General features: G+C 49.5%; 1 protein-coding gene across 2 annotated transcripts; it reads left to right on the top strand.

Annotated features, from left to right (window-relative positions):
* The first annotated feature begins 2,408 nt into the window (after positions 1-2,408).
* RNASET2 (ribonuclease T2) lies at positions 2,409-25,390 on the top strand. 2 transcript variants are annotated; one of them, XM_082633986.1, is made up of 10 exons: positions 2,409-2,532; positions 2,695-2,862; positions 5,819-5,879; positions 8,713-8,765; positions 10,075-10,132; positions 14,402-14,475; positions 18,485-18,598; positions 21,959-22,001; positions 23,342-23,413; positions 24,211-25,390. In XM_082633986.1, exons 2-10 carry the CDS (start codon positions 2,786-2,788, stop codon positions 24,400-24,402), a joined length of 744 nt encoding a protein of 247 aa, XP_082490112.1. In that variant the 5' UTR covers positions 2,409-2,532; positions 2,695-2,785; the 3' UTR covers positions 24,403-25,390. The 2 variants fall into 2 exon arrangements, with proteins under 2 accessions (XP_082490112.1, XP_082490113.1); XM_082633987.1 differs by having other exon boundaries at positions 2,422-2,480.
* Positions 25,391-70,759: the final 45,369 nt, after the last annotated feature.

Here is a 70,759-nt window from a genome sequence, read left to right on the forward strand (position 1 = left end):
AACATTTGCTCTGTGACTACAATGCCCATCTCTGTGGGAGGTGTACACTTCCTTCCTCGCTGTCACCAGGCTTAGCCATGTGACATGCTCTGGCCAAAAGAATTTGAATAGAAGACCAGATGTCAGGTGCTGAGGGATCAGAGCCCGGGTGTGGTTCTGCCACCACTGGGTCATTGGAAAGGCAGGTACCAGCTCCGGCTGTTCCTTCAGCCTGGGTCCCAGAGTGAAAATAACCTGACCCACCATCAGCATGGAACACGGGCAAAGATTGACCTTTGTTGGTGTAGTTAGTGAAGCCCTGAGATTTGGGAGGTGCTTGCTGTTGCAGTATAACCTGCAGTGTTTCCTGAGTTGGGAACAGGAAAGCAAAGGGAGTTAAATCAATAAGAAGTTGAGTAATAAAGGTTCCTGAGAGTCTGAGGCATCAGCACCGGTTTAAGGCCGATCTGGTCATGGAAATGGCTGTTGCCATCTTGTCCCCTGCCTCCTGTGGACATGCTTCTTCACAAGCTAACTCCATCACCTAAACAGCATGATTTGTAGTCTTCTACGCTGCACTGTGGGAGCCCGTAACCTTACCACTCAGGTTCCTCCCAACCTCCTGAGGCTACAGCCATCAGCCATCTCCACCTGTCCCTGTGACAGCTCGCCAGCTTCCAGAGCCCCAGTTTGGCCTGGACCCCAGCTGCCCCTCCCACCTTCTTCTTCTTCTTCTTTTTTTTTTTTTTTTTTTACATATTATTTTGTATTGAAGTCTAGTTGATTGACAAGGTTGCATCAATTTCCACTGCACAGCAGTGACTCAGCCATACATATACATACATTCTTTCTTCATATTGTTTTCCATTATGCTTTATCATGGGATATTGAATACAGTTCCCTGTGCTATACCTTCTTTCTTGTACATTTATTGAACTCTCCCTCTGCTCTGTTTAGGATCTAGCTAGGTGGACAGCATTGAACAAGATGACATCCCAGGTCCACATCCAGGTTCGGGGGTTGAAAACTTGTACAATTTGGAGGTCCCTCACTGAGAACCGGAACAAAAACCCATGAACACAAAATGGAGGACAGGGCCTTGGAGGCCCATGCCAGTGAGGGGCCTGAGCTGAACCCTCATCAGCTTCACGGTCAATGCACCCCGGGGGGTGTGGTGAGGAAGGGGTGGAGAGGATGAACACAGAGATAACAGGAAACCCAAAGGCGATGAAGAGAGCCTTGCTGAAAATAAACAAGGTGATGCAGTGGGAAGTAGCCAGTGGTGACAATGCTGAATTTTACTTGAGCCTGTGATCCTGAACCACAGCAAAGGTTAAAAAGTCCCCCTGCCCTTTGTGTTCCAGAAAACAGCTCACTGCAAGGACTCAGATACGACTGCAAGATGCCCCAGTTTACCTGGGACAAGGCCAGACACGGACCCTCCGAATTCCCATTCCTCACCTCACTTCAGTCCCCAGTGGTCATTCGGAACATTACACTCAGTAACCAACCTTTTGTTCAGCTTCTCTCCTTCCTCCAGGCCTAGACCTTTGGCCCAGCCTCACCCAGAGCCAGCAGGAGCCCCTCCTGACATCCTCTCCTAGGAAGCCACACTCCCAGCCCATCTCCCACCCCCGGTTCTTTCTAGCTGTGTTTACCCCTCTCTGTAAAGGAACCCCTTTTTGCCTAACCCTTGAGAAGCTTGCAGATCTTTAAGTCAGAGCTTTCTCCTGTTGCTAGAGTCCCCTCGCCCTGCAGTATCCTCGAGGATAAAACCTTTTCTAAGTCAGGTTCTGTTTTTATTTGACTGTGGTCAGGAAAGCCCTCCCCGCGGAGGAGAGATTTACACAGATGGACCATGGTTCAAGGGAGAACTAGGATTATGGGAAGTGATTTTGTTTTAAGAAATGGATATTTTTAGCCTAAAAGAAAAGGGAGGCAAGAGGACAAAACTGTGGGGGGTGCCTAGGTTGTTTAGAGGAAGTGGTTAAAGGAGTCTGAAAGAGGCAAGCAGTTGGAGAAACGGGGAAGGCAAGAAAGGCACAACGCTGCATAAGACCACGGAGGAGCTCATGCATTCCTTCCGCAGGCGCTATTTTATTGAGCACCTACTACTTGCCATCCATGGTGCCAGGCAGTGAGGACTCGGTGGTGAGTAAACTAGATATGAGTGTTGACTTGCAGTCTACAGGGAAAGACAGAAGTGAATGGAATAATCACACACATATTTCATTTCAAACAGTGGTGTGTACTATGTGGGTGAGTAACAAGCAGGAGGGCACTTTACCGTGCCATGTCCACCAAAAGGGGCGTGGCGTCGGGGCCTCACGTGGCGTGTTCGCCAGCCGGGCGCGCGTCCGTCGCCCAGGGGCGTGGCGTCGGGGCGCCCTGGGCGAGTCCAAGGCTGTGGGCTGGTCCCGGGCTGGGGGCGTGACGTCAGGCGCCCGGTGCGGAAACAAGCAGGGCTCGCCTTGGGCCGCGGGGTCCAGGGGAGGGTCGCGGTGAGAATCGCGGTGCGCGCGGGCCGGGACTGCTGTGTGCCTGGAGGGCCCGGTGAGGTGGAGGGGCCCCTGGGGCTCCCGGTGGTCGGCGGGCGGGGTTCAGGCGCCTCTCGGGGGCCCGCCGCGTCCTCGGCTGTGGGCGGGGGCTGGCCGCGCTGTTCGGTGGCCGCCGGCCAGGTACACGGTTGGCTTAAGGAAATCTTCCCCTTTTCAGGGAAGCGCAGGGCCTGGAGCTGGACACGGCCTCGCGCCCTCGGAAGGCCGCGCCTTGGTGCCCCTGCGGGGTCCTCCGCCGGGTTTGGCCGATGAAGCCCGCGGCCCGCCTGGGCGCCCTGTGCCTGGCGCTGTGCTGCCTAGGCGGCGCGCGCGGGCTCTGGAGGAGGTGAGCTGCGGAGGGGCGCGGGGGGGGGGTGTGCGGGAGGGGCTCGGGGGCTGGGGCGGGAGGGCCTGCAGGGGGACACGGGTGCCCGGAGCCTCCGAGCGTCTCCCGGGGGCGGTGCGCGCACGCTTTCCGTCCAGGGTCCGGTAAGATCCTGGTGAGGTGGTCGCGGTTCCTCTGTCCAGGTTTCTTTCTCTCGCCCTTCCTCCGCTCCCTCTCGTTCCCTCTTTCTATCCTTTCTGTTGCGGCCGACAGTTTAAGGGGTAAACAGGCTGTCTGGGAGAGGAGTCTCATCTGTAGTGGAGACCGAGATTTGAGAACCAGATTTTAATTTTCTTCTGTTTTATTTGGGTAATGGTCCAGTTAACAGAAGGATTTCATACTTACTTCGCAGGCCTGGGAAAAGGTCAGTTTTCTTTTCAAAAAAAATTGGGGTATAGCTGCTTTACAACGTTGTGTTGGTTTCTGCTGTACGACGAAGAAGTGAATCAGGTGTATGTATACACACATCCCCTCCCTCTTGGACCTCCCTCCCACCCCACCCCCCATCCCACCCATCTAGGTCAGCGCAGAACATTGAGCAGAGTTCCCAGCGCTATACAGCAGGTTCTCGTTAGTTATCTATTTTATACGTAGTAGTGTATATATGTTAACGCCAGTCTCCCAATTCATCCCACCCCCCTCTTTCCCTCCTTGGTGTCCATACGTTTGTTCTCTGCATCTGTGTCTCTATTTCTCCTTTGCAAATAGGTTCATCTGTACCATTTTTCTAGATTCCACATATATGCATTAATATACGATATTTGTTTTTCTCTTTCTGCCTTACTTCACTCTGTATGACAGTGTCTAGATCCAGACACATCTCTACAAATGACCCAACTGCGTTCCTTTTTATGGCTGAGTAATATTCCATTGTCTATATGTACCACATTTTCTTTATCCATTTGTTTGTCGATGGACATTTAGGTTGCTTCCATGACCTGGCTATTGTAAATAGTGCTGCAGTGAACATTGGGGTGCATGTGTCTTTTTGAATTAATGGTTTTCTCAGGGTATATGCCCAGTAGTGGGATTGCTGGATCATATGGTAGTTCTATTTTTAGTTTTTTAAGGAAAGTTCGTACTGTTCTCCATAGTGGCTGTGTGGAGAAAAGGGAATCCTCTTGCACTGTCGGTGGGAATGTAAATTGTTTTTCTTTTTTAATGAACCACCCTTGCTGTTTTATCACTTTAAAAAGTAACATTAAATTTCAGTTTTCCCAGAAAGTGTATTTTCTGAAAAAGAGCTACATTAATTAACTAACTGTTGCTGTCAAGTTAAGAGTGTATCATCGGAGAGGTAGTGCGGTGCATGGGTTGAGTATGACCTGCTAGCTCATATCCAGATGTAGGACCTTGGAGCTCTCCATCAAGGTCGTTCATCCTAAAGTCGAGAGAGTAACAGCGCCTGCCTCCTAGCCTTGATGCGAGGAGACATCAGTTAAATAAAGTACAGAATGTGCTTAGAACCATGCCTGCCCGATAGTAATCAATACATGTCAGCGAAGACGTTAGGCTGTAGTATGTGGTCACCTCCAGCTGATTCTCACGATTCATGCCACTGATGTAATTGGCGAGCAAGGCATGGTTTCGAGAACATGAGGGTGATCCAGACCCTGAGGGCCTCACAGGTCAGCGGGTGTTTTCCCAGGCCCTCTTTCTCTGCTTAGTGGGCGTTTCTCTGTACAGCACAGTCAGCATGTCCGCCGCTTTGGGAGGATGTTTCTCTCTGCGTGGTGGGTGGTTATTGTGTGACAGATGTTGTGAGTCTTGGTAGTTTTATTGTAAACTGCATACTGGTGGTCTAGTTTTCCTGGCCTCTGCCTGACCTTCCAGCCTCAGTTTCCACCTATGTGAAATAAGGTTTTCGTACCCAGAAAAAAAAAAAAACCTCTTGTAATGCTTCTCCCAGCTCTAACGCTCATGCTGCAGTTCTTCTCCTTTCTCTTGTACTGAGCACTTGCTCATTAGTTCAGACTGAAAAAAGTTTTGAAATATTGTGAAATCTCTACTTATTCAGCAGTACTCAACTATTTACAAAACTAATGTGTGAGAACTTAATACTGTTTTGCTATTGAGTCTTTGCTTCTAAAAATGCATTTATCCTGAATTACGTGTCTGCTCGAGTTGTATCCCCTGTTGCTGCTGCTGTTTTCCGTCTGTACAGCGAGTATTTTCACAAGCCGGCCTTTCTGCCTCTGTCTCTGTGTGTGCTAAGCCTTGCACACCTGGTGGGAGGGAGGGTCCCCGTGTGAATGCTACCCCACGACCCCTCATGGAGAGTCTCAGGGAGGGACGGGTGGGTTTCACGGGGACGTGGGAAGGAGCCCCTAGGATCAGACGTCACCCATCCTGCAGAGAACGCGTAACGATTCCCGGTGGGTGGGGTGGTGACAGAAGCCTCGCGTGCCACCCTAGGTGGTGTTCTGTGGCCCCGTGAGCTACGAAAACCATTCCGTTTTCAGGCTTCTGGGTCTCACAAATGCTGCCGAGGGGTAAGGGGTCTGTGTCTGCACCGCGTGAACCCCTGAGGGGAAGGGCGCCTTCTGGTTCATTCCCTCACTGCCACTCTGTTCCCCTTCAGCGGGGACCCTCCGGCTGCCTGATCCAAAATCTCCACCCCGTCCCCACCTGGCAGGCCTGCCGTCCTCCTTAATCATAGTCCTTGGCCCTCGGCGCCGTGCGTCCTGTGCGTCCTCAGTCAGCACGGCCGTCGTCCCCCTTGCTGGCAGGTGCACTGCGGGACGGTAGGGACCCGGTCCCCCAGCCGTGTCAGGACCGCGTCCACAGCTGCAGCGCCGGGCCTGTGGCAGGTGCCCCGTGTTCCCCGAATGAACGCTGGCGTGAGTGGATGGATGAATTGATCTTTCTGTAACTTTTTTAAAAGCTCCTGAAAAATACGTCCCTTGTCTTTTAACAGTGACAGCCACGAGTGGCATAAACTAATTATGGTTCACCACTGGCCTGCGACGGTGTGCAAGGTGAGTCCTGCCTCCAGCGGCCCCTCTGTCCAGTGGCCCCCGGTGAAGCGGAGGTTGCCCAGCACGTCTCCTCGCCGAGCGCCGCTTGCTGAGCCTGTGCTGCCGCACGAGGCGGCGCCTTCCCGGCCGGAGACCGTCCCTCGGGGAGGGCCTTGCACGAGGTTCTGGGGGCGGTGACACAGGCCCACAGACGGCGGTGGCTGGCTCAGGCATCACGAATGTATTCCCCCAATTCTGGGGGCCAGAAGTCTGAAACCAAGGTGCGGCAGGCCCCTTCCGGAAGTTTCGAGGGAGAATGTGCTCCACGGCCCTTCCTGGCTTGTGGCGGTGCCGGCGCTCCTTGGCTTGTAGGCACAGCCTCTGCCCCGCCTCCGTGCCGTGGTCTCCATCTGTGTGTCTGTTTCTTATAGGAGCCCCAGGGATTGCACTGGGGGCCTACCCTCATCCAGTCTGACCTCCTCTTAACTTGATGACACCTGCAGAGACCCTGCTCCAGATAAAGTCACATTCAGCAGGGCCTGGGGTTAGGACTTCAGCGTGCCCTCCGGGGACAGGCCTTGACCTGTGCCCTCCGTCCACTATTGCAAGTCTCCGCCGGAGCCTCGCCGGCCTCCGTTGCTCCGCTCGGCACAGGTGGCGCCTTCCCTCCTTCAGGGTGGCCTCCGTCTGGCCCTGCCTCGCCTGGTGCCCTTGTCCTTGTAGAGCGTGTTGCAGAGGCTCTGTGCCGAGAGCAGCCAGCTGGCGCCCCTCCTGCTGCCTGCGGTCCGTGTCCCCCCCGTCCATCTTGGGGGCAGTTGTCGCGCCGATCCTGGTATTGGTGCCACGACTCTAAAGTCGTTTCATCATATTGCTGAGCTGGCCCTAATTTTGTTGACAGTGTTTCTGAAATTTTGACTTGAAAATTCTCAATTTTGAGGCCTTTTCTTTAAGTACTTGGAGGTGGAGACACTTATAAATGGCAAAGCCTCACCACCATAGCATTAGCTACCACCCCCCTATCACACGGCCACCACATCTTTCTTGTGGGGAGAACATTTGAGGTCTGCTCTCTTTGTAGCATTCAAGTGTGTGAAACAGCGTTATTCGCTGTGATCACCATGCTGTTCGTTAGATCCCCAGGCTTGTTCATCTTGTAACCGGAGGTTTGTACCCTCTGAGGAGCATCTCTCTCCCTGTTTCCCCAGCCCCGCCCCTGGCGGCCACCACGCTGCCCCTGGAAACTCATTTCTAACAGGGGATCTCTTACTGTATTAGACTGCTCTGGTTTTAGTTTCCCAAACTTGACAACTTCCTGTGTCTTTCTCCCTCTGGTGCTGGTTCTTTGCGCCAGGGTGGGGAGGACAGTTGGCGGTGGGTAGAATGGAGTTACCTGTAAGCTGTTTTCAGTTTTGTTGGGAATCTAGCTCTCACTCCTACGTAGTGAGGACGCATGGGAGCCGTGGGTTCCTTCAGGAAGGACCTGTGTGTGGAGCTCCTACCCTGGGTAACACTGGGAGATTTGCCTTCAGGGCCTGGGACGAAACTTGTGGGTGTTCCTGTGTGCTGACTAAATATGCATGGAAGTGCATTCCTGCCTTGAGGCTTTAGAAATGAGATGAAAAAAAATCAATTATTAGCAAAATATCATTGTTAGGGGATTCACTTCGATGGAGGGCGGCCATGACAAGGGTCTGCTATCCCAGTCAAGTGTCGTCCTGGGGACAGGGCTGTCTCTGGGCTCCTGCCCCCGTGAGCGATGCACGTGTTACAGGTGCAGGGACAGGTCTCTCCTCAGTGCCTAGCACGGCCCCTCACGAATACTTGCTGACGCGGGAAAAAAGCTGCACCTTGACCTCAGTTCCCCCCGTAAAGGCTCATCTGAGACCCTGGGTGTAGAGCTGAGGTAGAAGATCCCGCCTGGGGCCTGTCTCTGCCCGTCCCCAGCCTTGCACTGTGGGAAAGGGCCCACCTGCTTTGGATGTGGTTTCCTTGGGGATGAGATGAAGTCCACAACCTCTCGCTCTGATCCCACCCTTGTCCTCCTGCCCTCTGCCCCCTTGTTCTGTAGCCTCACATCAGACGTTTCAGGCACCTAAACCAGGCCTGCCCTCATTTCCAGACCAACCGTCAAAAGCAGCAGCCTCCCTACATCAAAAGGTGATTCAAACAGGAAGGGCTTTCAGGTGAGCGGGATGCCTCAGCAGCTCCTCACCAGACCCGGCATGTACTATCCATTTGCTTATTCACTGCGGGGCTACTGGGCCTGGGTTCTGACCCACTGCCTGATAGCTGAGGTGATTATTGTTTTGGAAAAACCCCATTTTAGCTAAACAATTTGGAGGTCCCTAAAAAGTGTTACACTGAGATTTTTATCTCTAGAGTTTATCTTTAATGTTAAGGATATGCTCCTATTCTCACCTTGGCATTTTTCTTGGCTCCAAATTTTCAGTACTTATTATTCCACTGTTGTATTTGGGCCTGGTGCCTGCACAAACTTGAGTTTAGCAGGATACCGTCAGCCTCTTGTTCTCATTTTTGATTGTATGACAAGAAAATTATTCATGGGTAAGTGTGAGTGTATCCATCAGATTGACTTAATTTTCAAGCCCATAAAAAGCGCAGAAGTAGCTATTAAATTCTGTTTTCCAAATCGTTGGTTCACTCATTTCAAATGAAATATCCAGCCGCCCCCCCTCCCCGTGGTATTCTCACGAATATTGCTTATGGTAAATTACCACGGAACTTATTTCGTGTTAGTCGTGTATTGGAGCTCATTGATGTTTGTCAAAAGGAAGGTTGTTAAGTGTATTTAACAAACAACAAACCAGTTGTCTTCTCTGTCTTTTCTCCATAGGAAGTTAACCACTGCAAAGACCCCCCAGATTACTGGACAATACACGGATTATGGCAAGTACTTCATGCATTTAAAACTTCAGCAGCCTCAGAAGCTGGCTGACCTGGAGATCTAGCTTGAGTCTGATCCTGATGTGTATACTTGTGATTCCTGTTAGGGCTTTACTCAGTAGACCAGATCCTCATTGAAAAACATCTTCAGTCTTTCTAACATAACCCTACTTCTGTTGTACTTGAGTTCTGTTTTGATAGAACAGTAACAGTCTAGTTTAAATATGCATTTAAGGATTCTCGGTACATTTTAGATCACTAAATCTTAATTTTCTTCTTTTGGGGCCAATAAGTAAATGCATAACAATAAATAAATAAATAAATGTGTGTATATTACATATACATATATATCTATATATATATATGATGTGTATGTATAGTATACATACTTCACAGACACCCAAGTTTATTTTTCTGGTTTTGCCTGCATTTTGTTTAGTTTATTTTTTTGTTGTATGTGCGTATATTTGTGATGTTAAGCTATGTGTGTTCATTTGCCCAAAGGAATCGGCCTGGTCCCCCTTCTCCCCGAGAGGAGGGCCATCCGGGCTCTTGCTGGGCTGCTCGTCCATCAGGGACAGGGGTCAGCAGGAAGCAAATTAAACCGAGGCCTGAGGACCTGGCCTCATCCCACCTTTGGGTTTCTGGGATTTTGCTCACGTCCTCGGCTGTCCTTGAGCTGTGGGACGGCACCCAGCGCTGTGGGAGCTGGGCTGGTCTTGGGTGCTGGGCCGGCCTGCCGACCCTGGAGAAAGCAGGTTTGGTCCCTCATGAGGGAGGCTGAGAGTTGACACGTCCAGAATTAGACACGTGAGGACAGCGTCACATGCGCAGGTCGGGAGGGTACATGTGCTCGGTGCTAAAAGAAACATACCAGCCAATCTTAAGCCATCACCAGGCACTTCTGAGCACGACACATATGTTGTCCCATTAATCCTCGTCGCCTTTAAAGAGACTGGGAACACATGCTCTTCTCACACTGTGGTTGATGAGTGGACATTTGCAGAACCCGGCCAGAAATCCCCGCCGGGCCGGCTCTGGGGCGGCCCCTACCGGCTCGTTTACTTTGCTTCCTCTGCTAGGAAGTCGGCCGGTTTGCATTGTGCCTGGATGTTTTGAAGGACTTTCCACTTTGAAACTCCAATAGTGAGCGCTTGTGCCCGAGCATGACTCACGTGGCAGAAGGAATTCCCAGTTAGAAGTCACCACCCTTTCATTCTCTACAGACCTTAACGCAGGTGTTTTCTCATGCCGTTTGGAACCAGCCCAACCACGACTAATTTCTCTTTATTTGTTCAATTTTAATTTCAAGGCCTGATAAAAGTGAAGGATGTAACCGATCCTGGCATTTTAATCCAGAAGAGATCAAGGTATTAACTTTTTTTTTTGCTTTTTATTTTATATTGGAGTATAGTTGATTAACTATGTTGTGTTAGTTTCAGGTGTACAGCAAAGTGATTCAGTTATACATACACATGGGTCTACTCTTTTTCAAATTCTTTTCACATTTAGGTTGTTACGTAATACTGAGCAGAGTTCCCTGTGCTACAGTTACCCGTTTTAAATAGAGCAGCGTGTATGTGTCAATCCCAATCTCCCAATAGATTCATTCCTCCTCTAAGTGTGCCCTCAGAGTCATGCTTTAAGATGTATTCACCAGCATTTACTGATATCTGAAATAGTCCCACAAGTTAAATACGATTTGCATTTAGTTAAATCCTCCTCTGCCCTGGACCCGAAGCGCCGCAGTGACTGTGTGAGGTGACCCTGGCCCCAGCCCGCGGCCCGTCATCCCTGCCCCAGGACCCCCGGCCGCTCGGCATGTGCTCAGGCGTGTGTCGCGGCCCTGGCTTGCAGGGGCGCCGTGGCGCCCAGGCTATCCTTGCTGGCTGCGGGCAGGGCTGGTTTCTCAGTGGGCCCCGTGAGCAGCAGGGGAGCGGTGGGCCTTTCTAGGACAAAGGCTCATGGTACAGAGGGACTCCTGGCCCTGGGGTATGCGAGAGTCGGTAGAGACACTCCTTCTGCATGTGCACACACATCTACACGTGCACACGCGTGTGTTCACCTCTCCACAGGGTGCTGACAACCCCTCATGTGTGACTAGTCAGCTGTCAAGGTAACTAGTACCTGGATTCACAAGGCAGGGCCTGTGCGGTTACTGAGGCCTCCCTGAAGACATGGGGTAGAATTAGGATTTGCTAGAATTTCGGACCCTTTTTTCCAGGGGTATGTGGCCCCCAGGAGGACAAGGTAGTTAGTTCCAAACCCATCACAGGTTTTAGTCCCAATGGAATTATTTCCTCCTCTTTCCTTCTCATGAGGACCCTCAGTGCTATGAGCCTGGAGGCCTGAGAGGCCAGAGCCCCAAAGCCTGGTGAGGTCTCTTTCCTCAGACATACTTTTCTCTTCCCGGACTGACTTCGACTCCCCCTAATGTTCCTGGTTGGAGTCTGGTGATCCTGCAGCGGCATCCAGGTTAATTTACTCATAGCAGTGTTCTCCGTGCCTGCAGTGTATCGGGCACCAGGCCAGGGGCTGGGGACACGGAGAGCAGAGCCAGACGAGGTTCTGGCCCACGTTGCCTGCCGCCGGGAGCCAGCACACACATCACAGAGTGACACACGCAGTGCCTGGGGGGAGAGTACTTAGAGCTTCGGACGGTGGACCCGGGCCAGGCTCCCCTGAGGAGGTGATAGAGGGCTGGAATCCGACTTAACCAGGAGACGGGAGAGGAAGGCTGGGGCAGGAGCATGTGCAAAGGCCCCGGGGTAGGACGGAGCTTTTGAGAAACTGAGGGGAAGCCAGTGTGGCTGGGGATGGTGAGCAGTGGGCCGGGGCAGTGTTGAGGGCCAGGTCCTACAGAGCCTGTGTACTGGTTAAGGATTGTTCGTCTGTGTGAAGACCCAGAGGGAAGTCGTTGGAAGCATTCAAGCTGGAGAGTGAAGGAAGCCAGTGAGGCTTTTCTATGGTTGCCCCGGCTGCCTGCCTGTCAAGTGAGGAGGCTCTGCAGGGTCCCTGCCAGAGGCCAGGAGCCTTGAGTAGACGGAGGCTGTGGGGATGGGGTGGGGGGAGGAAGCAGCAGGCAGGACCGACTCCGGGTGGGGTCCACCCACCAACTAGGTGGGTGTCAGCCTCCTTCCCCGGCCCAGGGGGCCGGGCCTTGGCAGATGGACCGAGGGTCAGCTGGGGACACATTGAGTTTGAAGTGCCCTGGAAACATCCAGGTAGGGTAAGTGTGTCAGGAGAGAGGTCTGAGCTGGAGATGCACTTCGCCATCAGCGCAGTCAGGCGTACGCGTGAGTGCGGATGGGGTGGTGTGGAGCCGGCGGGGACGAGCCTCCAGTAGCCCCGGCGTTTACAGCAGGAGGGATGAGGGCCTTGCGGAGAAGCAGCCAGAGGGCAGCTTCTTGAAAGAGCGTAACCAGGGTTCCTGAAGGGAAGGCGGGCGGCCCTTTGGATGGAGGGCTTGCGGGCCCAGGCCAGGAGGTGACCGGCAGCTGCCCTTTGTTCAGAGCAGTGCCGCTTTACTTGCTTTGTAGCAGAGTGTCCGATCTAGCATCTGTCCCAACCAAAAGCAGCCTAGTTTGGGCAATAAATTATATTGTCACCCTGCTCCCCGGAGGGCTATGGGGGCTGAAGCCAGCTTGCGGCCGGCGGAGGGTAGGTGGGAGTGGAGACAGTTGGGGAGGGCAGCGTCCGGGGAGGTGTCTGGCTGTGCGGGGTTGGGGTGTGTGTGTGAAATTGGTTCATAGCTGCTGGGCTGAGGGGAAGGACCCATGACAGCGGGCGTGGTGGCAGGACGGGGAAGGTGAGGTCACCCTGGGCCTGTTGACACACCTTTTTTTTTTTTTTTTTTTTAAATTTTTGCTTTATAACAAATTTAATCAGTTATACATATACATATGTTTCCATATCCCCTCCCTTTTGCGTCTCCCTCCCACCCTCCCTATCCCACCCCTCCAGGCGGTCACAAAGCACCAAGCTGATCTCCCTGTGCTATGCGGCTGCTTCCCACTAGCTATCTACCTTACGTTTGGTAGTGTATATATGTCCATGCCACTCTTTCACTTTGTCACAGCTTACCCTTCCCCCTCCCCATATCCTCAAGTCCATTCTCTAGTAGGTCTGTGTCTTTATTCCTGTCTTACCCCTATGTTCTTCATGACATTTTTTTTTCTTAAATTCCATATATATGTGTTAGCATACAGTATTTGTGTTTCTCTTTCTGACTTACTTCACTCTGTATGACAGACTCTAGATCTATCCACCTCATTACAAATAGCTCAATTTCATTTCTTTTTATGGCTGAGTAATATTCCATTGTATATATGTGCCACATCTTCTTTATCCATTCATCCGATGATGGACACTTAGGTTGTTTCCAGCTCCGGGCTATTGTAAATAGGGCTGCTATGAACATTTTGGTACATGACTCTTTTTGAATTATGGTTTTCTCGGGGTATATGCCCAGTAGTGGGATTGCTGGGTTGTATGGTAGTTCTATTTGTAGTTTTTTAAGGAACCTCCATACCGTTCTCCATAGTGGCTGTACCAATTCACATTCCCACCAGCAGTGCAAGAGTGTTCCCTTTTCTCCACACCCTCTCCAGCATTTATTGTTTCTAGATTTCTTGATGATGGCCATTCTGACTGGGACACACCTTTTTTTAATGGAACCTTTTCTGGCCTCGTGGGTGTGTGGGAATTGGAAAGTAAACTTGAACGCTGCTCAGTTTAGGGTGACTATCTGAGCAGTGTAGGGCTAAGGCTGCCCAGCCCAGACAAGCTCTTCTCTAGGGAGAGCGAGAACTTGTATTTTGTGTTTGATTTCATTAAGTAGACACTATGTTTTCAGAGCAGTTTTAGAAACCTAAAACGGAGAATTTAAGTGGAAAGGACCGAGTTCCCATACCCCTCCCCCCACGCCCCTACCCTGTACAGCGTGTTCCCCAGTCAAAACATCTGCGTTAGTGAGGTACACGTGTCACAAGTGATGAGCCGGTGTTGATACTTTATTACCAACTAAAGTTTATAGTTTACGTTAGGTTCACTGTTCGTGTTGTGTGGTTTTTATGGGTTTGGACAAATGTGTAATGACGTGTATCCACCATTATAATAGTATACAGAGTAGTTTCACTGCCCTAAAACCCCCCTGTGCTCAGCCTGTTCATCCCTCCCCAACCTCAACCCCTGGCAACCCCTGACTTTCACTGTCTCCATTGTTTTGCCTCTTCTAGAATGTCACGTAGTTGGAATCATACGGTAGGTAGCCTTTTCAGGTTGGCTTCTCTCCCTCAGTGATGTGTACTAAGGTTCCTCCACGTGTTTCCATGGCTTGATAGCTCATTTTTTTAGTGCTGAATAATATTCCATTATCTGGATGGACACAATTTGTTTATCCATTCACCTGTCAGAGCTTGTATTTTCAAATACACTTTCACGGTTACCCATATTTCACGTTTAGATATGTCTTAAGAAACACTTCATGCAAAATAAACCCAGAATCATTTTACTCACCTGAGTGTTATTAATTCACAGAGCTCAGTTCTATTTATGTATTAGTTCCTCAGATTTGCCTTCTAGGTTTTGAGTTGTTAGGTCCTACCTCGACTTATTATTATTGCTGTCACTCTGCACAGGACCTTTTGCCAGACATGAGGATATACTGGCCTGATCTGCTCCATTCGTCTCCTAACCGCAGCCTCCATTTGTGGTGAGTCTGAGTTCTGGGGGCCGTCACGAGCCTTGAAGCACAGGTGTGAGAGCTTCGGGGCTGTTCCGGATGGAACTACGGGAGCGCAGGTAACGTAGAACCTGTCTCTCGAGGCTTGGAAGCTGGAGTGGCCTTTCATCTGCTGTGCCATTTTTGGAGCTGGTCTTCAACGGATAAAAAATGAGGGCAGGTAGAATTTACTTTGTAAACTTGCTTTTTAATCTGTTAGATCATTCATTACTTCATTTAAAAAACTTCCTCTACTGAGGTTAATTAAGCCAAATACCTGCCTATCTAAGATGACATCGCTCCAAATCAGACAGGAGAGAATGTTTCTCAGAGAAATGGTGCTGTTGTCCTGAAATAGATTAAGAAAAAAGAAGACGTCCTCACAAGACAATGATCTCGCTCCTGTGACGCAGGGCAGAGAAAAGGTGAGGTCTTCACGGAGGCGGAGCCCCGTCGGTCCCCGTGTTCTCAGTTCAGCGGAAGCTGAGCCGAGGAGAAACGTGCTCTGTTTAATTCAATAGACCTTTTTAAATTGTTGCTTTTGGAGAAGATAAAGTTGACATTCCTTTTATTTATATTACATTAACCAAAGATAATTCATTTTCTCCCTCACTGCAGGGTGGCAGTTTATAATTCACATGACAGTGAATCAGATTTTGTCCAAAGTGATTAATTTAACTTTGAAATATTTTTGTGTAGACTCTTCAGGAAGAGTTAAATTTGGAGAAAAGCTTTTTGAAACAAAATGGAGTGACAGTGACGTCTGGCCCCCTGGTTCACTGGTGTTCGGTTTGAGTTCACTCGAGGGTGTGTGGCCGAGAGAGGTGTTTTAGGACGCGCGGGTCTGGGTCTGGAGGCTGCCGTGCCCACTGCATGGGAAGAGAGAAGCCCCCCGTGAAAGTTCGGGAGATGAGTGGTCCAGGTCTCCAGTGCTGGCTCTGTGTGGCCTGTGTTCTAGAAAGTGGTTTCAAAGTAGATTATGGCCTTGATGAGTTGAAATCGTGAAAAACAATTTAAAAATTTCAGATAGCACTTCACAGTATACTTCAGAGCAGAGTTTTTGGTGACTAAGTGAACAAAAGAGAATATTTCCAGTTGTTAGGATGTTCCGTGATAGAGTCAATCAGATTTTTGTCTAGTGGCTTAAAAATACATCACTAAACGTACACAAAGATGGCCTCCCATGAGCTGAGTCCTTCAAGATTTGATCCAATGGTGTGCGCGGAACACACATTCAATTTTGTGTTCTAATAAAGGCAAAATGATTTACCTTTTCAGCAGAAATTACACACTTAAAAACTGTTGTTCTAAATGAAAAAGGTAATATCACACTCTGGCTAATATTTATGCCTTTGGATGTGGACTTGGCTCACGTGGCCCTGCCATTACCGGCTCCCTGGTTATTGCACTTGGGTAGCTGTGGCCCAGGTCGCCTTGGTGTGCAGGTGATAAAGTGTCCATGGAGGCACCCCGGCCTCTCCTGTCCTTAAGGGGCAGGCTCACGTCCGAAAACTTCTCTCTTCAATCTCAAATAAGAATCATATATGCGAAGGAGAGGGTCTTGGTATCACTTGGTGCGCGAGATAATTCCCTAAGATTAAATCTATTAACACAATCAGCCATCCTGAAAAATACTATGTGCACGACCCTCTGCAAAGGAGAATTTTTGTTGGTTTTTTTGATTCTTGTAAGAAAAAGAGCGAGTTTGGTCATTCCTGGTAGGCGGTGCAGCCTCACTGTGGATGGTATCCCTGGGCCTCAGCAGGAATCGTTGCCTCTCATCCCCGAGACAGGCCAGGCCAGGCCGTGGTGGAGGGTGACGTGACATCACTCAAGTGCCTGCTGGGGGTGAGAGGGCCACACCATAGTCGCGTCTGATTGGTGACGGACAATTTCGTGTTAAATGGAAAGTGTCCGCTTCCAAAAGATGTGTGATTTGATGTTTTGAACGACAGTAATATCAGGACTTTAGCATCCTCTTATCTCTAACGTCTATTGAGTTAAACTTGCTCCAGGGGGACTTCCCTGGTGTCGCAGTGGTTAAGAATCCACCTGCCAATGCAGGGGACATGGGTTTGAGCCCTGGTCCGGGAAGATCCCCCATGCCGTGGAGCACCTAAGCCTGTGAGCCACAACTACTGAGCCTCCACTCTAGAGCCCATGAGCCACAACTACTGAGCCCGTGGGCTACAACTACGGAGCCTGTGCACCTAGAGCCTGTGCTCTGCAACCAGAGAAGCCACCGCAGTGAGAAGCCCGCGCACTGCAACAAAGAGTAGCCCCTGCTCACCACAACTGGAGAAAGCCCACGCTCAGCAACGAAGACCCAATGCAGCCAAAAATAAATAAATTAAAATTAGTTAACTAATTAAAAAAAACTTGCTCTAAGGACTTCCCTGGTGGCGCAGTGGTTAATAATACACCTGCCAATGCCGGGGACACGGGTTCTGTCCCTGGTCCGGGAAGATCCCACATGCCGCAGAGCAACTAAGCCCATGCGCCACTGAGCTACTACTCAGCCTGTGCTGCGCACAGCAACGAAGACCCAACGCAGCCAAAAATAAAAAAATAAAATTTAAAAACAACTTGCCCCAAGAATAACAGCAGTGGACATCTTGACGGTTTATTGCAGGCTAGGAATGTTTGGGTGTGTGTGACGTGCTTTGTGAGCTTCAGCCCCTCACTTCTCCAACAGCCCCTGCAGGACGTTCTAGAATTGCTGCCCCTGTCTTACAGAAACTGAGGCACCCATAATTCAGTTATATGTTCAGTTAGCTGGAAAGAGTCTCCTTTTTCTACTTCATAGAGTTTAGAAAGTTATCAAATACATCACCTTGGAAGCTATTCTAGATGAAGAAAGTTAATTACTTATCTACTTTTATTTTTCTTAATGGCTTTCTTAGGTCTGAGAGACTTGTAACTTACAGCCATTGCAGTCACTTAGAACTGGCACTCTGGGTGATGTTATCAAAGAATTAGTGCACATTTAGATTGTATTTCTGTGAGACTGCATGTGGGTGCCTTTTGAATGCTTGCGTGAACATTTTTTGTGAACTCTTCATGAATTAATCACTGATAAAGCTGAGGAGAGCTGATGCCCGTTTTGTTTTTCCAAGCTAACCATGGTTAACTTCTGAATTGACAAGTTGTCAGTCATTCTAAAGTGGGTATAAATTACGTTCAGCAATTGATTGGCTGGCAGCGCAAGGCAGTGGGAAGTGCCCCGAGCCTGGGCTCGGCTGCAGGTCAGGGGCTACCTGGCCGGGGGGCAGGTAAGCCAGGTTCCTAGCCAGCCCCTCTGAGTCTCAGTTTCCCCATTTCTAAACCAGCAATAATGTTTTCACTTTGCAGAGTTGTGAGAATCAAATGAAGAATGGGAAGACATTTTGTAAAACTTTAATTGTTGATAAAATGTGAGGAGTTATGATCAATAGCAATGTTTTTCTTGAACACAAATAGCTGCTTGTTTGCAGACACTTGGCTGGGCTGTTGCTTCAGAACAGGTGTCCGTGTAAGCAAGTGGGGAACTGGCCCCAGGCAGTGTTGGTGATTAGTGAACCTGCCTTTTCTGTGCCAGTGGCTTAGAAGTGGCTGTTTAGCCGCTCCTGTGAAATCCCCTGGCTGTCAAGCCATGGCTTTCTGGGAGGACGCCCAGTGCCATGTGATTCTGTGGGTGCCTGAACGATGGGGTTCTCTTTTTTCTCAGCTTGGGCTTGTTGTTAATTGTAGAAGCGAACTGGAGCTGGTGAGCAGAGGAATGCCTGAACAGCAGAGCTCGTGGAGCTCGTGCTGGGTTCAGGGGCCTCGGTCCTGAGCGGGGGTGGGGGGCTTTGAGTAGCTGCCCGTGTTGCGGTGAGGAACTTTACCCCTCCCGCTTTGTGAAAGCAGCAGCATGCCTGCCCGGGAATGCCCTGCACGAGGAGGAGCCCATGCAGATGGTTTACTGGGAGGTAGTTTCATTACTTTTTAACCAGAGATTTTTTAAAAAACATCCTTACAGGAAGCATGAGTGGGAGAAGCACGGGACCTGTGCCGCCCAGCTGGAAGCCCTCAATTCCCAGAAGAAATACTTCAGCAAAAGTCTGGATCTGTCTAAGGAGCTTGCCCTGAACAGGTGGGTGACTTGGTCCTGTAGCCTCGCCTTCCTCGCCCCACTCTCCCAAGTCACCCCAATCCCGGAGCAGCATCCCTGCCTCTGCTGCTGGGGACCCGGGGAAGCGGCCAGTGGGGTCATCCTTGAGAAACACCCACTCCTCCCCTGAGCCTTTCCAGATGCCTAGGGGCCCCGACCAGTCGGAGCAGCCTGAGAGTCTCGGGGGGCTCATCAGACGTACTTCGGCCTGAGGCGGACAAGACCGACGGGGGCACGCCTCTTAGCTGTGGATCCTGATAGAAGCATGTTGCGTTAGCAAGACCCGCATGCCCAGAATCCTTAGGTCTTTGCTCTGGTGCCCCGTGACAAGCAGGAGGGGGTTCGGGGTGAGGTCCTTGAACCCCTAGCGATGGTCAGACCCCGGGTGAGCTCTGGGGACTCGGAAACCCAGCGAGGGCCCTGCTGAGAGCCAGGCTCGACCCAGGGAGCTGGGGGCAGGCCAGCCCGCCACGTGGGCAGCATTTCTTCCTCTCCTTCATCTCAGTGCTCAGAATAAACCGGGAACTAGTGTAAAAGCTGCGGCGGGAGGTGACACAGCTCACTTAGGCCGAGCAGAGCGCGCCCAAGTCCTATGGAGAACCTTCGCGTCTCCTTGAGACGAGGACACCCCCATTGGTTCCCCGCACCTGCCCCGACCCCCCAGCGTTGGGGGCTCCACGGGACGTGTCCCCGTCCCACACCCCGCCCCCCTCACTGCGATCAGAGCAGAGTGACAGCTGGGATCTGGATGGGAAGGAGCCCAGGCCGAGGCGGGAGGGCAGCACCCTTGGGGAGACGGAGAACCACAAGGCACACCCGAAATCAGGCGCTCAGCGCCCCGGCTCCCGATGGGGGCCAGTCGTGCAGTCGTGTAGCTTCTCCCTCCTTGGGTCTGCTCCCTGCTGTGAGGTGATGGGGGCCGCCCGCGGAGCCCGAGGTCACCTCCAGCTCTGGATCCGCAGGGCTGAGTGTCCGCGCTAAGGATGTGATAGAAACGGCAGCCTCTTACACGTCCTGGGTGTCCTGCAGGGGCTTCGTGCTGGAAGCAGAAGAACAGGTCCTGGGCACACATTTCCCCACTGCAGAGGTCCCGGGGAGAGGCAGCCCAGGGCGTGTCAGGCAGCGCCCAGCGCACGAGAGCCACGGGTGCTTCCCACCCACCAGCCCCCGAGGGAAGGAAGGTGCCCTCTGTTTCCCACTACGGACCTCACGGTCCCAATTCATGAGCAGCGTGAGTCCCACTGCACAACAAAATGAATCAGCCATACGCATGCAGGTATCCCCTCCCTTTTGGACTTCCCTCCCATTTAGGTCACCACAGTGCACCGGGTGAGTTCCCTGTGCTATACAGTGTGTTCCCATCAGCTTCTATTTTATACAGAGTATCAGTAGTGTATATGTGTCCATCCCAGTCTCCCACTTCCTCCCACCCCACCCCTTTCCCCTTGGTGTCCATACATTTGTTCTCTATGTCTCTGTCTCTATTTCTGCTTTGCAGCTAAGATCACCTGTACCATTTTTCTAGATTCCACATATATATGCGTTATTACACGACATTTGTTTTTCTCTTTCTGACTTACTTCACTCTGTATGACACTCTCTAGGTCCATCCATGTCTCTACAAATCACCCAGTTTCATTCCTTTTTGCAGTCCAGGTTTTATTGAATCAAACAGGAAAAGGGGAATAAACCGACATGCTGAAAGTTTTAAAGTCAAATATCTGAATAATTCATCCCTTCATCCAGCAGCTGTTTATTAAGGACCTGCTTAATGCTTTTTGAATGCTGGTGCTTTACCTTTATACACACAGGTGCAAAGCTGCTGAATTCTGGAATCACTGGAGTGTGTTCACAGGGGTCCGTGGAGTGAAAGGCACTCCTGGGAATAGAACGTCTGTTAAAAACTATATAGAACCACAGAGAAATCCTATTCTTTCTCAGTTTCTCCAAGGAAAACCTAAACTCTTGGTACTCACAAAATTAAAATTGAGTCAAAACTTAAACATCCCTTCTATTTTTCTCTAATTATAAACCATGACTACAGATTGTCTTTTTCTTAGAGGTAAGCCTGTCACATTATCATAAAGTAGCAGTTTTAAATTCAATTTATAATATAGAGGTAGCAAACCTGGAAAAATGTGAAATAACTTGAACCAAAGCTCTCAGATTACCCACAGATATGGACCAGGGGATTAATGCCAAACTAATCTTAACTCGGTAGGAAAAATTATACTCTATCCTGGTCTAGATACCAAGTTTCCCCCAATATTTCTCTCTCTCTTTGCCGTATTTCCTTGATGCCCTAACCCAGGAGGGCTCTAGAGCAGTGCTACCCCAAAGAAATAGAACTCAAGCCACATACGTGGTTTTAAATTTTCTAGTAGCCTAATTAAAAAGAGCAAAAAGAAACATTGGTTTTATAGTGTATTTTGTTTAACCCAATATCAAAATATCACTGCAACTTGTAATAAATACTTAAAAATCATTGAGAAGTTTTGCATTTGGGGGGCATAAAGTGTTTGAAATCTGGCATTTATCCTGCGGTGACAGCGCTAGGACGGGCAGTGGGTGTGTGTCTTCAAGGACCTCTTCCCGCTTGTTCTAGGACCACACAGCAAAGATCCTTAGGTCACCGATGTGCAGTCTCCAGAGAAACTGTCTCGTTAATGCTTTTGCCAGAAACCATGACTGAAGGAGGCAGGGCCTGGCTGGAGTCCTGTTTCCCTCGGGCTGACCCCTGTCTGATGATGTCAGCGCCAGGGGTCCCTGCATCTTCTCCGCGTGGTCACAGCTGGGATAATCCAGAGCCGTGATGGGGGATACAGAGCATTTTTGGAATTATTAATCTGAGAATATTTTTACGCTGTACTCTACCATTTAGTAAGTTAACCATATCATGCTATGATTAGCATTCACTAGAGCTGGTTAAAACCACGTGCTTTAGGAAGTGATTCCAGGCTGTAGGGATTGAACGTATTTTAAAGATCTGACCAAATGCAAGGTTGTTAGGATAAGGCTAGAATGCCAAATCAATTGCTAACTGTTGTTTAGGACAGGCGTGGCAGATGCGTGGTTATGTGATAGCAGCTCCAGTTGGTCGCGGCCATCCGGACCGCTGCTGAGAGGTTCCGGTGCTGGAAGGGGGGCCCAGGGTAAGGGGAGGTCCAGGCGGCCTGAGCACCATTTATGTGCTGCCCTTGTCAACAGATTTATTGCCCCAGGTAATAGAAAGTGCACACTTGCCTTTAAGAGTGTCTTCATTTTTACTGTGAAATATGGTCAGAACAAGAAAGGAAAATGGACCTTCATTATACAGTTATTTTTTTTTACTTTAAATTTTAGGACGCTCCAAAAATTGGGGATAACACCATCTACTTATTACCAGGTAAGTCTTGCTTTCAGCTTAATCAAATGTGTATCTGCTAACTGGGGAATCAGCCTGTGAGCTACATTCAGGTTTTAAAGCAACCCAAACCAGACCCTCCGACCTGACTATTATGTTTCTAAATAGGTTTTATTTAAATCTTGTTTTCCTCTGTGTTTTGAGTGTAAACTAAAGGCTCCTTAAACCGATGATTTTGAAGCAGATTGATGGTTTCATGGTGAGAAGTGTGTTCCGGGTTCTGAAGAGGCAGGTAGAATATGTAGTTGGAAACCACCGTTGTATAATAGTTTGAGGAAGAAAGTGAAAGTTTGTTTTTATGATATAACTATGCTTTGTTGCGTGAGAAAACTAGAAATTTAAACATGGCAGAGCCTATTGGCTGGTGGCCTATACAGAAGGTAATTGTTTCCACCCAGGGTAACCCTCTGTGAGCACAGTTGTGTTTGTGCTCAGCCAGGCCACTCCTGGCATCGGTGGCCGCCAGACCACGGGCCTGAAGCCTCTGCTCTGTGGCCCTTTGCAGATATAAAAAAGCCCGATATAGGATATAAAAAAGCCTGAAAGTCACTGATTTTTGCAGTTCTGAGTTCCGGTGTCATGCCTGGATGCTGAACCATTATTCTGGTGTCTTGACAGTTTGTGAGCTAAATCTGCCCTCGAGTCTTGCTCTTTGTATCTGCTGTTCTCGTCCCTCCCTGGAGAGTAGGGACCAGAGGGAACAGTGCCCTTCAGCAGTGTCAGCTGCCCTTTGTCCATCCTGCCAGGAGGCCAGGAGGCAGTGGCTTGCAGGCCCCTTGGGTTTCATCTGGACTCCCGTTTAAGTACATAAAGGGAATTTTTTACATCCTTGCTCAGAACTTGACATTCAGAGAACTGATTTTGATTCTCGCAAAAGCAACAGTCACAGCACGTGTTTTCTGAGCTCCTTCTCTGCACTGGAGGCATCAGGTTCGGTGTCTGAAGTAGCGTGATGCACGGCACAGGCAGGGTCCCGACCTCTGATCTCCTAGCAGGAGAGTCTCTGCTTTTCAAAGCACCCGGCCTCCAGGCCCTGGATCAGGACAGCGAAGAGGATGGAGACCCGTGTAGAGCAGCTTGTGTGGATTCCAGTCTGGAGCGGGGGCTCGAGGGGGCAGCCTCGTCTCCTTCGGGGGTGGGGCAGCTCATTCACCAGCATCTTCCAGTTCTGTCTGTGAGCCAGGGGAGCTCAGGGGGATGACGCTGTTGTCGATTGTTTGCGTTCGGGAGAGTGGAAACCAGTGTCACTCGTTCTGAGTAGAACGGAACTGTTCATTTTGTCTGTTGAAGTTTCATTTCTAATGCACTTTATCTAATTTCAGATTTCAGATATTAAAGATGCCCTTGTCAGTGTGTACGGAGTCGTGCCCAAAGTCCAGTGTCTTCCAAAACAGGTCAGACGTGTGATGTTCCGTCACCCTTTCTGTCCCTGTCAAGAAGACAAGTTCAGTGTTTCTGAGAGCTTTGTCCTCACCGTGGAGTTCCCAGGACAGTGGTATATGTGTGGGTGTGCAAACGGGCCTGTGCTTTGTGTGCATGGGCGCGCACGCGTGTGTTTGTGTGCGCGCACTTAGAAATAACAAACTGTCCTTTGACACCGTGCTAGCATGGGGCTTGTTTTCTGGCAGCTTCCCCCTGACAAGAAGGCTCCTGTTCTGGAGGGGTGGTGCAGTAGGGGCGAAGCAGTGGGGGTATATTTTGCAGTTAAACATTTCTCAGTGTTTGCATTGTTAGGCTTAGACATTTCAGTTGTAGTTACCTGTCCAACTTACAGATGGATTATACTTTCTTTTGTCAGCTGATAAAGTCTTAAATTCATTTAGTGATAGGGTGCTGTTTACCTACTTATCTACAAAAAGCCATGTCTTCTCCTGGGACTGTGATGCAGATGCGGTGTGTCCGGCTGTGTCTGCACGCACCTTTACCGATGTGTAAATTTCTAAGCTGAAAGTGGGGTCCCTTCCCTCCCGCTGCCAGGCTGGCGCAGGGGAGTGGCTGGATGGTGACCACAGGTGCTGCCTTGGGCCCCAGCCCTACTTCACCGCTGGAGCTAGGGTCCTGCTCCTGGAACACGGATCCTAGGTCCGGAGCCGCCGCTTTTGTTTTTCTTCAAGTTCTAAAACTCACTGATCGTAGAACCGTCATGATGATCCAACCTGAATTCTAAAACGTCTTTTGTTCCTCGTTGCAGGGCGGCGAGGAGGTGCAGCTTCTTGCGCAGATTGAGGTGTGCTTCTCCAAGGACCTGCAGCTGCAAAACTGCGTGGAACCCGGGGAGCTGGCACCCCGAGGGCCGGAAGCGAGGCCTGCGGCGAGCCTGGGGCTGGAGATCTGCAAGGACGGCGTCCTCTTTTACCCCGCACTCAACAAGACCAATCACTGATGCCCACATTTTGTAAATAGTCTTTATTTTGAAAAGCAAGAGGAATTGACAAACCACTGCTTTTTAAAAAGCAACTCCGAAGTGAAATCTCCTGTTTACAGCCTCCTTTACCTAAGCCTGTTCTGTTTGTTTTGCTTTGCACTCCGTGTCTGGGAGTTGATTTCCGTGGTACATGTAAAGATGGGGTGAACATTGGGTACAGTGAAAGGGAGGAAAGTTCTCTACCTCTTGGCTGCTTTGTCTCTGCAGTAAAGCTTATGGTTTTCTTTTTCTCTCCTTTATCAATCTCTGTGGCAGCCTTGGAAGACAAATCTGGGCAGATGGTACCGATTCAGGAGAACTCTCTCCTGTGTCCCTCGCAGTGAGCTGCCTTCTCGCTCTGAGTACTCTTGGGGGGCCGTTGGGACCAGCCCTCCAGCAGGAGCCTGGGCCGCCTTGCAGGGGGCGCACAGCAGGGCATCTCCACCTCCGACCTCAGGGCTGTCGGCTCCTGTTCCGTGGTCACCCACCAGCGTCTCCCTCGGTGACCTGGCATGGGTGGGCATGGGCGTGTCCTCTGAGGGTGAGATGCTCTGTATGGGGGGGGGGACGGGGAGGCGGGGTGCTGTAGGCTTCTCTCTTCTCGCCAGAGGAAATCTGGGTGCATGACCGAGTGCCAGCCAGCACCCCCGGTCAGTGGGGGCTCCTCCCTGCACACCAGAAATGCTGTAGGTCAGTCTGTATCCACTTTCCTTTCCTTTCTGTCAGAAGGCAGCATCAGGCCTTAGAGCGCTGGGGCTGACGTGGCCCCAGGGGCGGGCTGCATCCTTGGGTAGTGATGCCTGGTGACAGGGCTTGTCTCGGCGATGATGCGAGTCCCAGGCTCAGGTGGGCTGCTGCAGGCATGGTCCTTACCTGCTGAATGGCATTTCACCTGTAAAGTGAGGATACCTGAAGTTTTCTGTGAAGTGGACTTCCTGTGCTTTATTAAAACTACCTTTTAACATTATTTCTCCCCAGTCTCTGTCCTTTTTTAAAATGTTTTTAGCTGTGTGGGCTAAACTATGACGCCCAACACTCTGTCTTAATCAGGTTGATATTACCCTGTTTCTCTTACTTAAACAAATTAGAACTTACTATGTGCCACGCATTATGTTACGCACTTAAAAATATTTAATCCTAAGAACAACCATATTTTCAAAATAATCCTATCTTTAAAAAATAACCTTGGGGTCTAGGCTTCCCTGGTGGCGCAGTGGTTGAGAGTCCGCCTGCCAGGGCGGGTGACGCGGGTTCGAGCCCTGGTCCGGGAGGATCCCGCGTGCCGGGGAGCAGCTGGGCCCGTGAGCCACGGCTGCTGGGCCTGCGCTCTGGAGCCCGCGAGACACAACTACTGAAGCCTGTGCACCTGGAGCCCGTGCTCCGTGGCAGGTGAGGCAACCGCAATGAGAGACCCAGGCACCGCAACGAGGAGTGGCCCCCGCCCACCACAACTAGAGAAAGTTCGTGCGCAGCAACGAAGACACAACGCAGCCAAAAATAAATAAATTTTAAAAAAAGAAAAAAAGATGGGTTTCTTGGGATCAGCAGAGAATCGCCATGCGGGGGCGGGGGCGCAAGCCTGTGCGAGTCTCCGAGAGGCAGCGGATGGAGAGCGTTTGGGAGGAAGAGGAAGTGGCGGGAGGGCTGCACTCACGGTTCGCACGGTCATTGGCCGAGTCCTTCTCTTCCCGTCGGGCTCCGCCAAGGTCACAGGGCACAAGGCTCCCTCTCTGGCCGCCCAGGTTTATTTGATCGGAGTTTCTGCTGAGTTTCTACAGGGGTGTCTCCAACTTTCTTTAACTGGGTAGAGGCCCGAGGTGTGGCCTTGCGTGTGTCCCCCTCTCCCTTGGGCCCTGCTGCACGTCGAGGAGTTTCTGGACTTGGTGGAGGCTGCCCTGGGGCCGGGGAGCCCGCTGGCCGGGGCAAGGCCGTCCAGGTCCCCAGAGGTCGGGGGTCAGCAGAACAACCTTGCTGGGGTTCTGCGGACACAGACCCCCGGACCCCTCCTCAAATGGCTCTGTGGACGTCCGGGCAGGGGCGCTCTGACCACCTGTGCCCCCGGCGGCCCTGATGATGCAGTGACACCAGGGTGGCGCCCTGTCCGGAGACAGGAGGCTGCTCTCGGCCCCGCTGATGGCGGGAGCGCTTTACCTCAGGGGCGGCTGGTTTTGTGGTGACGCCTTTTCCCCGAGTTCTTCGCTGGAGCAGAGGATGGCGCTGACTCGGGCCCGCGACGTCTGTTCCACACGTGTCACCTGCAGCCAGCACAGCCTCGAGGGCTCTGAGTCTCAGGAGGACTGGGTGGCCTGGGTGCCTCCTTTTTTGTGGGAAGCATGATGACAGGTTCACTGACACCTTGGGTTCTGGGGACAAGAGCCCTGAAGACGATCTGAGCCTTTTTGGAAGCAAAGCGTTTTCCAGATTGTGTCCTGTCAGCCTCACACCCCAGTCCCGGGTCTCTCACCTCTGAGTTGTACCCAGTCCGGCCAGCTTTGAGGAGGGGCGGCACGACCATGTTTGTCGATCAGGAGATTCGAATGGTAACTTCCCGAGGTTGTGACGGCCAGGCAGATGGCAGGTGAGTGTGGCCTGTTACGATAAACTTAGTTGTTGGTTCCTCTTCGCTCGGCTTCGCTGTTGGCATTGCTGTCACTTCTTAGTTTGCAGAAGCGGCTGGGTGATCAGCCCACGATCCGTGAGCTCTCCTCTGCCATCCTCCCTGTCTGCTGGGATTCATGTCTCACCAGGGACTTTCTGTGGTTGACAGTCTCTCTAGGAAAGAGTCTGCCAGCCTTGTAAATTCCACAGACGGGTCACTCACTCCGCTGAGCTCAGGATGGGTCTGGCCTTGTGTTGTCTTTAATGCTGCAGGGGGCCACTATGCTATCCATCACACTGGAGGCGCAGGGGAACAGGGACATGGATGTTTGAATATGTCACCGCACTCGGGCCGTAGCCATGAAGTTCAGGCAGTTTACCCCATTTGTATTAAAATAATGAAACTATATCATGAAAAGACAGCCTAGGAGAATTGAAAACTTATTTTGCTTTCCTTTTGGTCTTTGTGGTCAATGTCTTGATCCACTGTGATGGTTCATTTATTGCGTCAGCTGGGCCAGGCCACAAGGCCTAGATATGTGGTCAGACATTTTTCTGGATATTTCTGCAAGGGTGTTTTTAGATGAGATTAACTTTTAAAGGGGTGGACTTGGAGTAAAGCAGATGGTGCTCCCACTGCAGGTGGCCTTCAGCCAACTAGCTGAAGGCCTGGATAGAGCAAAGCCTGACCTCCCTGAGCAAGAGGGGACTCTGCAGCAGACTTCAGTCTTGGACTGCCGGTTTGGGGCTGGCCAGCTTCCATCACCATGTGAGCCAATCCTTAAACTAAAATCTCTCTCTTTCTACACACACACACATGCACGCACGCACGCACGCACGCACACACACACACACACACACGCGTTCTGTGTCTCTGGAGAACCCTGGCTAATGTATACACTTTGGGTTACGCATTGAATGTTTGACACATGCAAGGCCCCCACCAGCTGAGCTCCTGGGTCTCTCTCTGAGCTGGCTGTTTTGCTGATGTTCTCCTTTGTAGGGCAGATGAAGAGATCATCTCACGCTTTCATGCCGGGCTTCCTGCAGGGTCCCCACTTCCAAGAAAGAATGAGCATGTGCAGATACAGACTGGGATGCTCAATGCTTTGTGTCAGCTTGACTGGGCTAAGGGTGCCCAGGCTTCTGGTTATGTCTGTGAGGGGTTTCCGGAAGAGAAGAGCATGTGATTCAGTAGCGTGAGGTGGGCCCGGATGAAACAAACAGGTTAAGAAGGGCGAATTCTTCTCCCGCTGAAGCTGGGATGTCCACCTTTTCCTGCCCTTGGACATGGGAGCCCCTGGTTCTCAGGCCTTCGACCTCAGCCTGAATTACACCATGGGCTTTCCTGGGTCTCCAGCTTTCTCATGGTCGACTGTGGGACTTTTGGTCTCCATAACTGCGTGAGGCGCTTCCTACAATAAATCCCCTCTTACATGTATCTCTATCCTGTAAACCTGCAGGTTTCTCTGGGGACCCTAATACACGGATGTTACTACCAACATGAACAGAATAGGTGGAAACAGGCAAAACGTGGGACCAAAGTATGTGGTGACCAGTGGCCCTCCCTCCTGGTCCTGCCCCTTAGTCACTCAGGGACACGTGGCCACCTGACACCATATCTCTTCCTCTTTTTAACGAGTTTTAAGTATTCAGGAAAGTTGCAAGAATGGTGCAAAGAATGCTTTCCCCCCTGAAGGCTTTGAGAGTAAGTTGCTGCCATGACGCACGTCATCCCCAAACATTTACTGTGCATTTTCTACAAAGAAGGACATTCTCTTCCACACTCACAACCCAGCTGCCTGGATCCAGACAGTGGCCCTGATGCCCCACCGCTGCCCAATCCATAGACCTCACGCCACCTCCACTGATGGTCCCGACATCACTTTTGGAGCAAAGCATCACCCAGGACCCCCTCCTCACACTTAGTGGCCACCATCGGCTTCAGTCTGGGCCATTCCCCAGGACTAAGGTGCCTCTCATGGTCTTGGCACCTGTGAACTCAGAGGCAGGTATCTTGTAGGCTGTCCCCCGCGTGGCTTTGTCTGATGTTTCCTTGGGTCACGCGTCTTTGTCACGCCTGCTGAGTCTCCGCGGTCCCCGCTCAGCTGGCGCCTGGTTCCTATGTGACCCATCAGGTGGGTGCCTGTCAGCATCCCCGCAGGTGCCAAGTTCCTTCTTTGTAATTAAAAACTGTTTTGTGTGTGGACAGATTTGGAGTTACGTTAATATCCCGTTTCTTATCATAGTTTCTATTTAGTAATTGAAGTCACTGTGGGCTCAAGGCTCCTATTTTACTCCTTGAGTAACAATCCATTCCTTCTGTTATTTGTTCTGATGCTCGACAGCCCACAGTTTGGCTGGCGGGAGCTTGTGGGCTGGTCCTGTTCGCTCCAGGCGTCTTTGTCCTCAGCTGAGCATTTCCTGACCTTCTGGTACAACAGTGAGTCTCAAGGTCGTGTCGTACCTTCCAACGCTGGAACCAGCCTTATCTTCAAAGGAAAGATACCTTCTACCGTTAACATCTACACATACTTCTGTATTGATCCATGTCTATGGCAAACCATGAGTTCACACCAACACCTCCAATTCCAGTCGAATGCTGGAGAGCTTACTGTAGTTTTTCCCTTTTCCCTATTTGTAACTTTCTCTGATACCAGCAAGCCCGGCTCCCAAGATCCTCGACATCTTTTTTTTTTTTTTTGCGGTACGCGGGCCTCTCACTGCCGTGGCCTCTCCCGTTGCGGAGCACAGGCTCCGGACGCGCAGGCTCAGCGGCCATGGCTCACGGGCCCAGCTGCTCCGCGGCATGTGGGATCTTCCCAGACCGGGGCATGAACCCATGTCCCCTGCATCGGCAGGCGGACTCTCAACCACTGCGCCACCAGGGAAGCCCGATCCTCAACGTCTTTACCTCTGTGATCAACCCATCTCCTGACCCTGCTGCCCACACATGAGCTCCGACACCCCAGGTTGGGCCTCTGTGGTCCTCCTGTCCCCTCACTACAGGTCCTCGTCACTGGGGCCCCAACACCCCAGAGGGAAGACAGTGAAAAGGAGGGAGGGGGGAGGGAGGGAGGGAGGTTTGAACCACCTTTTAAAGCATCACAGTGTTTGCATTTTTACAATCTGTAGAGTCCGTGCATGTGCATGTTTTTGTACGGAAGTTCTTATTGAAGATTAAAATGTGAGCAGTGAGATGAAAGAGGATGATATCTGTTTAGTAAGAAAGGTTTCTAACAGCTGATGTTCAATAACTCTATCCCACCATCTGCCTTGCAAACCCACCCAGAAGACTGGCCAACACCTTGGCCGAGGGTTAAATTAACCAAGGCTGTCTCAGGTGTGTCCCCAGTGAGTGGAGGTCCAGCTGAGTGAGGCCTCTAAGGCCGTGGAGATGCCTCTTCCTGTGGGGTGACAGGGCGTTTCTATTTCAGGATTTTTGTGATGTCGTGATAACACTTTTTAAAAATAATTTGTTGGGGCTTCCCTGGTGGTCCAGTGGTTAAGAATCTGCCTGCCAATGCAGGGGACAGGGGTTCAGGCCCTGGTCCAGGAAGATCCCACATGCCACGGGGCAACTAAGCCCGTGCACCACAACTACTGAGCCTGCGCTCTAGAGCCCACGAGCCACAACTACTGACGCCCGCGCACCTAGAGCCTGCCCCTCTCTGGTTGATCACAGGAATCCCCATGAGCAGGAGACCCAGGGAGCAGAATTTCTGGGAATGAAAATTTCCATATTTTGACACAATGGACGTTAGTGCCCCTTGGGTCTCAGCCAATGTGCCACCTTCTGTTGACTTTGCCCCAGTGAGATGCCGATGAAGGGGGGCTGTCATATTTGTGAGTCATGAGAGGGGACGTGCATCACGCCAGAGACCCCACGAGGCCACGGCCCGGCCGACCCCCAGACCGACCCTCCGCCTCGGCCGGCACTCTCCCCACCATCAGGGCCCTGTCAGCTGCTTGGTGGGCAAAGGGCGGGCTCAGAAAGAGACCCCAGTAACTGCACTTCTCCACTCCCGGGGGCCTTTTTTTTCCCCCCACATCTTTATTGGCGTATAAATGCTTCACAATGTTGTGTTAGTTTCTGCTGTACAACAAAGTGAATCCGCTATATGTGTACATATATCCCCATAGCCCCTCCCTCCCACCCTCCCTATCCCATCCCTCTAGTCGTCACAGGGCATCGATTTGATCTCCTCCTCCGCTGGAGGTTGCGGGCTGGCAGTGCCTATGGGAGCAGGTGACATGGAGGAGAGGTAGTGAGGGGAGAAGCAGGAGGACCAGGCCTGGGGCAGGAGGAGGCCAGGCAGGGCAGAGCTGGACCCGGCACTCGAGTGAACGGTCGTCCACTGCAGGGGTTCAGGACCTTTCACGGAGCTTGTGGAGTGGAAGGAGGGCGTGTGGCCATGGCTGGGTGGGTGTCAGGGGCCACAGCACATTCTGTGGGGAATGACCGAGAGGCCGTATGAAAGGTCCCTCCAGAAACCTCAGACCGAGAGTCACCAGGATTCCTAGTAGCTTCCTGGACAAAAATTATTTTGCCAGAGTGTCCCATCTGTCCTAAGGAAAAGAATGCATGAACTCTGGAGGGAGAAAATGTACATTGGATACGCGTGGAGTTCTGTTTTACATTTCTGTGATGGATGGTTTGCAGGCTCCTTATTTATGGTGATGGACGTTTTCCCAGGGAGGGTCTGTCACCCTGTCCTCTGAAACTCCTGTGCTTGCCACCCGGTGTCATCTTCACTTGTTAATTCATTTATTCAACAGCAGTTCACGGAGTGCCTGCTGGGGTGAGGGGTGGTGAGCCCCAGGCTGCAGACACATGTGAGCAGGAGAAATGTGGCCCCTCCCTCTTCCTGCCCATCAGAGGAGACGACGCTTAAATGCTCCCATGTGAGGTGTGAGGTCAGGGTCGGGAGGCCCTTGGGGGACGTCCCAGGTCACGAGCGATCTTGCCCAAGTCCCAGGTGTCTCTCTTCTATCTGCTTCCACATTCTGTTTGGTTCCTGCCCTGTGTCTGTGGTTTCCAGAACAGAGAAAAATTAAATCTCTCTCCAAACCTCCCCAAAGACCTTCAGGAGTTCAAGACCACTGGGTGTCCTTGCTCTTCTGCTGTGGACGTTACGTAATGTGTTCTTGCAAGTGTCCAGGGCCGAGTGCTGTGAGCCGTTGCACCTCCATGGAAACCCAGCTCAGCCTGGGGGCCCCTCCCACCACAGCCAAGGCTGGAGCAGAGGGAGGAGGTGGGCCAGGACGCGGAAACGCAGAGCCACAGGCTGGACTTCTTAATCTCGGTGCTGGGAATTGTGACCTGAATTTCAAAGCCCACATCTCTCGAGTTGGGCTGAGGCTACAGTTGCGGTATTTTGCTCCCCAGACAGTCACTGCACTGAATGACCCTGCACCCTTCTACCGGGTCATGGTCCTGCACGTGCTGTTACTTGCCAGCTGTGTGGTTTGCTCGGAGCCACGTGACTGGGTAGACCAGAAGGCCCGGCTGACCCTGAGCTTTACTTCTCCAGCTGGGACTTGCTGGGCAAGTGTTTAGTGGCTCTAACATCCTTTTAACATTATAACCCTCAAGGAGAAAGGGAGAGACCAGAAGTGACACACCTTTTCATCCTTAAATTACATCCCAGCTGAGGTGCTCACCTGGGATTTACCCGGCAACCTCTTGCTCCCGGCACTGTAACAGCCGAGCTGCTGGTGTCCATCTCACCGTGTCACCAGCTGACCAGGGAACCGTCAGCCGGGAGCCATGTCTTGTGGGTGCTTTTTTCCCCGCCAGCTCCTGCCATTTGCATCTTGTTCTTCTGTGTGGCCTAGCGGCCAGCCAGCCCCTGCTGTCAGCCTTCTGAGCTAAGATCTCCGCTCTGGTTCCTCAGGGTCTGGCCGCAAGGAACCCAAAAGGTCCCTCCAGCAACAAATCACTGAGGCATGGGCGAGGCTTTTTTTTTTTTTTTTTTTGTGGTACGCGGGCCTCTCACTGTTGTGGCCTCTCCCGTTGCAGAGCACAGGCTCCGGACGCGCAGGCTCAGCGGCCATGGCTCACTTACGGGCCCAGCCGCTCCGCGGCATGTGGGATCCTCCCGGACCAGGGCACGAACCCGTGTCCCCTGCGTCGGCAGGCAGACTCTCAACCATGGCACCACCAGGGAAGCCCAGTGGGCAGAGCTTGGATTTCACTGTTTCCTCCTGCTGTTACTCACCGGGTCCTCTGAGCAGCCCTCGGGCGGGAGTGGGGCAGGTGTGCTCATGCTCATCTTAAAGGATGTGGAAAACAGCTCCTAGAGGTCAGGTCACTCCAGTGTGGGCCCCGGGCCAGCAGCATCGGCACCTCTGGTTAGAAATGCAGAGTCTCGGGCCCTGCCTAGCCCTGCAGGTCAGAGTCTGTATCTTCACAGGGTCCCAGGTGATGACTGTGCTTGGTGAAGGGTGAGAAGCATGCTTTCAGGCGACACACCAGCCAGGGGCCTGGAGCTGGGGCGTCTCGCAGCCTGCGTGACCCCGCCCCGTCCTTCCCATGGGAAGTCCAGAAGCTTCCTCTCCGCTCCATGCTGCTTCCTGCTAGGCAGATGTAGGACTGGGCTCTAGATCTAGGGCACGGACCCACGTGTATTCACGACCACTGAAACAGCGACCAGCAGGCTGAGTCAAGCCAGGAACCCAGACAGGGCCGGAGGCTGGGGGCTGGAGGTGGTAAGAACGGCAACAAAACCCATAGGCAGGGGCCTCGGATCATGAGGGTCCAGGAGGGATGCAGAGCCTTGGGTCTGCCTCCCAGCTGCCTGCGGTACCTACTGGCTTCCTGACTCACTTTCCTCGCTGTGAAATGGGACGCGTTAGGGAGTGGCTTAGATTGACTCTGGCACGAGCTGAGGTTTCGCAGTCATCACCCTGGTCCGGGAGGCGGCCCACCCTCTTGCGGGTGGAGGTCCCATCCTCACCCTCGCCCCCAGCCTCACGTCCTCCTGTTCCACGTTTCTGAGGATTCAACATTCCCGGTACGTGGCTGCGTTCCATTGTGGATGTGGCTGCCCGTCCCCTGTGGTGGAAAGAGAGTTGCTGGTTAAGCAGCGCTTGGACACCTTTGCATGAAAGGGTGTCACTCACTCCACAGCCTTGTCACCTCTCCCACAACCTGTGTGAAGCCAGTGGGCGACGTGACCTGTGGCCTCGTTCCCAAGGCCAGGGTGATAATGACCTAACATCACTGGCCTTGCGTCTCACCGAGAGAAAGTTCAGGTGGGCAGATCTTTGTGAACCTGCTGGAGGAACAGTCCATGCAGCCTGACTCGGGCTGGCCCAGAGCTGCCTCCGCCCCCAGGACGGCACTGGGATGCAGGGGAGGTGAACAGAGATCGCAGGGCACCGGGCCGTCCACACCAGTGTGCAAACCAGGCTTGTTGATTTGCAGAGACCCCTGCTCCAACCCATTGCCTGCTGTGTTCTGTACCACTGGGGTGATCTAGCTGCTGTGATGACATACCCAGCGTTTCAGCAGCTCCTCACCCTGCAAGTTTACTTCTCCCTCCTTGAATGTCCAGCACCCGTGTTTTACTTGTTGGGCAGATTCCACACGGTGACTTGGGGTTCAGGCTCCTGGGGTGGCGGCCCCGTGGGTCCCCTTTCTCCTTATCGCTGGGCTTCATCTTTTTTTATGCCATGAACCCCGTTTGGTGGTCTCATGAATGGGCTTTTTCTCAGAATAGTGTTTTTAAATACATTTTCAAAAGCACATAGGATAACAGAGAATGTAATATGAAAACGTGATTTCTATTAATACAAAATCATTCATCCTGGTGCAGCTGCGTTTTTTGCCTGCATTCATAACTGAAGGAAATGCTAAAGATCGCGTAGAGATTAGAAATAAAAATGTCGTTTTCTTCTGGCATTCGAGTTCACAGACACCCTTGAATTCTGACCCAGGTTCAGAGCTCCGGGCAAGAGTCAGGGAAGAAGAGGCAGCGAAGGCACAGCCGCTTCTTGGGCCTCTGCTGGGGAGGACACCGTCCCTCTTACGTCCATCGGCCAGAACCAGCGACAGGGCCACATCCAGCAAGTGGCCGTGGGAGATGCTCTCTGTCTGACAGTCAGTCTCTCGTTTCAGTATCTCGTGTCTGTCGTGTCCCGAAACACGGACATTTAGTGATGGCTCCAGCATACGCTCTGTAAATGCTGGGAGGGAAAATTAAATCGGGGGGCCTGCTCAAGTCTGTCCGTAAAGCCACCAAAAGCTGTTCCCAGTGCGTGATACCAGGCAAAGGTCGCCCTCAGTTCTGCATGGGGTTCAGCCTTCAGGTGGCACCAGCCAGAGATGCTGCGTAGGGGAAAAGCCTGCACATCGTCTCCACTCAGGAAAGACAGACCAAGAGACGGTCCTTGTATCCCGGTTCTGAGAGCCCGTGAAACACAGACCGCAGGCTCCGGGGAAGAGAAGGAACAACCTCTGGGCCTTTGCAGAACGGCAGCCCCTCTGCGCTCCCTCTACCACAATCTATCCCTCCTCCCTCTGCACAGGGAGTGAGGCCGGCTCGAACCTTCTACTATTCAGGAGTCACAGGGGAGTCACAGAATCACAGGAGTCACAGGGGAGTCACAGAATCACAGGAGTCACAGAATCACAGGAGTCACAGGGGAAGAAGCGGGTTGGTCCTCGGGGCATCAGGCCACCTTCGGTCCCTGTCATCTGCTCGATAAACACTGTGAGACGTTCCGCTCTGCCTGCAAGGGGAGAGGCTCTTGTCAAAGTGAAGGGGACGCAGAGATGCTGCAGAAACCTGCCCCGGGGCCGGGGCTCCAGCTGTTACTCCCTGGTCATCACCTGCTGAGTTGGCAGGTCTGGCAGTTAACACAGGATAGGGGTGGAGCTCGAGTGAGAGGTCTTGCTTGTCTTAAATTCCGAGGGCTGTCCTAACAAATTGCCACAAACGGGGTGGCTGCAAATAACAGACGTTTCTTCTCTCCCAGTCCTGGAGGCCAGAAGTCCAAAACCAAGGTGTGGGCAGAGCCGTGCTCTTTCTGAAGGCCGTAGGGAGGGTGCTTCCTCGCCTCTCCGGGTGTTTCTTGGCTGGTGGTTGTCCCACTCCAGTCTCTGCCTCTGTCTTCACGCGACCTCTCCCCTGTGTGTCTGTGTGCAAATTCCTCTCTTCTTGTAAGGTCACCAGTCATTGGATTAGTGACTCTTCCACTATGAGCTCGTCTTATTACATCTGCAAACACCCTGTTTCCACTTCTGGCTGTGAAATGTGTGTGGGTTCCCCGCCCAGCACCAAGCGATTCTGCAACACCCGCTGGGTGGCCTACAGGTCACTTCAGTTCTGACACCGTCGACCGGGAGAGAGCACAGACTCCACAGGTGAAGGGCTCAGTCCCTCGAGGCTGCCCTCACCACCACTTCAGATGCCAGACCTGAGTCCAGGCTGTCACCTGTGCTTCTGTGACTGGCTGTACGTCCGAGGTTTCCACAGCCGCCTCCTTGGGTTCCACTGATTTGCTTGCTCGGCCCTCAGAACTCAGGAAGACAGTTCACTTACTATCATAGAGTATTGGCTTGTTATAAAGAATTACTCTGTTGTAGGGCCTAGCAGGTGAGAATTAGAGGTACACAAAACTGTAGCCAACAGTCAGCTGACGAATCACTGGGTTTATTGCACATGGTGAGCGCACAACACAGGTTAGTCAGAGTAGGGAAAGGGGGCAACGAGCCACGCCAGGGAGAAGTCGGGGAGGAGGCATCTCAGGACGAGCAGCGGCTCTGGTCTGGCAAGGGTCCCGTGACAAGCCTGAGGGGTAAGTCCCCTCCTCTCCCCCAGGGCCTCCCGTGGAACCTGGACCAGCTCTCGGTGACTGGGGTCGGGTCCTGCAGCCAAGAGCCTCCAGGTCACTGGGCTCAGTGGTTCCTTTTAAGGAGTGTTACCCCAGGGGAGGGGCCTTGGCTCTACCAGTGGTCTGTCTGTCCCGGTGATGTCCGTTGCCCATCAGACTTCTTGTCTAGAGTAATTTTTCTTAGAATCACTCTAAGACACTCATGTCCTACAGCGGCTGTGTCAGAACAGTGAATATTGTGAATATTCATGTTGGCTGCTGTGACTCCATTTTGAACTAAACATGTCTTAAACGCTCTAAGTTTCACAAAAGATGAGTAGGAATTCTTAACAACGAAGAACGAAGAGCGTTTTTGCTCACCACCCACTTCTACAAGGATGGAGTCTCACCCTGTGGCGACTGACCCATGCGCCCTCTGAGAGGGAGTTAAGAGGGTAACAGGCTGCTCTGTGCTGTGGACGAGCAGCCCCTTAGACAGGTGCACGTCTGTCTCAGGAGGAACTCGATGAGCCCAGGTTCTTGTCGCTTCCCAAACACAGAAAAGCACTAAAATCGTTAACTTGAGATGTCTCTTCTTTGTGACTAGCAGTAGTCCTTTACCAAGATGTGTATACTTGATGTCACAACTTCCCCAGACAAAAAGCACCTATAAACTGGCTTCCCCCCTCCTCTTCAGAGCAGCTGCTCAGAGCTACTGGGAGGCCGTCTCCACGGCTGAAGTCCTCAGTAAGTTCCCCGAATAAAACTTAGACTCACAGCTCCTATGTTGTGTGTTTTTCTTTAAGTTGACAGAATCAAAACACAAAGTCTCATCATTATAAGAATATTAAAGGCTACAAATGAGGAGCTAGATGAAGAGGTACACAGGGGAGGGTCCAGAGGTCCCAAGCACAGGAGCTTCTGTGCCCGTGGAATGTGCATGCTCCACCCTCCAGCACGAGGATGTATTTCTGTTCATCAACCTGGAGGCTCCCTGAACCCCATGTCCCATTTTGTTCTTATGGAGGTTTCATTACGTAGGCTTGACATTAAATCCTTGGCTGTTGGTGATTAATTCAGCCTCCAGGCCCCACCCCTCCCTGGAGATTGGGGGTGGAGCTGAAAGTTCCAACCTTCTAATCACATGGCTGGGTCCTCTGCCAATCAGCGCCCACCCCTACCTAGGGGCTTTGCAAAAGTCACCTCATTAATGTGAACTCAAAGGTTTGTTATGAATAACAAAAAAACCCATTTCAGCTTTATTATTCTGAAGCTGTTTCAGGAAGCAAGGCCTCCGAAAACCAAATGTTATGACAGAAGATGCCCCTGATGCTCTAATCACTTAGGAAGTTATAAGGTGTTGGGAGCTGGGAGCCTGGAACTGTAGACAAAGACCAGGATCTGTATTTATTATATCACAACCTTATACCTCCTTCCTCCATCTTCAGATCCTGCCCTGGCCCATCAGCATTCACACTGCAGCGCCCTGATTTGTATTTGCCTCCCTCTGTGACTTTTAAAGACTTGTGATTACACTGGGCCCACCTGCATAATTCAGGGTGATTGCCCTATTTAAGATGAGTTGGTCAGCAACCTGAATTCCCTTTGCCAAGGGAAGCTGAGTAAGCTGAGCTAGTCACAGTTTCCGGGGATTAGCCCGTGGGTGTCTTTAGGGGGCATTTTTCTGTCTGCCCAGCCACATCTGCATAACAATCTTGAGATTTACCTTGTTGTTTGTATCAGTCCTTGCTTCCTTTTTATCGCTGAGCAGTATTTCCCTGTATCAAAAGAGTTTATTTCTCCATTCTGTTGATGGACAGTGGGGATTTTCCCCATTTTTGGCTATTACGAATAAAACCATTTTGATTATTGTTATTCAAGTCTTTTGATGAGCATATATGTTGCTTCTCTTGGGTAATTACCTAGTATTGGAACTGCTGAGTCAGAGAACAGGTATATGTTTAATTTTTGAAAACTGCAAGCCTTTTCCCAAAGTGGTTATATGTCCTTTTATACTCGCGCCAACAACGTGTAAGAGTTCCGGTTGCTCCACGTTCTTGCAAACGTTTGGTGGCACGGCTGTTTTTATTCTTTATTTTGTATATATATATATATATAAACATCTTTATTGGAGTCTAATTGCTTTACAGTGTTACGTTAGTTTCTGCTGTATAACAAAGTGAATCAGTTATACATCTGTTCCCATATCTCTTCCCTCTTGCGTCTCCCTCCCTCCCACCCTCCCTATCCCACCCCTCTAGGTGGTCACAAAGCACCCAGCTGATCTCCCTGTGCTCTGCGGCTGCTTCCCACTAGCTATCTGTTTTACATTTGGCAGTGTATATATGTCCATGCCACTCTCTCACTTCATCCCAGTTTACCCTTCCCCCTCCCCGTGTCCTCAAGTCCATTCTCTATGTCTGTGTCTTTATTCCTGTCCTGCCCCTAGGTTCTTCAGAACCACTTGTTTTTAGATTCCATATATATGTGTTAGCATACGGTATTTGTTTTTCTCTTTCTGACTTACTTCACTCTGTATGACAGACTCTAGGTCCATCCACGTCACTACAAATAACTCAATTTCGTTTGTTTTTATGGCTGAGTAATATTCCATTGTATATATGTGCCACATCTTCTTTATCCATTCATCCGATGATGGACACTTAGGTTGCTTCCATGTCCGGGCTATTGTAAATAGGGCTGCTATGAACATTTTGGTACATGACTCTTTTTGAATTATGATTTTCTCAGGGTATATGCCCTGGGATTGCTGGGTCATATGGTAGTTCTATTTTTAGTTTTTTAAGGAACCTCCATACCGTTCTCCATAGTGGCTGTACCAATTCACATTCCCACCAGCAGCGCAAGAGTGTTCCCTTTTCTCCACACCCTCTCCAGTATTTATTGTTTGCAGATTTTTTGATGATGGTCATTCTGACTGGTGTGAGATGATATCTCATTGTAGTTTTGATTTGCATTTCTCTAATGATTAATGATGTTGAGCATTCTTTCATGTGTTTGTTGGCAATCTGTATATCTTCTTTGGAGAAATGTCTATTTAGGTCTTCTGCCCATTTTTGGAATGGGTTGTTTTTTTGTTATTGAGCTGCATGAGCTGCTTGTAAATTTTGGAGATTAATCCTTTGTCAGTTGCTTCATCTGCAAATACTTTCTCCCATTCTGAGGGTTGTGCTTTCGTCTTGTTTATGGTTTCCTTTGCTGTGCAAAATCTTTTAGGTTTCATTAGGTCCCATTTGTTTATTTTTGTTTTTATTTTCATTACTCTAGGAGGTGGGTCAAAAAAGACCTTGCTATGATTTATGTCAAAGAGTGTTCTTCCTATGTTTTCCTCTAAGAGTTTTATAGTGTCCAGCCTTGCATTTAGGTCTTTAATCCATTTTGAGTTTATTTTTCTGTATGGTGTTAGGAAGTGTTCTAATTTCATTCTTTTACATGTAGCTGTCCAGTTTTCCCAGCACCACTTATTGAAGAGGCTGTCTTTTCTCCATTATATATTCTTGCCTCCTTTATCAAAAATAAGGTGACCATAGGTGTGTGGGTTTATCTCTGGGCCTTCTAGCCTGTTCCATTGATCTATATTTCTGTTTTTGTGCCAGTACCATACTGTCTTGATTACTGATGCTTTGTAGTATAGTCTGAAGTCTGGGAGCCTGATTCCTCCAGCTCTGTTTTTCTTTCTCAATATTGTTTTGGCTATTCGGGGTCTTTTGTGTTTCCATACAGATTGGCACTGCTCTTTTTAACTGTAGGGATTCTAGTAGGTTGGTGGTAGTACCTCATGTGGTTTTAATTTGCGTTCCTCTGGTGACAAATCATGTTAAGCTGTTTTTCATGTGCATATTGGCTATGTCTGTACCTTCTTTTGAGAAGTGTCTAATCAAATCTCATGTCCATTTCAGGGGATTGTTTGTGTTTTTATTATTGTGGTGTAGAAGTTCTTTACGTGTTGTGCATACCAGTTCTTAGTCAGATATAGGTTTTGTAACTTTTTTTTTTTTTTCTTTTTGCGGTATGCGGGCCTCTCACTGTTGTGGCCTCCCCCGTTGCGGAGCACAGGCTCCGGACGCGCAGGCCCAGCGGCCATGGCTCACGGGCCCAGCCGCTCCGCGGCATATGGGATCCTCCCAGACCGGGGCACGAACCCGTATCCCCTGCATCGGCAGGCGGACTCTCAACCACTTGCGCCACCAGGGAGGCCCGGTTTTGTAACTTTTTAAAGTTGTATCTCGCCTAGTTATTTCCTTGATGATGTAGTTTTTGTTTTGTTTTCTGTTTTTGTTTTTGTTTTTTTTGACAGTGCCACACAGCACATGGGATCTTTTTTAAAAATTATTTATTTATTTATTTATTCATTCATTTATTTATGGCTGTGTTGGGTCTTCGTTTCTGTGTGAGGGCTTTCTCTAGTTGCGGCAAGTGGGGGCCACTCCTCATCGCGGTGCGCGGGCCTCTCACCATCGCGGCCTCTTGTTGCGGAGCACAGGCTCCAGGTGCACAGGCTCAGCGGCCATGGCTCACGGGCCTAGTTGCTCCACGGCACGTGGGATCTTCCCAGACCAGGGCTCGAACCCGTGTCCCCTGCATTGGCAGGCAGATTCTCAACCACTGCGCCACCAGGGAAGCCCAGCACATGGGATCTTAATTCCCCCACCAGGGATTGATTCCGCACCACCTGGATTGGAAGCACAGGATCTTAACCACTGGACCGCCAGGGAAGTCCCTCCTTGATGATGTGTCTTGATGAGAAGTTTTTAGTTGAATAAAATCTAACTTTTTCTCTCATGGTACTTCCCTCTGTGATCTATCTAAGCAATATTTGACTATTCTTAAGTCACAAAGGTTTCTTACATTTTCTTCTGAAAGTTTTGTGGCTTTAACTGTGATCAAATGCAAATCACTTTTTGTGTAGGGTATGAGGAGTCAAGATTCCTTTTCTTACCACATGGTTATCCAGTTATTCCTTTCCTCATTATTGTTTTGGTGTTTTGTTTTTGAAAATCAGGTGGTTACGTAAATGGGGGTCTATTATTGGGGTCTCCATTATACTCCATCTATTTGTCAGTACTTCTGCTGAATCATACTGTATCCTACTGTCTTGATTTCTGTAGCTTTTGACAAATCCTGAAGTCAAGTAGTTCAAGTTCTCCAACTTGTTTTTCCTCTTAAGGGATTTCTTTGGTTATTCTAGGTTCTTTGAATTTCCATAGAAACTTTAGCATCCGCTTGCCAATTTTTATTTTAAAAATCTGCTGAGGTTTTGATTGCGACTGAGTCATTGGGTTGAATGTATAGATCAATTTGAGAAGATTTGACATCTTCACAGTACTGAGTGTTCCAGTCAATGAATATGACGTATCTCTCCATTCCTTAGAATTTCTTTAATTTCTCTTAACAATATTCTGTAGTTTTCAGTGTAGAGGTCTTGTGCATCTTTTGCTGAATTTATTCCTTTTGTTGTTGTTGTTGTTGAATTTATTTTTAAATATTTTATTTTTTATGGTATTTTAAATGTGCTTGTTTTAAATTTAATTTTCCATTTATTTGATATTAATACATAAAAATAATTTTGTTTTTTAACCTGATTACCTAGCACTATTTTATATTCACTTATTAGTTATAGTAATTATTTCATAAATTCTTTAGGGTTTTCTATACAGAGAGCATTTTATCAATAATATCCTTTTCTGTGAGAGATATATATATATATATATGTATCTATACACACATACATACATACATACATCTATTCTTTTTCAGATTCTTTTCCCTTATAGGTTATTACACAATATTGAGTATAGCTCCCTGTGCTATGTAATAGGTCCTTGTTGGTTGTTTTATGCACAGCAGTGTGTATATGTTGATCCCCGACTCCTGATTTATCCCTCCCCCCTTTGGTAACCCTGAGCTTGTTTTCTGTGTCTGTGGGTCCATGTCTGTTTTGTGTGAACGTTCTTCTGTGTCGTCTTTTAGAGTCTACATGTCAGTGACACTGTGTGCTGCTGTTCCCTGTCTCCCTTCACTCAGCATGAGCCTCTCTAGGCCCATCCATGCTGCTGCAAGTGGCATCATCTCGTTCCTTTTAACGGCTGAGTATACATATATATCCCCCACATTCAGTGGTTTTAGTTTATTTTGTTTATTTTTTTTGGCTGTGCCATGTGGCTTGTGGGATCTTGGTTCCCCCACCAGAGATGGAACCCATTCACCCTTCAGTGAAAGCATGGACTCCTAACCACTGGACCACCAGGGGATTCCCTTCATGGGTTTTTTTTTTTTTTTTGGCCGCGTTGGGTCTTTGTTGTTGCACACGTGGGCTTTCTTTAGTTGCAGCGAGCGGGGGCTACCCTTCGTTGCGGTGCGCGGGCTTCTCATTGCGGTAGCTTCTCTTGTTGCGGAGCATGGGCTCTAGGCGAGCAGGCTCAGTAGTTGTGGTGCACCGGCTTAGCTTCTCCATGGCATGTGGGATCTTCCCAGACCAGGGTTCGAGCCCGTGTCCCCTGCATTGGCAGGCGGATTCTTTTTTTTTTTTTTTTTTTTTTTTTTTGCGGTACACGAGCCTCGCACTGTTGTGGCCTCTCCCGTTTTGGAGCACGGGCTCCAGACACGCAGGCTCAGCGGCCATGGCTCACGGGCCCAGCTGCTCCGCGGCATGTGGGATCTTCCCAGACCAGGGCACGAACCTGTGTCCCCTGCGTCGGCAGGCGGACTCTCAACCACTGCACCACCAGGGAAGCCCGGCAGGTGGATTCTTAACCTCTGCACCACCAGGGAAGTCCCCCCTTCATTGGTTTTAAAACCAGAAATTCTAGCTGCTATTGTCTTCCCAAATACCAAATCTGTTTCCTTAATTCAGGGGGACCACTAGACTCTGTTTAGACTCTTATTTCCTGCTCTGTTACCTGGAAACTCGTCTCAGGCAGTAATGTGGGGCAGTCCTAGGGTTCACTTTATCTGTTTCTCTTCTTTCAAGCAAGTGGTCAGTGGGATCTGTGTCCTGAGCTGAAATTTAGTATGTCCAGTGTCCAGTCAAAATGATCAGCCAAGCAAAGAAACAGAATATGATCCATATCCATTGTTTCACATATTTTGAAAAATATATTTGTTTCATATCTTTTTATTTAAGCTAGGAGGGCAAATCCAGGCCCTGTTACTTCATCCTGGCTGAAAACAGAAATTCCTGTGGGTTTTGATCAGTTTTAGCTGAACCATACTGTGACAATGCCCCAAAAATCATAAAACAAGAAACTCACCATGTGTTATTTCTTAATTCCAAATTTTGTTTCCCTTCCAGAACCTGCTTTAGTTTACTCTCAGAGCCTTGGGGTAGTTGTTTTAGTATTTTGTGTACAGTCAGTGATTGTTACTTTCAGGAGGTTGGTTTGCTGAGTGATGAAAACAAAGTTTATCTTTTCTCAAAAAAAAAAAAAAAAGCATTTTACTTAATCCTTAAACACTATTCCTATCAATACTGTCAACCAATGTAAAAAATATCCTCATGCTATGGTTCTTTTTCGCCTGGACCCAGTGTCAGTCCAACCTGTAAACTCCCCTGATAAACCCATGCTAACTCCCTCCCTACCATCTGGTCTGTTTTCTGACCTGTGCTGGTCCTTGGACCACTAGACACACAGCTCCAGCTGGAATGAGGTTTGATCATTCTGTGATGGAAGCAGTGTTCAAGTTATAATAATAATGCACTTTATTAATTCATTAAGCAAATTCCAATGCATTCTGTAGGTGTTAGAGATAAAGCTGGAAGATTAAGGTCTCAAATCATTTGATTCTAGGTCAGAAGACTGAACAGGTGGGCCTGAAGCATCAGGGTGTGAAAGTAAGTACAGCACACTTAGGTAATTGTTATAAAGGTCCTAACGACATCCAGTGTGGATTTAAGAGAAGGACTGTGCAAAGCGGCCTGGGAACGGGGTCCCTGCGTACAGCTGTGTAGGCTCAGGACAACGCTAGCGGCGTCACCGACATCACAGCTCCCCTCCTGCATGAGTTGCGCACAGTGGTACCCGGTGGCCGTGGAAGGGTACAGGAAAGCCTCAAGGAGAGGCATATTTCGAAGGAAGGCTCGAAGTACGAACAAGCAGTCACCCACAATGATAGAACACAGTAATAGCTGTATAGTTGATTGTGATAGACAAAAGCCCTCCACACTTCCACAGGCATTAACATACGTGATCCCCTAACAACGTGGTGAAGTTAATAGAGGTGACAGGTTCCCGTCCTCCACCCCCAGCGGGTGCTCCCGTTCAGGAGCTGGTGGCCGGCACGTGGAGGAGGGAAGACCAGCCACCGAGAGCACCGCTCTCCCGACCCAGCAGGACTCACTGTCTCCACTTATTCCAGACGCTTCACTTAGCACGTAGCTCCCTCACCATCTGACCCATGGACAGCTTTCAGGGGGCAGCCCTTCCTCCCGGGTTCTGGGTTGGCACCGCTCTGTAACGTGAGTGGGAGATGCTCCTGCCCGTCGTGGAGCTGGGAAGCTCGCTGATCACCCTAGGTGTGTTACCGACCAGGGTTCTTGGCCTCTTCAGCTGATAAGAGGAATTGATAAGAAGCCGGATCCAGGCGAGGCTTTATTGGGGCCCCTGCTGCAGCAGGGCGGAGTGAGAACAAGTAACAGCTTCCCTTGCTCGCTTGCTCCAAGGTGTGGGGAGGGCCAAGCTGGTTCCTTACTTACGGTGGGGGTGGGGGGCGTCCAGGGCTCGGCAGGAGGGGTGGCTTAGGTGGTCTGTCCACCCCTTAGGTGGTGGCATGTGCAGGGGGCATGCGCAGTGCCCTGCTTCTGCTCCCAACACCCTGTTTTTGCCCCTGGCTCTTCAGAAGTGGCAGTTGGGTTTTTGGTGTTTTTGTATCTTTTTGTCCATAATTTGCCCCAGCTGCACATGCACAGTTACTTTTAGTCCCTTATAGTTTCTTTGTATTTTGTTGCTGGAGGAGACGTGTGTCCAGGTGCAAGCCCTGCAGCAAAGGCGCCCAGGTCCCAGCCTGTCTCTGGTGTGAGCTGTGGTGTCCAGCAGGTGTGGTTGCCGTCGCTGGTGTTTGTAAGGCCAGCGTTCTTGTTGCTGTGGAGGAGTTGAAATCCAGAGAAGGGAAGCCATCAACCCAGGTTGCGAGATGAGTAACTAACACAGCCGGGGCGTGGACTTGGGTCTTGGGCTTGGACTCAGTGGTCTTTTTAGCCCAAGCTCGTGTTCTTTCCATAGTGGATTTAACACCTTCTCTTTATTCACACTCAGGTCATGAATCATCTGCTGAGTCATCTGCTCAGGGGCTCACTCGCTGCCTTCCCCCACCTTCCTGATTCTGTATTTTATGTGGCGACTATTCTGCATCACTCTGCTCTTGCCCTTATCTGGCCCAGATGAATCTAGCTTTTTTGCTGTGTTTTGTTTTGTTTTGAATCCACTTGAAAGTTTTCCTCAAGGCTACACAGTGGTGTACATCTCTGTCCTTGCAAAGAGCACTCTGGCTTTTGGGACACACTTGTACATTTCACCGGATCATCTTGAGCTGCCTGTCTGGGGTCCTATTGCTAAATGTACAGTTGCATCCTGGTTTCTTGGAACATTTAGATCAGATGGTAACCATTAAATCACCACCAAGAATGTAAGCAAAAAGAAGTCTATAATTTACACAATTACTAATTTTTTAATTTTTGAAACTAATTTTTGAACAGATGGTTCATTAAAATGTAGTAGAAAACATCAAAAGTCTTACAGACATGTAATGAAATATACGGATAATGCTTCAATTTCATGTTTGAAGAGACACCCTCCCCCCAAATAGGAGAAAGGCAGAAATTTTTGTTTCTAAGCCAAAAAGGAGAGGGAAGATTTCATAAATATGTGCATATTAACAACGATGTGGATTTTTCCATCTATTTCAAATGTAATTACATGAATTATGCAAAGGTGGTCGTGACAGACCTTTTCTGTCCACTTTGGGATGTTAAGTATAGTCTTTAAATTTTTTTATTTTTGGTCACACTGCACGGCACGCAGGATCTTAGTTCCTCGACCAGGGATCAAACTGGCACCCCCTGCATTGGAAAGGCAGAATCTTAACCACTGGACCACCAGGGAAGTCCTTAGTCTTTAAATTTTATGTAGACAAATTTGTTAGGCTATTCCTTGGTGATTTATTCCATTTTTGTGTTTAAAAAGTTATTCCCCAACCAAGTCACATAAATATTCACCTATATTTTCTTTTTGTTGTTACGATTTCATGTTTTACAATAATGATTTTAATTATCCCTAATTTTGTGTATTTGGGAAGTGAGATTTAAGCTACTTTTTTTTCCCAAATGGTCAGTTTCCCCACAACAGTCTCAAATAATCTATCACTTGGTAATTGGTATTCAGTATATTTTCTATCATGTTTTAAGTCCCTGTATATTTTCTGCAGCTACTAACTGCACTGCTCTCACCCACGGTTTATGTATATATTTTTGTCCCATTACCACTCTGTTTTAATTAATGTGCCTTGAGAGTGTATGTTGTATCTGATAGAGCAGGGGTAGTTCTCGTTATTCTTTTTTTGTTTAAACTCTTGTTTATTTTCTTAAATAATAACCCACAATTGGACTTTTTACTGTAGTCACAATACAATTAAAATTAATTTCTGTAGACTATCCACATGTACATTTTTCAGCTTTTCTAGTCAGGAACATGGCATAAGACTTAATTTATTCATGTCAGTAAGTCAATCCGTTTAATGCTCCCATATCTACTTTCATGAAAGTCGGCCAAGACGGACAGTGTGTCTGAGCTGTAGAAACCTTTCAGGACACTTTTAACATCACCCAGAGAAGCAAAGCTCATGCCGCCTATTGTAAGACAAACCTCGCATTAAAAGCGATTTTATTGCAGTGTATAACAAGAGGCATGAAAACGTTCATAGCCATGTACCGTGCAAGGCCACATTTGGGGATTTTCTGAAGCACAACACAAAAGCTCTGTGCACAGAGGTGTTCACTGGAGCAAAAACAGTCCTCTGTGGGGAGCGATTCCACAAATTAAAGTATGTCAAAATAATGGGATGTTACATAGACGTTTCCAATGATTTTGGATGTAATAGTGCTGGAAAGCATCTTTAATATGCTGTGTTTTGAAAGATGCCTGCAGGATGGTGTGTCAGTTGTAAGCGTTTCTTCCTTATGTTTCCTACTTCTCTCCCTTTCGCTCCCTCTCCACCAGCCAGGCCGCCTCCCTGATTTTTCTCACACTTGCACATGCCAAGGTCAGGGCGCCCTCAGGCCTCTGCACCTGCTGGCTCTGCTGGGACGGTCCCCCCGCCCTCCAGAGAGCGCATGACCGCACCCTCGCCATCTCCAGGTCTTTGCACAGACTCTCTTCCCGTGCGGACCTCCTGGACTGTTCCATCTGGGATTTCAGCCCCTGCCCGGCTCCCCATCCACCTGCCAGTCGTCATGTGTCAGATACAGAGTGCTTAGTTATTGGTTTCTCGTCGCTCTCCTCCAGCTAAAATGTGACCTGGACAGGGAATTTTGTTTATTTTGTTCAGGTCATATACCCAGGCCATATGGAAAGGCACCTGGGCACATAAACAAGCACTGTAAGCAAAGTTGAAGTGATAGAGCGCCTGGGATCATTGTGTCATTGCTTTTCTCCTATCTTGGCTACATCAGCTTGCCAGTGAGGATGGGAAAAACTGGCTTGGCTCCTGCTGGAAGCAGCTTTGCACACCCATCTGTATTCACCACTGAGGATCTAATAGATAAGAAAAAAACTGGGAGGAGGGACAGGGACTGACCCGAAGGGGCTACAGCTGACCAGTTTCTTGAGGGCGGTCTCAGAACAGCTGGGAGGGCGCTGCTTCCCTGGGTGAGAGTTAGGTGGGAAGGGTGTCGCCATTTCAACAGCGGAAGAGCATGCCCTCCCCACGCCCCTCCCCTCCCTCACTCTGGATTGGGCTGGAAAGGCTCCCAGGTTTCAAGCAGGTGTGAGGACCCTTACCTATAAGAGTGGCCCCTGCTTGGGACACTTCCTGCCCCCCAGGGTCTGATGACTTTGAGTCGGTCAGGGAGGGAGAAGGCAGATGCAGAGAGAGGCTCAGGGCGTGTGGCCTGCGTATCGCGCTGGCCAGACTCAAGCCGACCTCTCAGCCTCCTGCCCTTCTCAGAGGAAGGCATGGTTGACAGCTGGGCATCACCTCTCACACGCCCGTCCCCCAGGCTGGTCTACCAGACGGCCAATGACACATGATCTAGACGTCCTGAAAAGCTGTTCTCCCTCTCTTCCGGCTTTTCGAAAAGTTGTTTAGAAACTATTTCTTCAGAGACAGTAAAGATTTATATGGATGAGGGATCAGCATGTGACAATGCAGAGAAAATTCCATAAGCTCCAATCAGAAAACATCTATTTTTACCGAAGAAAAAAAAGTCGAGCTGAGCCTTCTCAGCTGACAGAAGCGCCACCTAAAAAGGCTGCGGTAATCAGCTGTGTGGAAGAAAAACGTATTCAAAACGTGAGACAAAAGGCTGTTTTTAAAGAAAATCAAGGCAGATAACAAAAAAAGCTGGAAGAAATAAACAAACCAGAAGGCTATTTGGCTTGTTTTAAATAACCCAGACTTCAGTATTTTTATGTGAAAGGAATCCAGGATATGAAAACACATAATGAAATCGCTGGCAGAAAGTGTGAATGTTCTGGTCCCACGGTTCGGGCTCCAGGTGGGTCCAGCAGGTCCCCAAAGAGGTGGGACATGGATTTGAATAAGCACTTTGATTTTAGCTACACTGTGGATACGACATGCTGGGGATCAAATATAAAACCTGGAAAGAACAGCACAAAGTAATTTTCTTTCATTATCAAGGGCGTTCAAGCTTGCCCAGCTCCACACCTGATGTTGTCATTCAAAAGCCCAGAAGTCTGACAGCTGTAAGATCACATCCAAGGCAAGGCTGACCCCCTGTCCATCGCAGGGAAAACCTAACGCGTGTTAGAAGACCCAGCCTGTAAATACAGCTGTGCAGACACCGTTGCATTTCTTTTCTGTAAATCGAATGAATTTTGAGATTCAATCCCAGACCCCTGGGGGACCTCCGGAGGTCTCCCCCTAGTTATACGACGGCTCTATAGCACCGGGGTCCTCTCTGGTCACCTCCTGCCCCTTCTCCCTGTTCCCTCCAGGTCCAGCTGCTTCTCTAGGCATCTGTGTTCATCCACGGGGAACCTGTGTGGCTGCGAGCTTGGGGTGGTTGGGAGAGGAAGGGGTGTGCTGTGGGCAAATGGGGGCCCCTAAAGCCATGGATCCTTGACGCAAGCTCCTGCTTAGGCCCAGAGGGCCTCCCTCACTGGCTGGATGTCCCAGCTCAACCCAGGAGCTCTATCTGCCATCACCTTGAAGGATCGTTTTCCTGGGGACTTCAGGGGGAAGATGGAGAATTGGCTTAACCGAAGACTTCTTATCCTTGCAAGAAATACATCCTACTTCATTCCCTACATTCATCTGAGAATTCAAGGTTAGGTTGAACTGTTCTCAAGAAATACCTAGCAATACTAAAGAGACACTTCCATTAAGTGGAAGATGAAGATGAAGATTCCTTTACCGGTGTTTTCATTAATGCACTCAGTGTTCATCTTAAAGAATTTGCATTTAAAACTGGAGAAAAAAATCGTCTCTCTTCTACCCCTATAACACTTTGGCAAAATCAATGATCAGTGCGTGCATCCTGGGAGATAGATCTTTCTGGGTCCCATCCATTGTTCTTATGTCCTACCCCTACCACTCCTAACAACCAAGGCCTCAACTATCCCTTTATCCAGCAGAGACTTGTCCAAAGACAAAATGTGGACCCAGTGCTGTGCTTGTCTGCTAAGCGAGAGTCCTGACCTCAGGGAGGCGCCCACAGCAGAGTCACAGCCCACATGGTTTTGCTTGGAAGAGTGAAGAACCCGTCAAAAGGGGTAGAGAGTGCTTGGTAATTCTGGAACTTCATTTTTTCCAGGAAGTGCATGGGTTACATGTGCACAAACACACACACTATTTTGCTGACACCTTAAAAAAATCCCCTTGGCAACTAATCAATTATCATTTATTAAGTGCTAACACATATTCAGCACTGCATTGGGTGCTTTGGGGAATGCAGAATAACTTGTCCTCTAGCATTTATTGGCATCTTGGTGTATGTTACTAAACGTAAACCCTGTTCCTGAAGCAGGGACAGAGGTACCCCCCCCAGCCTGCAGGTGAGACTGAGGCTCTTGGGCCCACACACGGGACACCTCCAGTCTTGGCCAAGGGAGGACGGTCACTGCGCCATTTTCTCACACACTCCCTGACATCCCAGCCTGAAAGGGCACCTCTCTGGTGCGGAGGAGGTGTCACGCGCCCTGTAAGACCCGTCAGGGTGACAGTGGGTACCGGTGTTAGGTGTGGTGGTGGCGGTCCCTTGGTCTTATTAGCTTATTGTCCTAAGGGTATCTTTCCATGCTTTTGCTTTGCAGAATTCTTTTCAGATCTCAAATGCTGATGCAGAAATGGCCATGGCCATTGTCTTTACTGGTCTAGTCATCCCTTAAGCTAAATGCTTCAAAGAAAATCTTTTTTCTTGTAAGACCTTGTGTCAAGGTTAGCTTGTTCGCTCTGTTCTTACATTTTCCTAACAAGAGAAGCAAGCGTGAATCTTTAAAAAAAAAAATCAGATGTAGACATTAAAGTTAAGAGCATGAAAAAAAGTAGGCCACACAAGCAGAGGAGCCAGAGCTGGGGCTTCTGGCGCCTAGAATTTGGGTGTGTTCTTGCAGTTGGAGAAGTGCATCTCACATTGGAAATGCTCCTGCCCTTGGGTTCCTCTCTTAAGGAGCCTGATTCAGTTGTGGTTTCAAATGGCCCATCTCATTTCCATTTTCTCCAATAAAACAGAATTCTGTACCACTATAGTCATTATTCTCTAATTGTGACTATTATCATGTACTTCAAATACTTTCACCAGGAGTAGATACTTAATTCCATAGATTATTCGGAAGATTCCTGTGTTTCTAGTGGTTGTTTATATTCTAAGAGTGTAACTATCATGGTTCTAAGAATTTACCAAGTACCATTTGTGCATATGCTTAATTTTCTGATGTCAGTACAGATTATGACTTGTTCCAATTCCTTCCAAGGTCTAGTATAGAGTCTGGGGCAGAATGGTCTTCAAATTTTTACTATTTATGGTCTTTAGTTATTTTTATTGTTTCTTGCCTTCTTGCATCCTTAACCTGATAACTGATGGTCATTTCTTTCTTAGTAAAGAGACTCAACTATTATTAAAACATAAGTAAAACTCAAAATAGAGCTATTATATGACCCAGCAATCCCACTCTTGGGCATATAACCAGAGAAAACCATAATTTGAAAATATACATGCACCCCAATGTTCATCGCAGCACTATTTACTATAGCCAGGACGTGGAAGCAACCTAAATGCCTATCGACAGAGGAATGCATAAAGAAGACGTGGTACATATATACAATGGAATATTACTCAGCCATAAAGAGGAATGAAACTGAGTTATTTGTAGTGAGGTGGATGGACCTAGAGATGGTCATACTGAGTGAAGTAAGTCAGACAGAGAAAGACAAATATCATATGATATCACTTATATGTGGAATCTAAAAAAATGGTACACATGGACTTATTTACAAAACAGAAACAGAGTCACAGATGTAGAAAACAAGATTATGGTTACCAAGGGGGAAAGTGGGGGAGGGATAAATTGGGAGATTGGGATTGACATATACACACGACTATATACAAAATAGATAACTGAGAAGAACCTGCTGTAGAGCAGAGGGAACTCAGTACTCTGTAATGACCTCTATGGGAAAAGAATCTAAAAAAAAAAAAAAAAAGTGGATATATGTGTATGCATAACTGAGTCAGTTTGCTGTCCGAATCATCGATCTGGGCTAGATGCTGATACTCTTCACTTCTCCTCAAGGCCAGACACTGTGTCTACGGTTTCCACAGACTTCACACCGTCTTTTTAAAGAGGTATTTTATATATTCAGCTTATAGATATCAACATTAATATTTTTGTTTTCAAAAGGAACCTGAGTTGTTCCAACAGGGAGTGCTTTTTAAAAAAATCTAGAAATATATTTATTTTCCTTTAGCATTCTTTCTTGAAGGCCATGGTTTCTCACGTGAATTCCAGCAGAAATGCCTGGTATTTGCAAGGCCAGCATCTTTCAGATGAGGACTGGCTTAGGGGAAACGGCAAAGGTCCCATCTTTCATATGAAGTTTTTTTCCTGTGGCGTTAGCTGATGTGCTGTATGATTAGCCTATGAAAGCTGAAATAAATTTTGGAACAAACATATGTGGCTCAAAGCTAAATTAAATAAATCCCTGAAAATTACTTAATTGACAATTACTGCAGAGTATACCAAGTTAGAAAAGAGGACAAGACCAGCAAGTTAGTAAGACTCCCAACGGGGAAGGCTGCAAATCACCAGGTAGTATTTTTACAAGACTGTGCTAATTTCTGGGAAGCATTACATGTGGGCGAAGGAGTGAGTTGTAGAGGTCAGTGTAGCTATTTCATCATTTTTACTGTCTTCTGTATTTGCCTGTGCATGTTCTTTCTTACGAATGGCATTCATGCGGCTGGAGCCCAGGGCTGTGTTTCTACCCGGAGGTGAGGTGCCCTCGTGGCACAGAAGACCTGGGCCCCAGCTGAGGCGACCAGAGCTCCCGCGGCTGGGGTCACACTGACTTTCCCCAGCAGAGAGGAGGCGTTAGTTGGGAAGCCTGCAAACAAGGCTCCTTCTTTAGAATGTTCTCCTAGCATATAATTTACTTTTCATAATAAAGAGATGCTGTTTACTCTGTGCTCAGCCGTTTTTTCTTCCTCGTGAATAATTTCTTCTGGAAAGAAGCTGCCGTTCTGGTTCAGTGTCACGACTCTGTAGTGTTGGAAATGGGGCTTTGGGTTGGTTTGGATTCCAATGAGCTTTTGTGTCTTTCTGGACCAAACTGCAGGATGTTAGTATATAAAGTGGTTTCTGGAAGCCTCTTTGGAGGCTTAGGCTTCTTTGAAGCTTAACAGTCGCCAACTGAAATGTTGTCCCCTGTGCCCTGGCTCATCCCTGAAGAAGGAAGGCGTGAACCGGGGTCTCCATGGACCAATCTTACTGGACCTTTGGGTCCTGATCACTGTGGGACTCCTGATTCATTGTTATAGTCTCCCCTGGTCCCCTGGGGGGTGTTACCTTGGCTGCCATAACAAAGGACCACCAACTGGGGGGCTTAAACAATAGAAATTTCTGTCTCTCAGGTCTGGAGGCTGGGAGTCTGAGATGCAGGTGCCGGCAGCCAGGCTCCCTCTGAAGGCCCCCGGGAGGGTCTGCCCCAGGCCGCTGTCCGGTTCTGCCAGCTCCCTGGCTGTGCAGCAGAAGCAAGTCTTCACAGGGCCTCCCCCTGTGCCGGTCTGTGTCCACATTTCCCCCTTTTGTAAGGACATTGGTCGTAATGGATTAAGGTCCACCCTACGCCGGTATGATCTCATCTTTGCTAATTACAGCTACACAGACTTATTTCCACATAAGGTCACATCCTCAGGTAGTGGGGTTAGGACTTCAGCGTGTGAATTTTGTGGCAGAGGGAGCTGGGGAAAATATAATTCAGCCTTTCTGTTAAAATGAAAATTAGTTTTGTTTTGAGGTTTTTGGAGAAATTTGTGAAACCTGGAGAGTGAAATACCAAGGCTGGTGATCACTTCACTAGAAATGAGTAATTCTCTTCACTTTACCAAATCCTTTGGTCACAGCAACCTGCAAAATGGAACAGCCCTGGGTAAACCGTTGGGTCATTTAGCGCGGACGTCAAGCCCGTCTTATCATCTCAAGTACCGGATAACTCGAAATCAGCCGGGGTCCCTTCCTTTAGGTCAGGAGACACATTTACACACACATTTCCTGCCGTGTTGTCTGTGAGAGAGACCCCATCATGCAGACGAGAAGGTGAACTGCAGAGACGTTGGGTCTTGGTGGCAGAAGTGAGGTCGCTATCGGAATTTCGGATTCCATTTCTGTTCCGGGAAGAGTCCTCTGGCTGTGGAAATCCACAGGGCAAACGGGCTCTCTCCCTCCGCCCCCCTCCATCTCCCTGCTGCCCGTCTTTCTCAGAAAAGAGACGCCTTTTAAGATTCAAGGCGTAGTGAGTTCAAGAGGTGCTGGGAATTTTTCATTAGCTCAGGAGAGTGGGGATGTTTGTTAGAGGCTGGTTTCTGTGAGCTTGATGTCAATTCGCACATCTCATTTCACAGTGACTATGACCAGGGACTCTTGAGACACTCCCACTGCTTTTAGTCTGCAGGCTTTGCTTCGTGAAAGACTCATTTCTGCATGGATGCTTCAACTACTATTTCTTCTTGGAAATTGATGCTTGTGTGTGGGGTTCTTGGAAATCAGCTTCTTTAGGTATTGTTCTCGTTGAAAAAGTTGTTCGAGTTTTCTTGGGATTTAGGACTCAATTTCTTTGTCCTTTATTTGCACCTTCATCCTTTTAGTTATTTGGGTGTCATCATTATTTCCCTTCTGAGAAATAGTCCTCCTCTCATTGTTCCCGTTTCCTAACTCGAGCTTTACAGATGGGGCTGATCTTTTACTGGACAGATACATCTTTTTGAAAGTTGTCTTTTTTACTTTACTTTATGTTTTGGTTTCCTAGGTAGGCTGTTCTTTCCTCTCCATCCAGGACGCTAGGTACCGTGTCTGGGCAGGTGGCACCCATGGAGGCAGACATGGGAAGAGACTTCGCTGAGGTGGTTGTTTGCTTTTGAATAACAGTCTTCAGTGTTTGAAAGGCAGCCGTGCAGAGCGCAGTGGGCACGGACACGTGATCCCAGGCTCCTGGGTACAGAATCCAGTCCCGCCCCCTTGACTGATCACTTCACTCCTCCAAGGAGCCTCTGCTTCACCTGCGAAACCGCTGAATAGACTTCAGTCTCTTTGTTAGTGTCACATTTGCATAGTTTAGAAAGAGATGTCATGCTAAATGATGCACCGTGTTTTCAGCGACTCCTAAGATATGCCTTTAATATGAGCTCTTTTGCGTCTGCAGACAGCTCATCTGATCTGTAAGATTCCAGCCCATCAGCCCAGGGATGCAGGTGGCTGGTCCATCACAGGAGGTCCCGTCCAGCGTTCCTTTCCTCCTTGTTCCTCCCCGAGATGAAAGGACCAGTGTTTCCCTTCAGTCTGCCCATCTCAGAATACTTGTGGAAAATTCCAGAAAGTGTAGGTTTTATGAACTCCCAATAAGGAGACCCATTTTACTTTTCTCCCCATTGCCCTTCAAGATCTCCCTGTACTCAGTCCTTCAGATGGAAAAGTCTTGACATCTCTTCAGCACTACTTTTTACGTCAATGATTTCCCTCTTTATTACACAAAACCATTTCAGTTTATCTGTTATTAATCTGTGACCTTTTACTTTATGCCCCAAATTACCTTACTTTGGTGAACACATTGGAACCCTTCGCTCTGATCTGTCAATCAGTGAATGCAACCTTTGAAAACAACAATATTGGTATTATTTTTATTTTAATGGAATTAATTTTTGAGATCCTTACTGGCCCCATTTTATAGAAAGATAAAGTGACTTTTGTAAATCAACACTAAGAACGGAAACTTTACTGTTAATTCTGACTATATTTTTTCCTCTGAAACATGAAGTATCTGGGATTTGAGGGAGTTTGTTGTTGTTGTTTTTGCTTTGATAGTGAATTGGATTTCTTAGGGATTTTATTTAAAAATAAAAAGACAGAGATTACTGATAAGTTTTGGAAGCAGTAAGCCATTTTCTTAGATATTTTTCCCAGAGATAAAGGAATTTGCCATAGAAATGAATACTTCTTCCAGAAGCAGCATTAAGTTGTATTAGACTTTAACACCATTTCCCAAAAGAGGGAACGAAAAACAGATTAGACTCAGAAATCTGGGGAGATGAATGGATTTCCATGTGCACATGTCTTTTATTCTAAGACAGAAATGGTGTGAGAAAATAGACAAAAGAGACCAAGAAAAAAAGAAAAGAAAAAGGAAATAAAGGAGGGAAATGTTCCCTAGAAAATTGCACTCCTGGTTTCCCTCCTGCAGAAAACTGGGATCATAGATCCTCAGCTGAGTCAGCCCGGACTTCACTTCCGGTTCTGCCAGTGGGGGAGTGTGTGTCTTTGGGCAAGTTCCCCTCTCTGAGCCTCAGGGTTTTCTCACCTATGAAATGGGATGATAAAATCCCCATCAGATGGAAAATTAAATGAGAAACTGTGCGTGGTGCACGCGGCATCCTTCCTGGAACTTAGCAAAGGGCTGATGGTATGTTGTTTGGATGAATGTGCCTCCCTGCCCAATCCCTGTCCGGACTTCAGCAGATCCCATCGTCTGGGAGTTTAAACAGCCCACCCTCTTTTCATCCTGTCTCCCGAGAACAGCACAGCTGCTCCATTCCCGAGGTGCTGCGGCCACACTCCTGCCCCAGGGCGGCTTGGCTGGAGCAGGACAAGCCCAAGGCCTCAGGGAGAGGCAGCTGGGCGCCGGGACCCCGGCCTCACTCCCAGCCCTCCCGGGCCCTCCTTTCCTTTGCCCCGAGGGTGTTGTCCCAACGCTTGCGGGGCGGGCGGGGGGACCCTGTAGGGGAGAGGCTGCTGCTCCAGCTGCCCCGTCAGCGGCAATTCCACGATGCAGGAGTTTCTGAAATATTGATGCAGGAAAAGCAGCTCCCCTGCACCTGGCCTCTTGCCTTGGCCCCTAGTGTTCCACGGGCTGAAGGTGGTCGTGCGGGGCTCAGAGGAGCCCTTGGCGAAGGGAGGGGGGTGTGTGCGTGAGTGCACGCGCGTGTGCGCTGGGAGGGATCCGGGCAGAACCTGCCGCAGGCCCCCTCCTCTCCTCCCCTCTTCCCCAGCCCTCGGTTGCTATGAGGTTTCTATGGCAGCGGCATCCTCAGACCCAACTTTCACCCATCATTTAGAGCCAATTAAGGTAAAATAGTGGGGGGAGGGGGAGGGAGGGGCAGTGTGAGGGGGAGGGGGCGAAGCCGGGAATCCAATCCGAGGCTGCGAGGGGAGCGCTCACTCCGCCAAAGTCGCAGCACAGAGTCTGAAGCTGCAGCTCTATCTCCTGCTTCCCCCGCCCAGCCCGAGCGAGCGGGACGCAGCCGCAGCCCCTGGCGCAGCCCCAGGGCCGGCGTGGGGCGGGGAGGACGCGCCAGCCGAGCAGCCGTGTCGAAGCCCCGCGGCCCCCGTCGCACACCCAGGACCCCAGGGCCCCGCCGGCGCCCGCGGTCGTCCCGGCCTGACTTCACCCTCAGCAGCCCGCTTCCTGCCGGCAGCGCCGGCCTCTGCCGCGGGCTCGGACGCCCTGTCTGGCCATCTCTGTGCTGTTTGGGGCCTCTGGTTATCTTCTTCCTCACTCTCAATACTTGATCAGAGGGAAAGTTTTCAAAGATGCCGATTGCACAGTTGCTGGAGCTATGGAAAAAGATAGAGGTGGAACCCATGGAAATAGAGGTGAGTGAGGGCGAGAAAAGAGTGTCCTTTTCCATAGTATCCTGAAAAACCCTGACTCTGCGGCCGGCGGACGGTCTGTTTACCGTAATGAATTCATGTTTATTGAGTGGCTATTACGTGACAGAGTCTGGGATTTTTAACGAGCATAGATGTGTATGTGTGTACACACATATGAACAGTACATATCTGTGTGTACACGTACCCACACGAGGCGTCGTGTGTGGTGTAACAATATGAATGAAAATGAGTGAATTGAAGGAAAAAAAAAGGTTGCTCTTAAGCCAAACTTCAGGGTGCTTCTTAGAGTCTGTGTTTGCCTTAAAGGAGGCACATGCTTCCAAACTAATCTGCATCAGTGTGATTTCCTTCAACAAGTGGCTTTAAATGAAGACCTCCCCAATTGCTGTAGTGCAGGATAAAACCAAAAGGGAAAACCAATGATGAATTCTTGTTTAAGAAACCAGGCATAAAGATTATGCAGCCTTAATAGGGTGTATGTTTGAATAAAGGGGAGCGATTGAAGATGAAAAGATAATGAAATGGATGTGTCAGGGCTGGCTGGCCTGTGGGGAGCATGTCTGACACTGCTTAACTGTATTCTCCCCAGGGACACGGAGCTCTCCTTGAATGGATTTTGATTTGTTTAATTTGAATCAGAAACAATCAACGTATATTTTTCCTAGAAGAGAAAGTTCCCCGAAGTTATTAAACCTATTAAATTGATATGCCTGTGCTGTGTTTATAGCAACTCAAATCGCATTTATACATGGCAGATTTTAATAACTGACTACCTCTTTGCAAAATCCAGCCTTTAACTTTTGCCTTATCTCCTGTATCCGGCATTATAAGCTCAATTCTTACTATTTTAAATGTTACTTATTTTTATATAGACGTACTATATACTGAGATATTGACAGAATTTTAAAGAGGATTCTGTTTTAGAAGAGAAGTTAGTTAACATTTTATATTTAATACTTTGTCGGAAGCCCGACTAACTTATTCATGCTGGGAATGTATACTTTGGCCAGAAGAGATTGTCAGGCATAGCACAGACATTAAGCCTGGTTTTTAGATGGAACAACACAGGCGCTTTGCTGCTGAGAAGCACCTAAGTGCAGGGGGATGACAGCACGGCTCTCCAGGGCTATTGCTTCCTCTCTGCACACGATGTTATTCCTGGTGGTGACGGCACTGCCTGAGAAAGAGCCTCTCACAAAGGTTGCCAAGTCACGTTTATTTTTTTCTTTGGAGAAAGATTGGGTTTTTAAAGAGTTGAATTAGTAATGGGCCAGAAGTCCCACTCTTACTTTCTGAGGCTTTCCGAACCCCCCTGGTTATCTGAACTTGCTGGTGGTGGTAGAGGCCCAGCTGTCAGCCCCTCAACAGCCAGGCCCCGTGAAGGAAGCCCTTCTGTACGGGGGAGGATTTGGCCCTGGGCTTAGACAAAAGGACGGGAGCGAGGAATGAAGGAGGCTTGGAGAATGTCTCCTGGCACTCTGGACTCTACGTCTTGGCCGCTGACCCAAGCTCTGAGGAGTAGCGTGTGCTTTAAATACTTCCAAAATGATTGAAAGTGGACCAGCAATAAATATACTCACATCATTAAAAAATGATATCATGATCCTAGAAAGACCTTGCAAATGGGAAGAATCTGAAGCAGAGCCGGCTGAGAGACTGCACTGCCCCGCCACCCCGCTGAGAGGGCAGATTTGTACGGTTTTGGAGGTTGATGTGTATGCAAAAAGAAAGAATAAAAATTCCATACAGTAAATGGTCCTGGAGCAAAAGAAAGTTTCTTCAGGCTTCCTGGGTAAATGCTTTAGGGTAGTATACCCTATGCAGTGTGTTAAGATAGAGCATTTAATCCCTGTTTATTTGGAACCCAGAAATTAGAGTTCTTTCTACAGAAAGATTAAACCTGAACTATTAACCCTGAGACATTTCAAGTTCTCAGGAAAATATGAAATCTCTCTATTTTGGAGCTCAGAGGCTGATTTTATTTTCCAGTTTTGCCCATGTTTTATGTTGTGTGATGTTAAAATGGCTCACATATCAGGAAATTGGGCAAAACTAGATGGAGTACATTTGGCCTCTGAACTCCAAGTTAAATGTCATAAAATCCCGCATGAAAAGCCTGCGTGCTTTTTATGAGACAATCTGTTGCGTGATGTTAGTGCTTACATTATTTGCTTTCACACGCATTTAACATGACCGATTATTGGTTTTCCAGGGGTAGCAATCAACGCTCTTGGATTCTAGGTTTTTCCTGCCTTTATGAGTTGCTTCCCCTCTAATTTCTTTTCTCATCTGCAGTGAGAGGGAACTGAACTAGGTTGGATTTGAGGGTCAGTGGACTGTATCCTTATAAAAATCATTTCTGCTTCAGCACACAGACCAGGGGAAATTCATTTCATTGTCTAGGAAAAGCATTTATGGTTTATGAATTGTTTTCAGGTATTTTGGAAGGCGTATTTTACCCACGAATGAGGCATGTTGAGAAGGAAACGTATGCTAATTAAAAACTGGGACCTCCATAAAATCCCGGAAGGAGCTGGCATTAAAAAGAAGCATGCAGTGTTGTGTGAATGGTGTTTCAGAGAGTTAAATGCACGTCTCCAAAGCAGGACTTTTCAGTCACTGCCTTCACCGGGGGCACAGCACCCAGGGCGTGCTCTGGGGAGAGGTGAGGACACCGGAGGTGTCATGAGGAAGGCAGTGCGGGAACCAGCCCACAAGGGTCGGCCGGCCCGTTTTGTTTGTGTTCCTTTCGAGGAGTGAGCGTGATTTCTCCTTCGGGGATGTCATCACGCATTAGAGAAAGGAGAAGCCCCGTTTTTGAACTGTGCAGCTCAAACAGGACTCCCTGAAGTTCACAGTGTAGCTTGTACAGCGACGATTGTCTCACGGCTCCTGGGCTAGAAATGAAACTAGGAGAGGTGATGACAACATCCGACACTGAGTGTCCACTGCTCGCTCAGCAGAGCCAGTGCTGAGTGCTGTGAGGTCTTATTTCCCTGAATCCTGTCCGTGTCTCTAGGCGGTAGATATTCTTATGGTCCTGATATTATATATGGGGAAAGTGCGGTGTGGGGTAAGCAATATTGCCTAAAGTCATTAAGTGGGAAGCAGAGCTCAGACCCAGACCCTCCTGTTCACGCCTTACCTCGTGCAGAGACACAACGCTTTATGTTTTTATGAGCCGGAGACTTGACTCTCTCCGGTTTAATTCATTCTCTGAGCTTTGGCCTGAGGTTGTGAATTTGTTCCACTCAAACAACCCCCCTGTAACCTGTTTCTGTCCTGACAGCTCGAGTCTTTCAGGGTCATGTAAATCTACACCCCGCCGTCACCTTGCTGGTCAGGGCTTTATGTAAACCAACTGCTTCTCCTTGCAATTGTGGTATAAGCCACACACATTTGGCTGATCTAGTAATTTGTAATCATGGATATAAACACTCTGCCTTATTTGCCTCCTGTTATATAAAGGATCTGTCTCTGGCATGAAGCATCATAGGGTTTCAAATAAATTCTGGTGGAAGGGGACCTTGATGCCATTCCATGTCCTACTATCCTAATACTGAGTATCTGGTTGGTCCTTTGCATTCATTACTTGTGTGATGCTATTTACAAGAATGTAGGCATGCGAACCGCATTTAATGTGTATCTTTTGTTATCAGGCCACCGAGGAGGATCTGAACCTGGACCCAGAGCCCACCGTAGCAGACGCTGTGGAAGAAGTAACTATATATATTTTATGATTTGGGGGAGGAAGTGGGGTAGAGGGAGGGAATGGAAGATTGAAATTAATAGCCCCCGAGTGGTTATGTGAGTGCAATATACACATATATATACATACATACGCACAAACACGTGTGCACACGGATAGGTTGCATGCATGTTATAGTCAACAGTTTCCCTCAAGAGGGATACTTAAAACATAGGAGGAAAAATTACCAAGCAAGGTAAGATTCAAAGTCTTCCGGTGTGAACTTGTCAAAGGGGAAAGGCAGGTCACTGTCAATTAAGCCAAGCATGGAGAGTAGCCAGTCGGGCATAGAGAAGTGATGAGTCGTTTTACTTGCTGGAGGTTAGGTAATGTAGCCTCTTAGAATGTCTGGTGACATAGAGTCGGAGCCCCGGGCGGAGGTGCGCTCCCTTTGCCAGGAAGCAGCCCCTGCAGTGGTGGCAGGAGGAGAGGCGTGCGCCAGCGGAGGGCCGAGCGGGTCTGGAAAAGGAGCAATGGGTGTTGCCGGGAGGGGGGTGTCCTGCGGTGGACGTGGGAGGGAACAAAGCGCATTGGCATCGCCGACCGCCTGGTCCTCCACTTCCCGCCCTGGCGGCAGGGGCCTGACGGGCTCTCGCTGAGGGGAAGGTCCAGGCGGCATCGGCATCATGGGGGAAACGTGGCCGACAAGCACTCTCAGAGGGCACCTAGGACATCCAAGAGCTACATCCAAAGCAGAGTGACGCTGTAGCAAAGGAACCCTGTTTAAGCAGACGTATTTCTACCCCTCGTAAAGAAGCTCCCTCAGCAGCTGGAGCCGTGGAAAGTCGACAAGGCAATTAAACGGAGGCCTCAGCCGCCCAGGCTGCTCAGCCCCGTGCCACTCGGAACCATAACAGTTGTAAAGTTTTGCAACTCTGTGGCCTTTTAAAAATGGCTGGCAAGGGAGGTCTGGTGGGCTGGGAGGGGCAGATCCGTGGACACTGCTGGCTTTGCGAACGGTGTGCTGGGATGCTGAAAAAGCGTGTCACTTCCATCCAGACGCGTCCACACCGTGCACGTTTCAAGCCCAGTGCCCCTGGATCTTATGACCACATGACATATTATGTGGGTTAAATAAAGAAGAAAAGCAAGAAGCTGCCTCATCCTTAGCTGCCTGCTTATCTTCTGTGCTTTTGTCACTGATCTGGGAGCATGGAGCCCAGCTGTGCTCCTGGCTTTGCAGTCATCTTCCCGCGTTCGTGAAGAGACTTTTTTTTTTTTTTTTTTTTTTTTTTTGCGGTACGCGGGCCTCTCTCTGCTGTGGCCTCTCCCGTTGCGGAGCACAGGCTCTGGACGCGCAGGCTCAGTGGCCATGGCTCACTCACGGGCCCAGCCGCTCCGCGGCATGTGGGATCTTCCCGGACCGGGGCACGAACCCGTGTCCCCTGCATCGGCAGGTGGACTCTCAACCACTGCGCCACCAGGGAAGCCCCTTGAAGTTATTTTTGGCAACAGAACAGGAGATAGAGGCAGTGATTACAGTTTCCCCATGTCACCTGGTCCGGATGACAGACTATCCATATGTCTTTGGCTCTTAACGAATGCAGAGTATCTTAGGAGTATTTTACAGGCCACAGCATTGATGTGTAGGTGCATTCGTAGCGTTTGTGGGAAAACTGAAAGGCATGGGGTGTCCAGCTGTTGGCGGCTGCTTCTGACAGATGATGCTGAAAACTCTGCTGCAGGTTTCAGCCCAGCAGCGAGTGAATGTCACCTGGGGGTTCTGAGTGGTTGTCTAATTTTTACTGGGGCCAGATTTCCCCTGTACGTCCCCCTTAGCCTTCAGAGTGGCGCTCTGCAAGGCATCTATAACTGAAGGATTTGTGGCTCAGATCAGTGAAATCAGATGGCAACTGAACTGGGCGTGAAAGGCTTCGCACCTTTTGCCAATCTGAACGTGTACGATGACTAAAAAGTCTTGTTTAGGAAAAAATATCATTCACCTCAGCAACAGTGTGTTCATTTATTCAGTCAATCAGGGATATTTATTGGTAGCCTGTGGGTAAAGCCTCGTGCTCGGTGTGGAAGTATGAACAGATGAGCAGGAGTGACTGTGATGACTCCAGCCTTGTGGCACCTTTACCTGATACGGCTTCTTGCATGTGGCATGTTCTTCAGGGACACGTGTGTGTGTATATTAATACATATATATATGTAAAGTATAGGACACATTTGGGATAGTTTATGCGTAAGTATCTCCACGTGTGACTCTTGTCCACTTGTATCTCATGCCGCAGCTCGGTCCAACCTCTGAAAAAAGAGCTCTGGTGAAGTTCAAGACTGAAGATCGAAAATAAGACAGGAGTCGGGGTCAGAAGCTGTGTGTTCCCTGCCAGTTACCTTTTCCTCAGCTCTGCGGAGGGAAAGGCGTCCTCTCTCGGAGAGTCCGTGTCGTGTAGGGATTTGTGTCATGAATTCACAGGGGTTGACTCAGCATGATTTCACTTGACCCATCAGAGACCATCACCCTTCATACTCTGGAAAACAAAACAAAACAAAAAGCCTCAGCAGATCCCATTAGGAAATATTCCCTCAGCTACTTGTTTGAGGGGTTCCTGGAAGGGGCCAGGCAGAGAGAACAAGTCTGAGGCACCTGCTCTGTGGGGTTTTGTGGTCCTATTTCCCTGCTCCTTTTGGCAGGTGGTGCGTAGCAAAGCCAGTGGACATGCTGGGAAATTAGGACACCGAACAGAGTTAAAAGTTTAACGCAGAAGCACATGCCTCGGTGGGCTGGGACACTGCGGTGCAGAGTGGGAGCCTCTGGAAGGTTAGTCCAGGGGTGACGGCAGCCTCCCAACCCTGCGCACAAGAGCCCCATGGTTGATCTTGAAGGTGGGGGAGGGGTGCTGTGTGGAAAGGGGAGGGCGAATCCAGGGGAGCGGCGGCCCGTGGCTCCGGGCTGTTTCCCCGTTGCAGAGGTGGAGGTGCTGAGCCTTAATGCTGGTCAGCAACAGCTCCTGCATCCTTGCTCCATCCTTCAGCCTTCCGTCTCCAGGTATTTCAGACACATGGGGGATTTTTAGGCGAGTTTCTAATTTCACAGAACAACCTGTGGAAAACATTAGAACTTGTTGCATGTATTTTCTAAAGTGCTTAGATTTCAGGAGTCTGTTTATTAATAAAGACCATTTTCTTATCTGGTCAACCTTAGAGACCAGGTCCAGAGAAGCTGTTTGCAACATTATCGTGGTTTCACCTTATTTCCTCGTGACTCCTGGGGTGTTTCCCTCTCCTCCTAAAATTCTACCCTTGGTTTTCATAGCAGAAATTCTGGCATCTTGGAGGCAGAATGGAGCGGGGGTGGGGTGGCAGTCCTGCTGTCAGCATCGGTTGTCAGGAGAGCGGTGTTGTCACAGAGACCTGCCCCCGAGGGGTGTGGAAGAGGAAGGCAGATGCAGCTCTCGGCCGAGTGAGGATGCTTGAAGATGGAGTGCCAGCTGCCCGGCCCCTACCCTCTTCTCAGGTGTCAGGGGACGAGTGGGCAGTTCCTCGGGCAGGTGTACCATGACTCCCAAGCATCTGTCAGCATGACCTCCTTCAATGGCCAGCCACCTGACTTCGGAGCAGCTGCAGCTTGGACATCTGCAGTTCTCTGCTGGGGAAGAGGGGCGAGGCGCAGGACAGGGACAAGATTTGGGGGAGCCCTTTAAGCTTGAAGGAGAGAATAACCCAAGGGTGTCTTCAAAGCCCTTTGGCCTAAGTCATGGTAACAGCAGGTTCTCGCCCAGGTCAGGACTGAGCCGCCTGCACCCAGGTCACCTGCAGATGCCAACAGCTTGCCTCTTACCTGTCCTGCCCCGGGAATCTAGACAGTTTCATTGCTCCTTAAAAAAAAGAAAGACGGAAAAAAACAATCCAAACTGGATTGCATAGAAATGAGACAAGAAGAGTAATGAAACCTCAGAACGGACAAAGCAGTTACGAGCAGTGCGATTACAGCTTAAGAAGATGGTTGGGAGTTTGAAAAGAGATGGATGGGTGATCTCCCTAGCCTGCTTATTACCTGCCGGCAGTCTGCCTTCACAGCATCCACCTGTCTCTGGGGGCTGGAGTCGGCAAAGGCACGTCGACTGTGTCACTGTCTACATTTGTGTTCCGTGTTGTTTTCTGCCCAGCAAAAGGCAGGAATCCCCGTAATCCTTACGGAAAGTCTAGAAAAGAGCAATGTCAACACAGTGCATTTTGGAAAAAGACTAATGTGACTAAGCCACTGGAATTCCCATGGGCGTATAAATGCCCTGCATGACCGTAACCGTAACATTGGCTTCACCAAACGTTAGCACTTACTGGGGCAGACATGAAGGAAGAGGCATGATTGGGGGCTGAAAATTGGTACAGCGTATTTGATGTGTCAGTGGTAGTTATTTTCAAGAATCAGCATGAGCCACGAAGTCTGGCTGTATCATCAGGAGACATCGGTCCTTTCGGTTATCACATCATCTCTTAAGTGTCCGCCGTAACCACTGTTGGAAGCAGGAAGCCGGCTTGCAGCTATTTTCGGTTTCTGCGATCCTTGTCTTTCTGCTTCTGTAGCCAAGTCAGCAGGAGCACGTTTCAGAGTGCTTTCTCTCTGAGAAGAAAAGGACTACTCCGTGCTAACAGGAACATTCTCTAGAACCCTGGACACCCGTGTGGGACGCTGTCTGCTGCCGCCCCGTCTTTGGGCGAGCAGAGCGAATTGTTCACATCTTACCGGGTACCAGCTGTCGCCCGTGTGAACAAGCCAGCGGCCTGCGTCTTCCTGACAGCCCTGGGAGGCGTGGCTTTCCCTGCCAGCACAGTGACTTCACGGGTGGTCTCGCTGGGAAAAGGTGCCCACCCTGTCACGGCCAAGAGTAACCTCCTGTGTTGAGATGGTTGCCAAATCATGAAGCAAAACTGCTAGGCAAAGCTGCCCTTTCCCTGCAATCTAATGCATAACAGTGGCTTGGAGGAAGCCCTGGGATCAAGTTTGGGTGTCTTTTAGGGCCTCCTGTGTTTGAACCCCCATAGGAATGACCATGCACCTCTGCCTGCAGAGATGCTTTGTAAGAACCCTGCTTTTAATGTATCTGATTTATATCCTCTTCCATCTTCCCAGACTCGGGGACCTGGAAGGGAGGTCTGTTACTTTCTCTATTTTTCAGGTGGTGAAATTGAGGCATCAAGAGTGATGTAATTTGCTAATTATAGCAGAGAACCAACGAAAAGGGGACTTCAAAGTAAAGCTTTTTCTACTGACTTATTTTCTCTTCCTAAAATCACTGATTGCCCTCAAGATACCTGACATTAGGTGGTAGATTGTTGGCTGATGGAATCAGGGCCTGGGGTCAAAGGCTATGCTCTGTCCTCTCCCCTGGGTTTAAAACAACATTACAGGTGCCTCAGGGACCCTGCCCCATGTCCCTGGGGGCTCAGAAGCAGCGTTGCTGTAGCCCCATCTGTTTCCAGTGGCCGCGTGGAGCCCACCGACCCTGCAGTGTCACTCTGCTTCTCTCCCCTTTTCTCTTTTCAAAATTCTCTCTCCTTCTTCCTTCAAATTGGGAAAATAGAAAACTTGATCTTTTTTATGTGTATGAAAAACACAGGGGAGCTTGAGCTGGAGGTGCTGTTGAAAGATTACACACCCCACCCCTACTTTTTTGGCTGGTGTCTTTGTCATGGGTGGGATACATTATTGACTTACTAGAATCACGAAAGTTTCTTATACTTTATTAATATCAAATGGATCATTTGAATAATTATGGTAAGAGAGGAGATATATATATATATATATATATATAGAGAGAGAGAGAGAGAGAGAGACAGAGACAGAGACAGAGAGACAGAGAGAGAGACAGAGAGACAGAGAGAGAGAGAGAGGATTTTCCTCCATGATAATGCTGTACATGTGTGGGTAAGATTCAAAGTATGAGATAGAAAATTGTGTAGTTTCTTATCCTTCAGATACTTTGAAGTAATAAGAAGTAAAACAACCCCCCAAAACCCGTGCTCTTGTAACACAGATGCAGCTGGGAGCTGGGTGTGGAGACATGGACTTTGCAATTTATGTGAGTCATAAAAATCTCTAGGGAATCATTCAAACGCTTTTTTCCGAGATGTGGCACCAAAACAGCCCACGGTGCCAAGTGCACATTGAGCGAGCGCCTGGCTCACTGCAGCAGGCGCCTCCCCGACTGCTCCCTCCTCCGGGCACCTTTGGGGTCACCACCGGGGGTCCCGGCTCCTCCATCCCTAAGTCAGTTCTCACCTTCTGTCTCAGGTAGAATGAACGGAGCAACTGCATGTAACATATACGGAGAAGACAAAAGAAGGATTCCAAGTCCCGATTTGAGGATTCAGACACATAAGTGCCTGTTTTTAAAATAATAGGATAAATACAACAAGAGGGTGATTTGTAGCACCCTTCCTTGAACGATGGACGGTCTCAGGTGTATCCCGGTGGGTGTGGCAGGTTGCCTTGGGCGTCACGGCCCACGGCTGTACATCTGGCTCCAGCCAGTTCTCCCTCCCCCGCCCCCGTCCTCCCTGCCTCCCTCTCCTTAATTCTTTCAGCAAATGTCTACTGAGTGATGGTGCCACGCCTGGCACTGTGCCAGGCTCCTGCGACTCAGTGATTCAGATAAATGAGGCCAGCTAGAGTCTCTGCAGCACGCACCTTACATCTTAGTGTTCTTGCACGTAAACAACTAACAAATAAGATCATTCCGTGTCGCAGTGAGGGCTGTGGAGGGAGAAAGCAGGGAAACCGAGAGGGATTTGGGCTGGGGCCGTATTAGCAGAGCAGTGGTTAGGGAAGGCCTCACCCAGCAGGTGGAGTTTAGGTTGGGACTTAAACGATGGAAGAGACCAACCCCCCAAACCTGGGGGAAGATGGTTCAAGGCAGACGGAACCGAAGGGCAGCTGGTGGCGTGGGTGGGGTGGGGGTGGGGGGAGTGGGGATGGAGCAGCCCCTGCCTGCAGCAGGCCCCAGCTGGCAGGAGCTGAGGGAAGAGAGGAAGGCCCTGTGAAGGAAGGGATGCGGAGACCCCGCAGGTCTTCGGATTTTATTCTGATTTTTCTGGGAAGCCACTGGCGACTCCTAGGCAGGAAAATGGTGTGATCGCGTAGATTTTCTTAAAGCACAGTCACTCTGGTTGTTGGGTGAGGAAGCAGGGAGTTCCTGGGGAAACAGTGAAGGCAGGGAGACTGCTTAGGAGGCTGCCGCAGGTTCCCGCGAGGGGCGGTGGTGTCGGGGTGCAGGGTCCCGAGGTGTCGCCCTGTTGCTGCTCGGCCTCTTCTGGCTGCGATACTGGATCTTTTCCTGGGCTGCAGAAGGAAGTTCCATGGACGGGGCGGCTTAGACAACAGCAATCCGTTCCCTTGCTGTTCTGGAGGCTGGAGGTCAGATCAAGGTGTCAGCAGGTTGGTTCCTTCTGAGGCTGTGAGGGCGAATTCGCCCCAGGCCTCTGTGGTTGCCGTGGTCCTTGGGGCTCCTTGACGTGTGGACACATCACGGGTCTCTGCCCCTATCTTCCCGTAGTCTCTCCCTGTGTGGTCTTCACCTGGCCGTCTTCTGATGAGGACACCAGTTGTATCAGAGTGGGGCCCACCCTGATGACTTTTCTCCTAACTGATTATATCTGCAGAGACCCTGTTTCCAAATGAGGGCACGTTCTGAGGCGCTGGGGCTTAGGGCTTTGACAGATCTTTTGGGGACAGAGTTCAGCCCATAACAAATATGACACTTGGGACACTCAGTTTTGTTGGGTCCAGGTCTCAAAAGTCTTGGCCAGAGACCCTGCTTTTCTGGGCGTGAACTAAGCCCGACAATGTCCACGGACTGGATTCCTGTGGCCCTCTCTGACTCTCCCGCCCCCGCTGGGCTGTGTGCCTAGTCCCATCTGCTGCGCTCTGCCCGGCACACGCTTTCATTCAGCAGAGTCTGGGTCACTTCTGAGGCTCGTCCAAGAGCACCAGAGCACAGGCGAGCACCTGAGACTTGGGCCACCCCGAACTCCCAGTGCTGGGGGCGCCCAGTTTGAGACCAGAGAATACTTTGCGGTGGTTTTGCATCAGACCCCTGTCCTCTACCTGCACGACGCTTACCCTGGCCAGTCCTTGTCCCATTTAGAGGGTAGTCAGCTGGTGTCACACTGACACCAGTGAAAGGGAGGAACACGACACAGGTCCTGTCACTGTGCCGTGGACACCCTCTCGCCTTTTGTCAGCGAGGGAGCCCGACAAGCAGGTCCCTTTCTAACCTGGCCGCCGTGCCTCTCTGGGGGCCCAGACACAGGCCCCGCATTGTCCTCTTACACAGCTGAAAGAGCTGAAGCCTCACACCTTTCCGCTTCTGTTTTCTTGCTCTGCAGTTAGGTTCTTGTCCCGTCATCTTTCTTCCTGTAACTTTGAAAGGCTGTGTCTTCTGCAGCTTTCCTGACACCTGACTCGCTCGTCTTCCGCCCTTGGTGGCTGCTAGTCCTGACCTGAGACCCCTGCCTCCCAGTGGCCACTGCAGAAATTAGAACACGTTTGCGGTTCCGTGTCCGGAGCGCTGCCGATGAAACTGATGAGGAGGTGAAGTCCAGTCCCTTTGCGTTACTGTTGGCTTTTGGTGGCACTTTGGAAGCCACCCACCAC

This window comes from Mesoplodon mirus, assembly GCF_964341445.2.
Source record: "Mesoplodon mirus genome assembly, chromosome: 10".
In the NCBI taxonomy this organism is placed as follows: domain Eukaryota; kingdom Metazoa; phylum Chordata; class Mammalia; order Artiodactyla; family Ziphiidae; genus Mesoplodon; species Mesoplodon mirus.

Excerpts from the sequence above, each read along its gene's own strand:
- RNASET2 (XM_082633986.1), top strand. The coding sequence starts at position 2,786 with ATGAAGCCCGCGGCCCGCCTGGGCGCCCTGTGCCTGGCGCTGTGCTGC. Across the intron at positions 2,863-5,818 it reads GCGCGCGGGCTCTGGAGGAG|TGACAGCCACGAGTGGCATA; the intron begins GTGAGCTGCGGA and ends GTCTTTTAACAG. Across the intron at positions 5,880-8,712 it reads GGCCTGCGACGGTGTGCAAG|GAAGTTAACCACTGCAAAGA; the intron begins GTGAGTCCTGCC and ends TTTTCTCCATAG.